Source organism: Benincasa hispida, chromosome 9 (assembly GCF_027475165.1).
Source record: "Benincasa hispida cultivar pf3 chromosome 9, pf3_genome.v1.1, whole genome shotgun sequence".
In the NCBI taxonomy this organism is placed as follows: domain Eukaryota; kingdom Viridiplantae; phylum Streptophyta; class Magnoliopsida; order Cucurbitales; family Cucurbitaceae; genus Benincasa; species Benincasa hispida.
This window is the reverse complement of record NC_143486.1, coordinates 30,434,328-30,506,416: the sequence shown is the minus strand read 5'-3', so window position 1 is coordinate 30,506,416 and position 72,089 is coordinate 30,434,328. Positions and strand designations below refer to the sequence as shown.

General features: G+C 34.5%; 3 protein-coding genes, 1 long non-coding RNA gene, 1 other non-coding gene and 2 pseudogenes across 5 annotated transcripts; 3 read left to right on the top strand and 4 right to left on the bottom strand.

Moving 5' to 3' along the window:
- Window positions 1-29,784: 29,784 nt before the first annotated feature.
- Window positions 29,785-30,284, bottom strand: LOC150033734 (uncharacterized; annotated as a pseudogene).
- Window positions 30,285-30,526: 242 nt separating this feature from the next.
- LOC150033733 (L10-interacting MYB domain-containing protein-like) lies at window positions 30,527-31,522 on the bottom strand (annotated as a pseudogene).
- A 3,459-nt stretch (window positions 31,523-34,981) lies between these two features.
- Window positions 34,982-42,147, top strand: LOC120085131 (serine carboxypeptidase-like 20). Its single transcript, XM_039040994.2, has 14 exons — window positions 34,982-35,290; window positions 35,391-35,536; window positions 36,904-36,980; window positions 37,054-37,176; window positions 37,277-37,379; window positions 37,457-37,494; window positions 38,321-38,422; window positions 39,082-39,162; window positions 39,259-39,495; window positions 39,813-39,878; window positions 39,959-40,077; window positions 40,692-40,805; window positions 41,573-41,618; window positions 41,970-42,147. The coding sequence occupies exons 1-14, from the start codon at window positions 34,992-34,994 to the stop codon at window positions 42,051-42,053; spliced, it is 1,635 nt and encodes a 544-aa protein (XP_038896922.2). The 5' UTR covers window positions 34,982-34,991; the 3' UTR covers window positions 42,054-42,147.
- Window positions 42,148-45,188: 3,041 nt separating this feature from the next.
- LOC120087067 (DNA-directed RNA polymerases II and IV subunit 5A-like) lies at window positions 45,189-49,734 on the bottom strand. The gene is made up of 5 exons (XM_039043916.2): window positions 49,595-49,734; window positions 47,418-47,629; window positions 47,104-47,283; window positions 46,452-46,565; window positions 45,189-45,548 (listed from the first exon to the last, which is right to left on the bottom strand). Exons 2-5 carry the CDS (start codon window positions 47,616-47,618, stop codon window positions 45,423-45,425), a joined length of 621 nt encoding a protein of 206 aa, XP_038899844.1. The 5' UTR covers window positions 47,619-47,629; window positions 49,595-49,734; the 3' UTR covers window positions 45,189-45,422.
- On the bottom strand, window positions 45,872-45,971 carry LOC120087444 (U6 spliceosomal RNA). Its single transcript, XR_005484584.1, has one exon. It is a non-coding gene; the product is annotated as a U6 spliceosomal RNA (small nuclear RNA).
- Window positions 49,735-52,932: 3,198 nt separating the features above from the next.
- LOC150033732 (uncharacterized) lies at window positions 52,933-54,212 on the top strand. Its single transcript, XR_016532548.1, has 3 exons — window positions 52,933-53,271; window positions 53,372-53,417; window positions 53,505-54,212. It is a non-coding gene; the product is annotated as an uncharacterized LOC150033732 (long non-coding RNA).
- A 10,270-nt stretch (window positions 54,213-64,482) lies between these two features.
- Window positions 64,483-64,929, top strand: LOC120084655 (uncharacterized). The gene has a single exon (XM_039040464.2). It carries the CDS (start codon window positions 64,483-64,485, stop codon window positions 64,927-64,929), a length of 447 nt encoding a protein of 148 aa, XP_038896392.2.
- The last annotated feature ends 7,160 nt before the right edge of the window (window positions 64,930-72,089 follow it).

Here is a 72,089-nt window from a genome sequence, read left to right as displayed (position 1 = left end):
CATATCATCCATATTTCCACTTCAATAAAATTCCGCATTAGTAACCACTAGATGTAATTTTGTTAACTAATTTGGTTCCTATTTCAATTAGATGACCTAGGTAACTTAGTCTTAATCCTGAGTGTATTATGAACTTCTGTTCAAGAGGGATTTTCCTTTTATTTTTATGGGTGAAAGTGGCCAGTTCACCGACTCAATAAGCCTACCATTTTGGGGACAAGATCGAGCGAGGAGCTGGGAACATAATAATATAAGATGGAATTCACTCCTTCCAGACTTCAGGGTAAGTAGATGAGTGTTCTCTTAAATGGTGTCTATAGAACTTGAACAAAAGGCCCTATCCTCTCATTAGCTCGAGAGAGGTTTCTGTTTATTGGTTGGACCATAAACAATTTGTTCATTAGAGGAGCATTGGTACTTAAGGATACAGAGGTAACCCATGGGTAAAATGGTAATTTGACCCAGTTTATGTCATGGACACTCGTGAATGACTAACTTATTGTTATCGGTTATATTCATAGACAAAAAAAATATATCTACAGTGTGAAGAATGCAGCTATCGGTCTTTAGTGGAATGTCCGGTGGTTAATGAATATTGATTAATTTAATTAAAGAGTTTAATTAATTAATCTCATATTATTGGAATTTCTATTCTGTATATCCATAAGGTCCCCCTGTTAGCTCACTAAAGAAAAAGAGGAATGATTTGAGTTGTTCAAATCAATTGATGAAATAACATATTAATAAGATTAATTTGATATGGTTAATTATAGACATGGTCTATAATTAAGAGAGAAATATTTGAATAAGATTCAAGTATTAAATTTTTATGATTTTGATTCATAAAGAATTAATTAATTAATTTTGACAGGTGGAGGCAAATAAACATATGGTGTTTATTAATTAATTAAATATATATATTAAATTAGATTTAATGTGGTTATTTAATTAACGGTCTAATTAATTAAATAATGATTATTTATTTAAATTAACCCTAAGGGGGATTTTGGAAAGCTATGGAGAAGGTCTCCATATAAATTTGTTTTTTTCCCAAATTAGGAAAAAAGAATTCATCTGGTGAAATGAAATTTTAACCTTCAAATTAATCTCCTCTCTAAACATTTCTCTTCTCCATATTCTATATTCTTCTTCCTTATCTAAGGTGTAGATACCACTCTCCTACCCATAGACTCCTAAGAGAATAATGAGGTCTCCATCACAGTAGTGTCCATTCTTCGTTAGTGAATCGTTCTGGAGATGACGACGATCAAATTGTGAAGAGTTAAGGAATCAACAAAAGTATGTGACATTCTTCTTCCACTTTTTCCTCTTCAATTAACATGTTGGTTTATTAAATGTTGATCCCTTATTTGGTTCTGTTTTATGTGTTGATTTTGTTTTATTTAAACCGAAAAATCGAAATGCAAGACGTTCACACACTTTCGCTTGGGATTTGATCCTAACAGAGACTTCTTCTCACTCATGTTGTATCTTTCCTTCTAAAAGCAAAGTCCTCTTTGCTCGAATGGCCTAGGCTCCCCCTAAGCTAGATAACCCTTCTCAAAAGATCTTCTTTCTGAAGAACCCTGTGAAGGCCCTGAGCGAAAATGTGGATCATCCAAATTTTTAATATAGAATGCAAAACTACAGGATGAAAAATTATGCAAAAACTAAATTTGCAGCATGGCTTAATAAATGAAATAGAGAGAAATAGGGTTTAGAGAAGCCCCTTACCTTTGAAGAAAACATTGCCGTCTTCACGAATCCTCTTCTCTCGATCAGTCATGATCAAAACACGATCACAATGGGCACCATCACAAAAAGAACCTCCCGTATTCTCTTTTGGATGAGAATCACTAAGGAGTTTGTGGGCTCTTAGAATTTAGGGAGAGGAAGTGAGTTCGAGAGATCTAAGAGAATGAGTAGGAGAATTTTTGCAGAAAAGCTCACCTGTTGTTTTTTTTTTTTTTTTTTTTTTCTTTTTTTAGTCTTCTATGAAGGAGATGAATATAGATCACGTCAAAAAACTCCCCACTTTTCAAGATTATCAAAGAGAATTAAGGGGAAGGAAGTTATTTTCCTCCCTTTAATTTAAATTAAAATTAAATTAAAAATAAATAAATATATATAGAAACCAACTTATATATATGTATATATGACTATATGCTATATCATATATAACATATAACCTATAATTTTATATTGTATCAAATACAAAATAATCTATAGTTTTAATTCTATAATTAATGCATGATATTTAATATAAATCTCATTTATACTAGATTTAATTACATGAATCCAATTCACATAATTAATATATGAATCATATTCAAATATTTGTTTCCTCTCAAATAAACTTTATATAATCTATTAAATACATTATATTAATTATATCATATATAATTGAATTAAATTAATTATATCACATGTAATTAATTCCCTCAATTAATTTGAACAATACAGATTAATCATAAATTGATTCTTAATAAATCCCTCTTGAGCTATAGAGGGGATTTCATGGACCTGTAGATTGAAGTTTTAATGGTACTTGAATACTTAATTAAACTTCTTTAATTAAATTATTTAACATTCATTAACTGTCGGACACTCCAATTAAAATCGACAACTGCACTTTTTGCACTATAAATATATTTCTGTGTCTATTAGATATAACCAATCAACAATGCGATGATCCTTCACAAATTGCTCGCAAGTACAGTTAGGCCAAAATTATCGTTTTGCCCCTATAGTTACATCTAATTCCTTAAGTACCACTTATCCCTCAAATGAACAATAAGTCATAGTCCAACTACAACCAAAACCCCTTTCAGGCCAGGAGAGGGTGTAGCGCCTCATTGTTCAAGCCCCAGAATCAGCCCTTAAGGGAGCAATTTATCTACTTACCCCGACATTGGGAAAGAAGTGAATTTTGTCTTGTATAGCTATGTTCCCAGCTTCCCAATCAGACGAATCCCTAGAATGGTAGGCTTATTGAGCTGACGATCTAGCCACTCTCACCTATATATATGAAAGGACCACTTCAATATGTAGGAGTTCACAACTCACTCAGGTTTCAGGTCATATCACCTATGGTCATCCTAGTGAAATGTAAGTCTTTATTATGAATGGCGTTATACAATGAAACTAGTCATTTGGTGGTCCGATCTAATGCAAACTTCTTTATATAGAATATCTCCGCTAACATGTCTTCACATGAATCATCAGGATCAAATCATTTGTAGCACTTTACAACGGTTATAATATCAAAAAAGCGGACCGTATTTGTAGTGTCACCAATATAAGGTATCCAGTCTTATCCATCTACTACAGACCATTTAAGTTATCACTTAAACATGATCCACCTGTATATCTCTACATACATGTTTAAGTTACAGATAATAATCTTGGATGTTAGTTTATCGGTTTGTGGGCTTAATGTTACTAAATAGTTTATCGATTTGTGGGCTTAATGTTACTAAATGTCAAATCAAACATCTCATATTTTATTAAATAAATAAAATATTTGTACAATACAATTACAAACTACAGGACTTTATGAGATTTAGGGAATCAACTCCAACAATCTCCCCCTTATCCTAACGCTAGTGGGGTGTACAATATACAAGTTATGCTAATATACAAGTACAAAAAACAATAAACTAGGGCATAAAATGCACCTAGTACAAAATCTCCCACTTGCCCTAGACTAAATGTGGTATGTCCTATAGACCCAAACTCTATAGGTGACCCTCAGATACCTTAGCTGTGAGGGCCTTTGTAAATGGATCAGCAATGTTGTGCTCCAAAGCTATCTGCGTGATGATCACATTCCCTCAATGCACAATCTCTCGGATGAGATGATACTTTCGCTCTACGTGTTTCCCACGCTTATGGCTCCGAGGCTCTCGAGAATTAGCCACAACACCACTATTATCACAATAAAGGATGATGAGCTTGACATATATGGAACCACTTCCAGATCAGTCAGAAATTTCCTGAGCCACACAGCTTCCTTAGTAGCTTCACATGTCGCTACGTACTCAGCCTCCATTGCAGAGTTAACAATGTACCCCTGCTTGGGTCTCCTCCGTTAAGAGTGAACACTGATCCTGATGTGGATTTCCTAGAATCCTTATCAGTCTGAAAATCAAAGTCCATGTATCCTATAAGGATCAAATCCTTAGAACCATACACAAGCATATAGTCCCTTGTTCTCCGTATATACTTTAGGATGTTCATAATGGCGGTCCAGTGATAAAATCCTGGATTACACTGATATCTACTGACAATTCTCAACGCATAGCAAATGTCAGGTCTAGTACATAATATTGCATACATCAGGCTGCCAACAGCCGATGCATATGGGATCTGTTTCATTTTCTCAACTTCTTGAGGTGTCTTAAGACATTGTTCCTTAGACGATATAACTCCATGCTTAAAAGAGAGTAAACTTCTCTTAGAGTTCTGTATAAAAAATTTGACAAGCATCTAGTCAATGTATGATGCTTGAGACAGGGCTAACGTTCTGTTCTTTCGATCTCTAAAGATCTAAATGCCCATATCAAACTGCACCTCTCCCAAATATTTCATTTGGAATTGGGTTGCTAGCCAATTCTTAATTTTAGTTAGTAGACATACATCATTCCTAATGAGTAGGATATCATCTACATACAACACTAGAAAAGCTATTGAATTGTTGATGATTCTCTTATATACACAAGGCTCATCAACATTTTGATCAAAGCCATAAGATTTGATTGCAATATCAAATCTTATATTTGATAACGAGCAAAAATGCACGTTATTACAACGCAAATAAGTAAAACAATGAAGGAATGGGACAATAAAAATATACAAAATCATGTCCAAAAGCGTTAAACTGAGAATATTGTGATCGCATGCGCCCATTGCATAAAAGCAGCTAATTTACTTATTTTGTGCAAGAAAAATGCATTGGCGCAAGTTAAATTGCGATCTAAGGAATAAGGTGTCGCGCGCATGGAAAGATGGTGATCGCAAAGTCATGCGATCGTATGCGCTCGTGAAAAATTTCTTAAGAAGGCGACCACATAAAGATGGCGCAAAAAGGTGAAAGCTTAATAAATCATGATGTGACAGAAAGCTGATGACAGTCGAATATGGCTGTTAACGACACGCTGTAGTAAGTACATTCAACTTTTCGGTTACCATTAATCGGCACATCAGACAGAAGATTTAATGACCTCCCATCATTGCAATCATTAGAAAGAAAAGCTTCTTCACTTTGAGCTCTATAAATACCGAAGACCACCATCGTAAGAGGAGTTTGCCATACAGAAGATAGATCATACACAAATAGATAGTCGTTAGTCTGTAGTTATTCATATACTTAGAAGGCGAAGCGAGCGAAAAGAAGAAGACGTCGGGAGATCATTCCAGGATAGCTCGAAATATTATCGGGAAGCGCTATAGAAGGAGAGAGGGCCGACACTTGCAAAAGCAAGGATATTCTTCTAGGTAAAATAGAGCAAAAAGACAGTATAAAAACCACAGGAAGCAAGACATTGCTGTCGGGCTTCTTGTCCCTACTTTCCATTGTTGTTTTGTATTCTGCACTTTATTTATAGAAAATGGAATTCTCATCTCAACATCTGTTCAACCTCTCCACGTTTTGCATGAGTAGCTAAATTTCCGAATGGGTTGAGAAGTACTTAGCGAGCTTGACCTAAGATCTTTACTTTATGCGATCATCTTGGCTTATGTATGCATCATTCACCCTTTAGAGATACTTAAGAGAGTAGTCTAAAGAAAGAATCTAGACTTGAGAGAGTCAGATTAGAATCTAGGCTTGAGAAAGTCAGATTAGAACTGCATAAGCAAGAGAGAGAACCTTAGACATAAGTTCTATTTGCTATTACGCATCGCATGCACCCTAGAAATAGGATATGATAGTATGCGGTCACCTTGTGTATCTGTGCATCATTCATCATCGCATAGACAAGATTAGAAGCCTAACCCAAGTCCTACTGACATCATCGTATACATCGAAAGCTTCCTGGAAATAGGAACTATGGCATTTGCATTGAGAGATGACATGTTGTTATGTGTGTGTAGCATGATCGCATTACTTGAATGCAATCTTAGGAAGTGTTAGCTAAATCTCTTCTCAACCCTTTCACCGCATACTCATTGTAATTCTCATTTTCATCAATGCTTTACTCGAATCCGTCGTATAGAAAATATACTTAAACAACACACCAACCAACTTATTTATTTTTGCCACCGCAACAGAATCAAATTTACTGTCGCATAGTAACTCAATAGTCCCTGTGTTCGACCCTAGACTTACTAAGAAACCTAGTGAGATTTATACTTAGGTTTTACTAAGAAAACTTGCATGTGCAACGTATAAATCATCATCGCAATTATACACTATAATTGCATCACATTTACAATGCATCAAGTTTATGGCACCGTTTCCAGGGACTATAGTAGTACATATTGTGCTAACAGTAACATTTTTATTTTCTTTATAGCCTTCGACCTCTGTGCACTTCCATTCCTTTGGTAAGGGAAGAAGCGGGTGTCGTATGAGCGAAGGACACTTTCCTGAGCCCAACTACGACCTAGAGATTGAAAGAATGTTCCGAGGAAGACGAAGAAACAACCGCCAACAACAACAAGAGAGAAATCCTACAATGGCGGAACAACCGGAAGACAGAGTAGCAAACGCGAACAACATCATGGCAAACCCCATTCCCCTAGCGAACGACTACAATAGACCCATCCGAAACTATGCGTCACTCAACATCTATGATTTCTCCCCAGGAATCCTGAGATGAAGTCGGTTATGTTGCATATGATTCAGACAGCCGGATAGTTTGGTGGAAGGCATGGCGAGGATCCGTACACCCATCTCCGGAGTTTTATCAAAATCTGCAATACTTTTGTGTTCCCAAACATCTCAGTTGAAGAAGTTCAACTAACGTTGTTCCCATTTTTTCTATGCGACCAAGCAAGGAAATAAGCCTATTCTCTCGAACCAGGGGAGATAACCTCTTGGGAACAAGTAGTAGAGAAGTTCATGAAGAAATACTTCTCCCCTACCGAGAACGCAAGAAGGAGGAAGTTGTTTACAAATTTTGAACAAGAAATTGACGAATCACTCAGCGATGCTTGAGCGAGATTTAAGAGACTAGTGCGAGATTGTCCGCACAATGGCTTACCTGACTATGTCCAGATGGAGATCTTTTATCACGGTTTGAACCCTGTATCGCAGACGGCTGCCAATGCGGTAGCAGCTGGAGGTCTGCTTGACAAAACATATGATGAGGCTAAAAATATCCTTGATTGCATTTCGAAGAATCACGAAGATTGGCGCGAAAGCGAACAACGATTAAAAATACGAGAAGGTGACGCAAACAATGAAGCCATCACATCCTTGCAAAACCAAATGAATGCGATGATGAATTTGATATAGGGCATTGTAATCAATAGCCTGGGAACGCAAAGAAGGTAGGTCAACACAATTGATCAGACGAGCACAAGTTGTGCCTCTTGTGGAGAAGCACATTCGATGGAAGAATGTCCGAGGAACCTACAATCTATATGCTTCGTAAAGAACAATCCTCTCTCTAACACTTACAACCCCGGGTGGAGAAACCACCCCAATTTCACGTGGAAAAATAATCAACATAGTTATCAACCCATGGCGCAAAAAGAAGGGCCGCCAGGATTTTTTTCGGGAACAAACGGTCAATCGCAAAATCAAGCTAGCAGCTCGCTAGCACCGTAATCTTCTTCCCTGGAGAGCTTATTAAAGCAGTATAGAGAAAAGAACGAGACGATGCTTCAGAATTAGGCGACTTCAATCTGCAATCTCGAAATCCAAATAGGACAGATTGTGGGCAAACTGAAAAATAGACCGTAAGGGGCGTTGCTGAGTTCAACTGAGCTCCCCATAACATGGAGAATACAGGAAAGAAGCAATGTCAAGTTGTGACTTTGCAAAGTGGAAAGACAATAGCGGAAGGGAAGATGGAGCCAAGTAACACTGCTCCAGTTGCAATGGAATCCAAGACCCCGTTGACACAGAATGAACCAGAAGAAAATGAGATGATGGAACTGGAAGTTGCGTCCCCTTCTAAGTCTATGGAATAGGGAACCGTGAAGGTACAACTGCCAATATTCCCACAAAGGCTTAAGAAGAAGAAAAATGATGAAGTCCAATACCATCGCTTCATGGACATGTTAAAATAGTTACACAACAACATCACTTTCACTGAAGTGATTGAACAAATGCCAAAATATGCTAAGTTTTTTAAGGATATGGTGACAAAGAAAAGAATCACAGGTAAGTTTGCAACGGTGGCGTTAACGCAAAAGTAAAAAACCATAATTCCACTGAAGATGCACAACCTCAGAAGTTTCAGAATACCCTGCTCAATGGCGGGATATATATAGGTTAAGCTATAACGACCCGACCCCCTAGGACTTAGGTTAGGCCATTACTAAAATAAATACATGCATAGGATTTAAAACGACGCTCAATTATGTTGAAATAAATGCTAAATAGACAAGAGAAGTTCAAAAGCCATTTATTAAATGCAATTGTTAAAACAATAATAGGGTACCCATGATTCGTAAAGACTATTAAAGGTATATAGAAGAAACAATCCTTAATAATAAGTTTCAAACAGTAAAACTAAATATTAAGGAAAAAAATAAGGACTCTAAATTTCATGATGCGGAAGCGTAAAAACTAGTCCCAGTGGCACGATCACGAATTCCGCTGCACCATCGCGGGTGCATCTCTACCTCTACCTGAAACATCAACATAAAAAAAATGAGATAAAATACTCAGTAAGTAACCCCACCACTGGGGTCAGGCTAGGAATCTATGTCCTCTAGATACCCACCTATGACACATATACACACATGAAATAGGTAAGAGACTGAGTCCTATCCTACTGTAGTTAAGTATGCCTACTATCTCTGGTGAATCCTGTAGGAAACACAAACTGGTGAATCCCGAAGGAGACATAAACTCGTGAATTCCGAAGGAAACACAAAACTGGTGAATCCCGAAGGAAACACAAATTGGTGAGCATCTAACTAATCAGTGAGGACATTCACACCGTCTCAACATTCAAAAATCAACATCATACGAATCTATGACATATATGTAATCCTCGATACCATGGCTCTACCACATACACACAATCCTCAACAACATATTCTACAACATTCATGTATACCTTAACATCATAGTTCCACAACATACTAGTATGCCTCAACATCAGTAGATCAGATACCAACATATGGAAACACATACCACCTCATACTAACAATCAAGTGCTTAGGTGTATATTTAAACAAATCAGAACTCGTGCCAGAACGTACTTGATTCAGGTCACACTATCAGTCAGCATGCTAACATTTACCATAACATACACTCATCATGCTAGATACAAATAAAACCTGCCCTGTGGGCAGTTCAAGTGGTAAGATTACTTACCTTAATCGAAATTTCACAGATAAACTCAGAAAACCAAATGATGACCGCGGTTTGAAGAAACGACTCTAACATACGAATACAACCATTAAGTTTCAGTCCAAAAAATAATTGCAACATCTCAGATTCAAAACCACAATACCCAAAAGCTTACCCAAGGAACTTGATTAATAACCATTCCAAAATCTCCTTCCAACAGATTTTAACTCCCAATGGACAACAACTTGGAACCTTAAAGATACAAGGGTTAAGTCAAACTTAACTCAGTAATCAAAGCGCCCACAAACCATCAATAAAGGCTATAACTCTTACCAAAACTCTTGTCGAACGATCTTGAATTCGCTAGACAGTCGCTACTGTAGTTTACCAAGTTCAAATCTAAAATCAAAATAATGCGACTAATTTAACCTTTAATCCAACTTAGTGGGCATCCAAAATATTTCAAGAAACCCAACCATAAATAGATCTTACCAAAATCTAAGCGTCCAACGCAACAGAAGATAGGCAGCACGGTGATGGACGATGGAGAACCCGACTGGAGGTGGCAGTGGCTCAAGCTGCTGGGAGACAGCGGCGGAGTGCAACGATCAGGGGCTGGAGTGGCAGCGGCGATTCAGACTGGTTGGGCGAGATCGGCACGATGGTCGGCGAAGGGAGGCGTGGCGGTCGGCGACGAGTCTGGCTCGAGCAGTGGGCGACGGCGCGTCTGCCAGATTTGATGAGGAAGGTACGCCTATCGGATCTGGTGAGGGAGGCACGTCTGGGTTGTGAGGAGGGCTCGATGGCGGTCAGATGGCTTTGAAGAAAAGGTGCAGGTGCGGTGGTCGGATAAGACAGATAAGGAGGGGGGCGCTCGAGCGAGAGAGAGGTTGCGTGAGGGAGATGAGGGGTGGGTGCTCCTTTTATTTTTTTTCAAAAAATAATAATAATAATTAAAAAAAATGAAAATAGTATAATGATAATTAAATCGTTTCCTTATTCCACTTTATATTATTTAATTCCTTTCATTTTCCAAAGAAAATTAATTCCTGCCATTGATTTTCAACTTGAATTTCAAAATTGAATAATTCTGAATAATTTTCACGCCAATACTTAAATCCTCGCATTTATACTTCAAATCCAAAATTCCAAACATGCCCTACAACTAAGCACAATTACAGAATTTCTAACTAATGAAATTACTGAAAAATTACATTATTATTAAATAATAAAAAGGTGCGGGATGTTACACAAGCGGTTTGCGATCTTGGGGCCAGTATAAACTTAATGCCTTTTTAAATTTTCAAACAATTGAATGTGGGGCACCTGGCACCCACGATGGTGACTCTCCAGCTGGCTGACAAGTCCCTAGTTCATCCGGAGGGGAAGGTGAAGGATGTCCTGGTCTCAATTGATAAATTCATTCTACCGGCTGACTTCATCATTCTCGACTACGAAGTAGACAAGGATGTACCCATCATATTGTGACGACCATTTTTATCTATTGGTCGCTCTCAAATTGATGTATACAAGGGAGAGATCACATTGAGTGTAAATGGAAAGAAGCTCAGGTTTGACACTATCAAAGCCATGAAGTATCCAAAAGATGAAGACCTATCCGATTCCAACAATGAATCCAGTTGTAATGAAGAAGAAGAGTCTGATGATGAAGATGAAAGAGAAGATGCGACCGCATCCATAGTAATTTGCAATGTGATCATAGAAATAACAAACAAAGAAGAAAAATTGACGTTGAATGAAGAGAGAAGAGCACGAAAAGCACAAAAATCATCTTTGGAACAACCACCTACCGTGGAATTAAAAAGCTTGCCAAGCCATCTGAAGTATGTTTTCTTGGGGCAAAATGAAACTCTTCCAGTGATAATTTCCTCTGCGCTACAAGAAGAACAAGAAAATATGCTGCTTAACATTCTAAAGAAGTACATAAAAGCAATAGGATGGACGCTAGCAGACATAAGAGGAATTAGCCCCGCATATTGCATGCACAGGATACGTCTCGAAGAAAACAAAAAGGGTCTATCGAACCTCAACGTAGACTAAACCCTGCGATGAAAGAGGTTGTGAAAAAGGAGATAATCAAATGGTTGGACGCAGGCATTATATATCCAATCATCGATAGCACGTAGGTAGTCTCGTGCAATGTGTGCCCAAGAAGGGAGGAATGACAGTGGTCCTAAATGCAAACAATGAATTAATACCAATGAGGATCGTCATTGGCTGGCAGATCTGCATGGACTACCATAAACTCAATCACACCGTTCGGATTATGCAATGCGCCGAGCATGTTCCAGAGGTGCATGATGGCCATCTTCTCTGAGTATCTTGAAGATTCAGTGGAAATTTTTATGGACGAATTCTCGGTTTACGGGTAAACATATGAAGTCTATCTGAACAACTTGGAGAAGATACTAAGGAGATGTGAAGAGACAAATCTTGTGCTGAATTGGGAGAAGTGCCACTTCATGGTAAATGAAGGTATTGTGCTCAGGCACAAAGTCTCCAAGGAAGGGCTGGAGATGGATAAGTCGAGGATTGAGGCCATTGAAAAACTTCCACCACAAGCAAATTGAAGGCTGTCAGGACTTTCCTAGGACATGTAGGATTTTATCGTCGTTTTGTGAAGGACTTTTCGAAGATTGCTCGACCATTGAGTGCGTTGCTGGTGGCCGATAGAACATTTGACTTTGATTCATAATGCCTCAACGCATTCAAAATACTGAAGAATGCATTTATAATTGCACTTGTGTTGATCGCACCTGACTAGACAAAGCCGTTTGAGCTAATGTACGATGCTAGCGGTTATGCGATGGGGGCGGTGCTAGCACAAAAGAAAAAAAAATGGTGCACATATGCGAGTAGAATCTTGAACCCTGCCCAAACAAATTACACTACCACTGAAAAAGAACTTCTTGCGGTTATCTTTGCGCTGGAAGAATTCAGAGCTTACTTGCTAGGATCCAAAGTGATCGTTCACACCGACCACTCGGCAATCAAATACTTAATGACCAAGAAAGATGCAAATCCGAGGTTGATTCGATGGGTTCTCCTTCTCCAAGAATTCAACATGGCAATCATTGACCGAAAGAGGACGGAGAACCAGGATGCGAACCACCTATCAAGATTAGAAAATTCACAAGTCGACCACAACCAGTCGAGGGGGTCAAAATTGAAGAATTACCATGGTACGCAGATGTGGTCAATTCTCTGGTCTGTGAACAATTTTCGAAAAATTACACAGCCCATCAAAAGAGGTGGCTTATGTACGAATGTAAATCCTATTATTGGGACGAAGCAAATCTTTACAAGAGGGGGTCAGACCAGATCTTGCGTCTATGTGTACTAGAGACTGCTCATCAGCGCATACTGTCCCAATGCCATGACTCACCGTATGGTGAACATTTTGGAGGTCAACGCACAGTAGCAAAAGTGCTACAAAGTGGGTATTTTTGGATGACTCTATTCAAGGATGCAAGAGACTATTCTATGAGATGTGATAGGTGCCAATGCACGGGAAACATTTCATGGAAGAATGTGATGCCAATGAATATTATCTTAGAATTGGAGCTATTCGACATATGGGGCATAGACTTCATGGGACAATTTTCACCATCAAATGGTCACAAATACATTCTATTGGCCGTCGATTATGTTTCCAAATGGGTTGAAGCGGTATCGTGCATCGCAAGCAATGCGACGATAGTCTCCAAATTCTTGCGGAAAAATATCTTCACTCCTTTTGGCACCCCACGTGCCATAATAAGTGGTGAAGGCTCTCACTTTGTCAATAGCATCATCAACAAATTATTGCTCAAGTACAATATCCACCATAAGGTCGCCACCGCATATCATTCACAGACAAATGGCCAGACCAAAGTGTCTAAAAAGGAAATCAAATTGATCCAAGAGAAGATGGTGAATCCTTCATGCAAAGATTGAGCCATAAAGCTAGACAATGCCTTGTGGGCATACAGGACCGCCTATACAACACCTATAGGCATGTCCCCGTATGTGCTGGTGTTTGGAAAGGCATGCCACTTATCTCTTGAATTGGAGCACAAAGCACAGTGGGCAGTGAAGAATCTCAATTTTTATTTAAAGACTGCAAGGGAAATGAGAAAACTTCAGCTGATCGAGTTAGACGAATGGAGAATTCAAGCCTATGAAAATGCCAAGATCTACAAAGAGCGCGCAAAACATTAGCATGATAAACAACTATGCGAGAAGAATCTCCAGGTTGGACAGAAGGTCTTGTTATACAATTCTTGGCTACGACTTTTTCCCAAAAAATTAATGTTACGTTGATCCGGACCATTTATAATCAAAGAGGTATTCCCGCATGGTACGGTCGAGTTAACCAATGAAGAAGGGACCAACACATTCAAGTTCAACGGACAAAGAGTCAAGACGTATCACGGAGGAGACTTACATTGCGAGAAAACCTCCGTGGACCTGAGGAACTCCTGACTAAAGAAGAAATGAGTAGTCCCTGCGATAATATGCTATACAAACTCACCAGGGACGCATTTTTTGAAGTATCCTTTTTTTTATCTTTATTTCATGAACTTACTCTACATCGTTTTGTACAAACACTACTCTTCAAAATTATCAACTCTGTCTTTCATATTTTTTACCCTCTTGATTTTTTAGCAACGATTGTGGTAAACGATTGCGGTGGAGCTACATGATAATCGAAAAATGCGACCAATTCGTTAAGACCATCGCAATCGAAAAAAACAACTTGTCGCCGCAAAGAAGGATGCGATCACAAATGATGCGAGCAACAAAGCAAATTTGGGGGTTGTATCTCTGTTTAACTCTTTTATTCCAAATTTTTCACTCTCGCATCTCCTTTTAATATTGCCAACTTTATCATCGCATCCTCTTTTGTTTGGCGCAATCATTAAATTTTGATTACTTTATTCAGTCACCGCAAATTTTTTCCGCATCAATTATGATTTCAATGATGAAACTCATGCCTTTATTTCTCATCACATGTACGAGAATCAACTTAATTTAAGAACGGTCAATTCATGAAATATTTCTAGAAGTTAGTGGTCCATCAGCTTTCTTTCAAAATGACTTTTACGAAACTTCCTAAGAGGGTTGCATGAATCATTTCATTTTATCAGTAATGAGGACATTGCTGCATTTAAATTTGGGGGTGCTAGTATCTATTTTCAACCTTGCTACTTTTAGACATTTGAAAAAAAAATCATAACATTGAGATCGGATCCTACTCGTAGTTGGATGTCCGCATGACACCCGTAGGTGCAAGCCAAAACAAAGGTAGGAATCGTGATCGACGCATAAATCTAGTGATCGAAACTCTGCTGCGAAATGGGCATGAGTTTAGACTGAGAAAGAGTGCCTTGCTCGTAGTTGGATGCTCGCATGACCCCCGTGGGGGCAAGCCAAAATGAAGGCTAGGCATTTGGAACAGTGCAAGGTCACAAAAAGAATATCTAAACCGCGCAAGGATAAAAATCATTTGGAAACACCCCGGTTGGAAAATGTTTTGAAATAAATCATGCGATGTTCTGGAAACAAGTAAAATATTTTTGAAGGTTAAACTTACGGTCCCTAAGTATTCGAAATATTTTAGGAAGAGACCAGGATAGAAATTAAGAAGATTTTGGTTCATAAGATTTGAATAAGGTACCTCGAGAAATCTAGGCAAGAAGAAGGCGGCTCACTCTCTAAAGAAAATCTTTAGTTTATGCTTGAGGACAAACATTGTTTTAAATTTTGGGGTGTTATAACGGGCAGAAATGCACGTTATTACAACGTAAATAAGTAAAACAATGGGGGAATGCGATGATAAAAATATACAAAATCATGTCCAAAAGCGTTGAATTGAGAATATTGCGATCGCATGCGCCCATCACATAAAAGCAGCTAATTACTTATTTTGTGCAAGAAAAATTCTTTGGCACAAGTTAAATTGCGATCCAAGGAATTAGGCATCGCGCGCATGGAAAGATGGCGACCGCAAAGTCATGCGATCGTATACGCTCGCGAGAAGTTGCTCAAGAAGGTGACCGCATAAAGACAGCGCATCAAGGTGAAAGTTTAATAAATCATGATGGGATGGAAAGCTGATGATGGTCGAATCCGAATTTAGTTGGCAAGCCGTTAATGACACATTGTAGCAAGTATATTCAACTTTTCGGTGACCATTAATCGGCACATCAGACAAAGATTTAATAACCTTCCATCATTGAAATCATTAGAAAGAAAAGCTTCTTCACCTTGAGCTCTATAAAAACCGAAGGCCACCACCATTAGAGGAATTTGCCATACAAAAGATAGATCATATACAAATAGATAGTCGTTAGTCTGTAGTTATTCATATACTTAGAAGGCGGAGGCGGGCGAAGAGAAGATAACGCCGAAAGATCATTCCAGGATAGCTAGAAAGACTGCCGAGAAGGGCTATAGAAGGAGAGAGGGCTGACACTTGCGAAAGCAAGGAAATTCTTTTGGGTAGAGTAGAGCAAAAAGACAATGTAAAAGCCACGGGAAGCAAGACATTGTTACCGGGCTTCTTATCCCAACTTCCCATTGTTGTTTTGTATTCTGCACTTCATTTATACAAAATGGAATTCTCATCTCAACATCTGTTCAAGCTCTCCACATTTTGCATGAGTAGCTAAATTTCCGAATGGGTTGAGAAGTACTTAGCGAGCATGACCTAAGATCTTCACTTTATGATATCATCTTGTCTTATGTATGCATCACTCACCCTTTAGAGATACTTGAGAGAGTAGTCTAAAGAAAGAATCTAGACTTGAGAGAGTCAGATTAGAATCTAAGCTTAAGAAAGTCAGATCATAACCGCATAAGCAAGAGATAAAAACTTAGACATAAGTTCTGTTTGCTATTACGCATCGCATACACCCTAGAAATATGATATGATAGTATGCGGACACCTTGTGTATGTGTGCATCATTCATCATCATATAGACAAGAATAGAGGCTTAGACACAACTCCTACTGACATCATCGTATACATCGCATGCGTCCTAGAAATAGGAACTATGGCATTTGCATTGAGAGATGACATGTTGTTGTGTGTAGCATGATCGCATAACTTGAACGCAATCTTAGGAAGTGTTAGCTAAATCTCTTCTCAACCCATTCACCGCATACTCATTGTAATTCTCGTTTTCATCAACTGTTTACTCGAATTCGTCGCATAGAAATATACTTAAACAACACACCAACCATCTTATTTATTTTTTCCACTGCAAAGGAATCAAATTTACTATCGCATAGTAACTCAGTAGTCCCTGTGTTCGACCCTAGACATACCAAGAAACTTAGTGAGATTTATACTTGGGTTTTACTAGGAAAACTTGCATGTGCAATGCATAAATCATCATCGCAATTATACACCATAATCGCATCACATTTACAACACATCAAGTTTTTGGCGCCATTTCCGGGGACTACGGCAATACATATTACGCTAACAGTAACTTTTTTATTTTCTTTGAACCTTCCGACCTCTGTGCACTACCATTCCTTTGGTAAGGGAAGAAGCGGGTGTCGTATGAGCGAAAGACACGTTCCTGAGCCCAACTATGACCTAGAGATTGAAAGAACGTTCCAAAGAAGACGAAGAAACAACCATCGACAACAACAAGAGAGAAATCCTAGAATGGCGGAACAACCGAAAGATAGAGCAGCAAACGCAAACAACATCATGACAAACCCCATTCTCCTGGCGAATGACTGCAATAAACCCATCTGGGACTATGCGTCGCGCAACCTCTATGATTTCTCCCCAGGAATCTGGAGGCCAGCTCTGGACGGATCGAGGTTTGAGATGAAGCCGGTTATGTTGCAGATGATTCAGACGGCCGGACAGTTTGGTGGAAGGCGTGGCAAGGATTCGCACGCTCATCTTCAGAGTTTCATCGAAATCTGCAATACTTTTGTGTTCCCAAACATCTCAGCTGAAGAAGTTCAACTAACGTTGTTCTCATTTTCACTGTGCGACCAAGCAAGGAAATGGGCCTATTCTCTCGAACCAGGGGAGATAACCTCGTGGGAACAAGTAGTAGAGAAGTTCATGAAGAAATACTTCCCCTTACTGAGAACGCAAGAAGGAGGAAGTTGATTACAAATTTTGAATAAGAAATTGACGAATCGCTCAATGATGCCTGGGCGAGGTTTAAGAGACTAGTGCGAGATTGTCTGCATAATGGCTTACCTAACTATCTCCAGATGAAGATCTTTTATCATGGTTTGAACCCTATATCGCAGACAGCTGCCAATGCGGCAGCAGCTGGAGGTCTGCTTGACAAAACGTATGATAAGGCTAAAAATATCCTTGATCGCATTTCAAAGAATCATAAAGATTGGTGCAAAAGTGATCAACGATTAAAAATTCGAGAAGGTGACACAAACAATGGGGCCATCGCATCCCTGAAAAACAAAATGAATGCGATGATGAATCTGATACAAGGCATCGTAATCAATAGCCTGGGAACGCAAAGAGGGCAGGCCAACGCAATTGATTAGACGAGCACAAGTTGTGCCTCTTGTGGAGAAGCACATCCAGTGGAGGAATGTCCAAGGAACCCGCAATCTATATGCTTCATAAAGAAAAATCCTTTCTCTAACATTTACAACCCCGGGTGGAGAAACCACCCCAATTTTGCGTGGAAAAATAATCAACAAAGTTATCAACCCATGGCGCAAAAAAAAGAGCAGCCAGGATTTTTCTCGCAAGCCCCCAATCTTTTTCCTTGGAGATCTTATTAAAGCAGTACATAGAAAAGAAAAAGACGATGCTCTAGAATAAGGCAACTTCAATCCGCAATCTAAAAATCCAAATAGGACAGATTGCGGGTGAACTGAAAAATAGACTGCAAGGGGCGTAGCCGAGTTCAATTGAGCTCTCTTGCAACCCGAGGAATACAGGAAAGAAGAAATGCCAAGTTGTGACTTTGCGAAGTGGAAAGACAATTGCGGAAGAGAAGACGGAGCCAAGTAAGACTGCTCCAATTGCGATGGAATCCAAGACCCCGATGCATATAGGATCCAACAGCCGATGCATATGGGATCGGGCTGCCAACAACCGATGCATATGGGATCCGTTTCATTTTCTCAACTTCTTGAGGTGTCTTAGGACATTATTCCTTAGACAATATAACTCCATGCCTGAAAGAGAGTAAACCTCCCTTGGTGTTCTGCATAAAAAATTTGACAAGCATCTCGTCAATGTACGAGACTTGAGATAGGGCTAGCGTTCTGTTCATTCGATCTCTAAAGATCTAAATGCCCAGAGAAAACTGCACCTCTCCCAAAGAGTTAGTTTTCTCATTTCCCCTTTTCTTCTTCTTCCACTTTTTGGGGCCAGAAGAAGAAGGCACAGACTTAGTTCCAGAGGACGATCCTCTATAGAACTTTTTAGAGGATGAAGCAACATTTTCCTCTCCCTTTTGTTCCTTTTTTTTCATCAAGGACTAAAAATTCTATAGCTCATTGAGCAAAGTGATCAGGTTATAGTCAATCCTAATCATAACAACATTGAATTTCAGGAAACTTTCAGGTAAAGATTCCAGTATAAAGCTAACCTGATTGGCTTCATCAATGACCGACCCATTAATCTCCACCACATTGAAGTGGACCATCATGTTGAGAATATGTTCTCTAATAGATGCCCCTTCTTGCATACGGGCATTGAAGATATTTTTAAGAGTGTCATGTCGGAGCTATACAGACGGTTGTCCGAACATTTCCCGCAGGGACTCTATGATCTCACGGGCAGTAAGCATGGGCTCATGCTTCTTGCCTTAGACTTCAAAAAGGCTTGCCAAGATATACATTCAGGCCTTTTCATTTGCCCTTATCCAGCACTCGTATGCCCTCTCGAACGTTTCGAATGGTATTTTAAGTAAGAATATGAAGACATTCCTCCATTAGGACAAATCTCAGGTCGTTAATGATAAGTATTATATTGATTGTGTTTTTCCATGTTGTATAGTTTTCGCCAGTAAGTTTGTCGTCGCCGAGCAAGTTTAATGTCACATAAGTCATAAGGAAATTTGCTGAAACCATATAATTTGTTTATATTAGTACTCTATGCATTAACCCATTTGGAAAAAACTAATCAAATTTAGCAAAATAATCCAATGTACCCTAAGTGACATCTATTTTGCAATGATATTTCAGTGAGATGACACAAAAGCCACTGTAAGGTGATCAGGTGCCCCTGCACTAAAATGAGACATTCTCAACCAATATACAGAACAATCCTTGTTACTGTAACTATCAGTCACCATTATTTGGTCCAGAAATTGTTAAACTCGCTTAATATTTTCTTATAAGTGTACCCCTCATTTTAGATTATGGAGTTCCACCCAATGAGCCAACCATAGGAAAAAATCGATTAGGACAAAAACAAAAGCAACCCTATCCATTTTTTGAGTTTGTGTAAATAGTCATGCAAATCATCCATAGGGGACACAAGCAAAGGTGCTTCGAGGTTGAGCATTAAATTTACTACAAACTAATGAGGGAGACCGTGGGATGTATTGACACACGTCCCACTCCAACTTACTATAAACACTCTCTCCATTCATCTTGGTATTGATCTATAAAAACATCATCCGTAGGAGGATACAAATAAAGATGCCTCGAGACATAGTATAGATTTCACGGTGTGAGCTTTTAAGGAGTAACGTGAAAAGGAAAAGTGAAGTATCATATACCCCATTTTCCTTCCACTGAGCATATTACCTAGGGTTCTTTAACTTAAGAAAATCTGCTACTGATTTTAATTAAGTGATTATTTAAATTTGCCCAAAAGTGACACTTACTTTGGATAGTTAAACAATTTTTGTTAATATTCATTAAACACTTTAATAAACTTTAATCAACAATTGCATGTATGTAGCAAATCTATCTAATTCACCTTTCCAAGTAAGTTTTCAAGTAAGGGTGTTACATTTTCGTCAACTTAAATGCCCCAACCTAGATAAAGCTAGCCTTAGACAAAAGGTCCCTTGTAGATATATTTGCTACAAAATTTAATTTTTTAGTTAAAACCAATTTAATCCTATTAAATTGATTAAAAGATTAAACTTTAATTTCTAATCTTATTAGAAATGTGATTTTAGGTCTATGTGAGTCATATTTTAAAACTATTCTAAAAAATGATTTTAACCTAGGGTTTGCATGCAATTCTGAATTATTGATTTTAATTTCTAATTTCATTTAGTTGTAATTTTTATAAAAGAAATGAAACAAATTAAAATCATACTATTGCATTCATCGACACACTTAGGAAAAATATAACATTTATAACATTACCTAAAGTAGTGTCATACTTCATGCAATTCCATTTTATTACTAAACTTATATAACACTTATATGATAAAGCAATGAAATAATTAATAACATACAACCATTCATACATTCAAACTATATATTATAACTCTTATAATATAAATGATGCATGGAAATGTTATTAATGCATCCATGCATATATTATAACATTTATATTATATGATGCATGAACATGCTATAAAAAATAAAATCATGCAACTATATATTATAACATTTATAATATAAATGATGTATGAATTATGTGTAACCTATGGTGGGATTTTTACTATATGACATATATTATGACACATAATAATAAATAAGAATCATACATAATTTAAAAAAATAATTATGGGATAGGGATTGGACACCTAAACAATTAATTAAATTAATATAACATTTATATTAATTTATTTAGTTAGAAAAAATGTAATTATTAATAAATAATTGTCAATCAGTTCGAAACAAGTGAACCGGGCCTTGAACCACTCGAACCGAATCACCCAGCACCCAAATCGGACCCAAAATGCTCGAACTAGCCGAATCGGACGTGAACCAATCGAACCACGAACCAAACTAGACGAGAACCGATTTGTTCTTTCCGTCTCAGAGCGTTGCAACACTAGGGTACAACATTGCAATATTGCGGTACAATCAATATTGTACGGTCGTGATCTTCTTCATTTTCCCTCCAATTTGGGCCTTATTTTCTCCAGAAACTCACTGGGAACAGTACTAGCGACTCAAAAACCGTAAATTACAAACTCGATTGAAAAAGTTATGCCCAAAACACAGGCCTTTACAAACCAATTTGTAAATTGAAAGTAATAAATATAAATGGCCAATCCCGAAAACATCCAATAATTACAAAATATCATTCAACAAAATATTCATCTCATGAAATATTTTTACAGAATGAACACCCACCATTATTGTAAATCAATTCTTGAAAATAAGAAAAATTAGGACTAAAACTACGCTCTGATGCCATTTGAAGGAACCTGTGAAGGCCCTGAGTGGAAACATGGATCGTCCAAATGTTTAATGTTTCACATAATGCAAAATTATAGAACGAAAAATTATGTAAAAACTAAATTTACAACATGCCTTCATAAATGAAAAAGGGCGAAAAATTATGTAAAAACTAAATTTACAACATGCCTTCATAAATGAAAAAGAGATAAATAGGGTTTAGAACCTCATGTATTCTCTTTTGGGATGAAAATCACTAAGGAGTGTGTGGGCTCTTAGAATTTTGGGAGAGGGAGTGAGTTTGAGAGATCTACGAGAAGGAGAAAGACTGGGAGAATTTTTGTAGAGAAGTTCACCTTTTTGTTTTTAAGTCTTCTATGAAGAAGATGAATATAGATCACGTAAAAAAAACTCCCCCGTAACCTCCCCGCTCATCACGATTATCAGAGAGAATTAAGGAGAGGGAAGTTATTTCCCTCCCTTTAATTTAAAATAAAAATAAACTTTAATTTAAATAAATATATATAATAACATATATATATATATATATATATATGTTATATCTGTTGAAGTTGATACCCTAAATCTTTTAGGGTCCTATAGTTTGTAATTATATTGTACAAACATTTTATTTATGTAATAAAATCTATGATGTTCAATTTCAAAATTAGTTGCATTAACCACAAACCAATAAACTAACATCCAAGGTTATCTTGTAGCTTAAACATGTATGTAGGACATACAGGTGGATCATGTTTAAGTAATAACCTAAATGGTTTGTAGTAGATGGATAAGGTTGGATACCTTATCCTGGTGACACTACGAGTATGGCCCGCTTTATAGATGTTACAATTGTTGTAAAGTGCTACAAATAATTTGATCCTGATCATTTATGTGGAGACATGTAAGCGAAAATATTCTATACAGAGGAGTTTGTATAAGACAGGACTACGAAATGTTTAGTCTCATTATTTAAAGTCGTTCGTAATAGAGACTTACATTTCACTAGGATTACCATAGATAACATGACTTGAATCTTGATAAGTTGTGAACTCCTGTCTATGAAGACGGTCCTTTGATTTGTATGGATGAGAGTGGCCAGATTGCTGACTCAACATGCCTATCATTTTAGAGATTCGTTTGATTGGGGAGCTGGAAACACAACTACACGAGAAAAAATTCACTCCTTCCCCAATGTCAAGGCAAGTAGATAAATTGCTCCCTTAAGGGTTGATTCCAGGGCTTGAACAATGTGGCACCACCGAGAGAGGTTTGATCATAGTTGGACTATGATTTATTGTTCATTAGAGGTCATTATACTGTTGATTGGTTATATCCAATGGACACAGAAATATATTTGTAGTGCGAAGAGTGCAGTTGTCGGTCTTTAGTGTCTGACAATTAACAGATGGTGAATAATTTAATTAAAGAGTTTAATTAATTATTCACCTACTATTGAAGCTTCAAGTTAAAGGTCCATGAGATTCCCTCTATAGCTCAACGGGAATTAATGAGAAACAATTTTTGGATTAATTTGAATTATTGAAATCAATTAAGAGAATTAATTATATGTGATATAATTAAGTTACTTTTTAATTATATATGATATAATTGCTAAATGTATTTGGTACATTATAATATAAAGTATTTGTGAAAGGAAATAAATATTTGAATATGATTCAAATATTAATTATATAAATTGTATTCATTTAATTAAATTTAATACAAATCAGATTTATATTAAATGTCATTAGTGAGAGAATGGAAACTATAGGTTATATTGTATATGATACAATATAGAAACTATAGGTTATATGTTATTTTTGATATAACATATAGTCTAATGTATATATTATATGATAAGGTAGTTATCATATAAAATTATATATTAAATAATTTATTTAATTAATTATTTAATTTATTTGAAAATCAATTTTTTGGAACTCTCTCCCCATCTATTTCTCTCCAGGACGTGTTAGTGGGAGGAGGTTACCATCTTCTCCCTTTTGGTTTTTACGGAGGCCAATAGACTGTAAGGGGAAGAAAGAATAGTTCTGGGGTTTTTTAGCCTTCCAATCATCTCCTCTCCCTTCTACTCTTTTTTTCCCTCACCAAAATCGTCAGAGTGCATAACTCCTGGGTTCTCAGCCTAAGAATACAGAGGAAATTTCATGGTGGTATTTTTCAGTTCGAGGAATTCAATTTAAGAATCGTTCTTCAAAGGTAAGGGTTCTAAATCCTATTTTAATTCCTATTTTATTGTTATTATTATTAGCATGTTGTATTGTTTATGTGGAATGCATAATTTTTTGTTCTATATGTTGTAAAATCTCGTTCTGTAAAATTTTGGGAATTGAGACGATCCACTTTCGCTCAAGGACCCTTAATTGAATCCTTCAATATCATATATAACACATAACCTATACTTTTATATTGTATTAAATACAATATAATCTATAGTTTTAATTCTCTCATTAATACATGGTATTTAATATAAATCTCATTTTTATTAGATTTAATTATATGAATCCAATTCACATAAATAATATTTGAGTCATGCCAACATGAGCGTAGCTAAACTGGCATAGTGCTTATACTATCTACTTCAAAGTCAGAAGTTTGATTCCCCCACCCCATTGAGCAATTCAAATTGCACTCTTCGCACTACATATATATTTTTGTGCCATTGTAGTTACATCTAACCCCTTATGTACCACTTATTTCTCTAATGAACAATAAGTCATAATCCAACTATAATCAAAACCTCTCTCGGGCCAGGAGAGGATAGTCATTCCTCTAATGAACAATAAGTCATAGTCCAACTATAATCAAAACCTCAAAACCTCTCTCGGGCCAGGAGAGGGTAGTCATTTTGTGGTCTGTAGTATTTGTAGTGTCACCAGGATAAAGTATCCAGGCTTATCCATCTACTACAGACCATTTAGATTATCACTTTAACATGATCCACTTGCATGTATTACATGCTTAAGCTAAAGATAACATTGGATGTTGGTTTATTGGTTTATGGGTTTAATGCTACTAAACGTCAAATAAAACATCTCATATTTTATTAAATAAATAAAATGTTTGTACAATACAATTACAAAATACATGACTCTACGAGATTTAGGGCATCAACTCCAACATTTTCTTGATGTGAGGAACATGGAGTATATATTAGAGAAAAATGCAACTTTGTCGAAGCACTAGACTATTGACTGAATGCACACTGATTGTTTGATTTCTGTAAGAGCTTTTCACAATAATACGGCCAACCCTTTTTGAAAGACAAAGAACCTTTTAAATATGAGCAATGGAAACACATCGGACAACCTAACTTCCATAGCAACTAGGTCCCAAAAAGTAAAAAATATCGATAGAATAAAATAGCAAAGGAAACCATTGATAAGGAAAGAATCTAGCAGGATCAGCATTACCAAAGGCATTCCTCTTTCTGAAACCAACAATACAGATATTGCCAACCACACAAAAACTAACAAAAAAATTTATTATTTATATTGGATTCACATTAATGGTCTTTTTTATGTTTCATAATTTTTCTTACAATATAATGAAAATGTTGATTCACTCCTCAGACCGATGTCAAACATATGAAAATATGAGGCTTGGAATGGCTACGTGCATGTAGGCCAAATATTGAATTGATAATTTTATCAACTCAATCCACTCAAGTTTGTGAGGTGATTTAACACCCCTCAAAGTCACATGACAAAATGACATGTTTTTAAGTATGAATTTGAGACTTAGAATGACCATGTGCATAAGGGTCCCTTTCGTTTTGAACCATCAACTATGTCAAGTCATTTTATATTAGTTAATTAATGGTCCACTTTAATTCAAGGATCATTTAAAATTATTTTTCAAACTTCAGAAGCTAAAATGTCTCTTTGAAACTCTAGAGACCATTTATACCTTTTTATCTATTTTTTTAAAAACAATATATATGTATGTGTGCACGCGCACGCTGTATCAACTGATGATTGAGATCATAATGGTACTAAAATCAAGCCTCATGAAATAAATTTCATAATGTTATAATATTATTTTTGAAGTTTAGCCTTGATTTTCTATTAAATACTTTTTTATAGCCTACAGTGTTAATATCTATTAATTAATTTAAAAGAATAAAAATAATTATAATTAATTAAATTTCACTATTTTTTCATCACTGTCAACATTAGTTAAAAATTTTCAATTTATAATTATGTTAAATTAAATAATAGAGATTGATACCAAAGACTAAAATAAGGGTCTATTTGGATGGACTTTCTAAATGTTTATAAACTTTTTTTTTTAACACTTAGAAAAACTTATTTAAACACTTAGAAAATCAATCAAAACACACCCTAAGTATTTAGAAAAAAAAATAAAAGTTAAAAATGTAAATCTCAAAACTTATGAACCAAAATTGAAATAGAACTACTAAAAAGTATAATTGTAACACTTTGGAACATATAGATTAAAGGTTATCAAACTCGAAATTGAAAAACTAAAAGTATAGATCTTGTTTGGTAACCATTTCAATTTTTGTTTTTTGTTTTTTAAAATTAAACCTATTTTTTATCTATTTCTTACAGTAATTTGCATTTTTCTTAAATACAATAGTTGAATTCTTAGCTAAATTCTAAAAACAAAAATAAAATTTTAAATCTACCCTTTTTAAATTTTTAAAAATTAAAAACTAAATAGTGACTAAACTAAATATGAAATCAAAACTAGACTAAAATAAATAGATTTTATAGGACACATTTTAAGCGTCGCTTTAATTCGTCTCCCACCCCCATTCACTTCATATATATATATATATATCACTTTTTCATGGTCTCTTAGCGTAAAAGCTTCGACGGATTTTATTTCTTTCTAAAAAATATTTTATTCAAAGTATCTTATCTTTTGCAATATTTCAAAAAATACCATACTTTTATTACTCAATTTATATATTTAAATCTCCATAGTTTATTAAGTTATTGCAAAAATATCCATTTATCTCTCTAAATTTTGTTGGTTTAATTAAAATCTAAATTTTTATAAGTGTATAAATAATTTATTAGATTTTTTTTAAAAAATAAATAGATATAATTACATTAATTTAAAATTTAAATCGAAATAATTATTAGTTTGAGAATTCAAATTAGCAAAAAAAAAAAAAAAAAAAAAGTAATGTAATTAAATAAAATAAGAACTAATTGAACTTTTCTCTTATGAGACATTTTGTTGGAATATATTTTAAACATTTTATTAGTAAGTTGGATATTTTACTTAATTGGTATACTATCTTATAAATATATTATTATATGCATGAGGTCAAAATTTTCAATAAAATGGTTCAACATTTAGGATATGAAGAGGAAAAAACGACTTGGGAATTAAGATATAACCATTCAAATTTTATGGTAGTAATTAAGATAAAAATGCTTGCACATTTTTTGTAAAAAAAATTATGTGAAATACTAAATTTTTAGTTACTATATTACTAGTGTTCACTAAAACTGATAAAATCGAATCGAATCGAATGACAAATCAAATCAAATTAAATTGAAAATTTAATTTTTATTAAAGTGTCGGTTAGATTCAGTTTAGAATTATAAGAAAATCGATTTTTTTTTTTGCTCAATTCGATTTTGAATTTGAAAAAACAGATCTACACGCACACAAACATAATTGAACAAAACCATTTTAATTAGTAAATCCAACAGCTTATATATTATATATTTTTTAATTTTATATACAATATAAAATCGAACCAACCAAACCGTTTATATTAGTTAAGTTAAAGATTGAACTGAAACGAATCGTTTATACATTATAAATAAAACCTAAACTAAAAATTGAACCGAACTTAATATTTGTGGTTTGGTTCAATTTGGTTTATATTCAAAATTAAAGGTATGTTTGGTAGACAATCCGAAAACATAATTTTGAAAACAAATCATTCAAAGAAAACATAATTGTTTTTTGTATTATTAAATATGTGTTTGGTAGCAAACTAAAAAGTTAAATTCTAATTTAAACATTTTTTTATAATGTGTTTGAAAATATATGTAGTTAGGAATATAAACTATTACTAATCAATTTATAAATTAATTTTATGTTAAAATTTTTGTATAATTATAATTATGTAATATCATATAATGTATGATATATAATATATAATGTATTACATATTTCAATTAAACACAAAAGTTGAGTCCATAACATGAAATACTATATTTGTTATTGTTTTAATCCTTATTAATATAATTCTGCATTAAAAAATTGAACCCAAAATCTGGATACATTGAAAACATACAAAAGTTGTTTTCAAAATTTTTACTGTTTTGATCACGAAGTTCGAAAACGGTTTTTGAAAATAGAATCCAAACTACCAATCAAGTGCATATTTGATTAATACAATAAATTTTAAAATATAAAATAGAATTTGAAGTGTCTACCAAATAGATCCTGAAATTTTTGTTTCAATCTGATTTGACCAAACCGTATCATGAAAAACTACTCCATATTTAATTGTAGAATCATGTGATCTATCTCAGGTGTTATTAGTCAATTGCAGTATTAAAATAATAATACTCCTTTGTTGATGGGATAAGAAGTTTCGATTAGGCTAAAGTGAGCTTAGTTCAATGATATTGATATATATTCTGATCTAAGAGGTCGGAATTTCAATCCCCTCCCTTCCTCCGTAATTATTGTACTGAAAAAGTTTTGATTATTATAAATATTCTTTTTTTCCTTGTTCTTTAAAATTTAAAACAAATAATAAATTTAGTGGTGGACAGATGTAAGAAAGTATCATTGGTACTAAAATAACTACAATAGTATATGATTAAAAAAAATATCTATCGTTTTATTTAGACCTCATTTGATAACTTTTTTTCTAATTTTTTTTTTTAAAATTAAGTCTATAAACACTCATTCCAACTCTAAACTTCTTGTTTTATTATCTATTTTATACTAATGGTTAAAAAAACCTAGCTAAAATTTGAAAACTAAAAAAAAAAAATTAATTTTTAAAAACTTATTTTTGTTTTTGAAATTTGGTTAAAAATTCAATTCTTTACCTAGAAAAAATGCAAATCATGAGAAGAAATTATGAGAAATTAGACTTAATTTTTAAGAACAGAAAATAAAAAACGAAATGGTTATCTAACTTCTTAGGGTGTGTTTGGGAGTGATTGTTGGAGTAGTGATTTTATAAAAAGAGATTTTGGAACAATTAATTTTGTAAAATTGATTTTTAGACAATCAAATTTATGTTTGGTTCCAAATTTTTTTAAGTGGTTTTCAAATATATAAAAGTGATTTTGAATTATTATATTTGGTTCTAAAAGTGATTTTAAATTATCAAATTATCAAAAAAGGTATTTTATAATAAATATTTAATTTTATTAATTTATTTTTCATTTATTTTATTGTTAAATTATTATATACATGATTGATATGTGAGGTAAGAAAAATACACATAATAAAAATAAAAGAAAATTCAGAACATATATCTCATCCAATTTAGAATGTTTGTATCATTATAAAAATACTTAAACTAGATATTATCTATTAAAATACAAATTGTATAATAAAAAACATTAACGAGATATATGGTTAAATATTTCTTTCTTACCTCTTGGTTGACTCCCACGACAAAAAGATAAAAGATGATATCTTTCGCCTTTATAAGGGCTTAGATATCCTTTTATTTGTGGATATCTAGCATCAACAAGACAATATTTATTTGCAAAATGCATAGTAATTTTTTAAAAAATTATAAACTATGCAAAGTTTAATATTAAAATTTTCAAAGCAAACCTTTTAGGTGGATGAGGAAAATTTTGAGGTCTTCTTAAAGCTTCCATGAAGATACGTGAGTTTCCAACCAGTCCAAGTAAAAGTAAAGCACATATTAAAATCACATACGATCATAATATTTTGAGTAGTAATACATTTTCTACCAATAAATGAGTTTTTTTTTAATCTTTAGGAGGAACAACTGATATATGGGTTCCATCAATTGCTCCTATGCAATTTTTAAAGTATAGCCAATATTGACCATCACTTCTAATTTTATTTGGAGTTGCTCTAAATTATGGATCACTTGGCTTAATGATGTCCACTGCTAAACGATAAACAACATTTAATACCAAACTAAACCATCTAGAAACAGTTTCGCCTGAGTGTTGAAACCTTTCTTGAATCATTCTATTGGTTAATCCATGCCCTAATGTGATAAGGAACATGGTTAAAACTTATTCTGTTGGCACATCCGAACTACTTTTGAGGCCATAATTTTGATTAAGTATCATCAAAACTAAGTAAACACATGTTTTTCCATCCTAAATTGTTAATGACACCAATGCCCATTTAAAACCTCTTGAACAAATTTGAAACCTGTGTGAAACGAAGTCCTACATGATTTTTTGTCAACATATTTTTCAAAATGACTCACAACCATTGTACATCCAATTTCAATTAAATAGTCAAATTATGCATCGTTACGATCAAGAGCTATTAGTATCATCATTATCAATCATATCAGACGACATTTCTGTTAACAAAAAAAACACACAATTAACCATAAATGTTTTTTATTCATATTAGACGATATTTCTAAACCATAAGCAATTTCAATAGTTCAAGAAAACAAAACAATAAATGAAAATTAAAGTCTTGATCTAAGAAAGATTAGAAATTCACACCTAAAAGACCCAAACACTAAAAAGTACAAATGTAAATTTTTTTTTTCTTTTTTTGCTTAAGTCATTCAATTTTTATCTCAGGCTTCTTTATAACAACAAACATTTTTCAACTTTCTCTTTTAGTAAAAACTTCAATCACCTTCATATACAATTCGTCACCTTCTACAATCCTAAGCAATCTCGTTAAAGTATCCATTACTTCAAGAATATTGCAACTCGGCAAATCTCTTCTTCTGTACTCGATAACATCACATAGACGATCTAACTTGTTTGACATCTTAGAAGACCCAACTCCTTAACCAATTTTTTTCCTCCTTTTCTCTCTCCCTTGAGTATAAGTTTCACTTGTATGAACATCATTAGTTGTACTTTCAACATTTTCATTCTCATTGACCTCCGTCTTTCCTATTTTATTATCTATAAAATCTCCAACTCTATCACTTATAGAATTAGATTAAAGAAACCTTGAGATGGGGCCCTTCTTCAGTTACTGTAGGATCTTTGAAAAGAATATCTAACTGTTCTACATTTTGTAAGCCTTTTGCGCGATATTTAGCTGCCTCAGGAATGACCTATAAACCAATAATAGTATGGTCACCACATTATTCTCTCTAACATTAACTTGTTAAATTGAAAATTATAATTTATAGAAAAAGTCAAAGATCATCTTTATTTGTTTATTCCACCATTCAATAAGTGCATCAATAGTTTGTTTCAAATGATCCCATCCTAATCCTTTTACAACTCCCACTAGTTTGTTCCAAATTTGCCAATCTTTCTTCAGCTAAGTCCACTTGTTCTTCATTCGTCTGTAGTCATAATTTCTTTTAGTCTTTTCATTAAAGTTCTTTACCACATTTCTCCATCTAATTTTATTAGAATGACAGTTAGGTATGTTCCCATTTAAAGTTTCACCAACACACACTTGTATGAATGTATTAAGAGTAGTATCGTCTCAAATAGCCTTTTCATGCTTATCTTTTTCATCATCAGGAGTTATATCCATAGACATTCTAGAAGTAAAATGGAGTAAATTCATTTTTCAAACAAAACTTTGACAGTAAGCAACTTCAAGAGAACCAAATATAAAAGAAAAAACCAAAAAAAAAAAACATTTTCCTATATTAGCAACAAAATGCAATATGAAATAAACTTAAAATAATGTGAAAAATAAATGGAGGTAGCCAAAGCAATGACACAAAATTAAACTTAAGAATCAAGCCACATTATACACTAGTTGGTGTGGTTTCCCATATCACACATGATATATTCAAAAGAAAGGACTTGGAAAGTGCTCATAACTTCTAATTTATCTAAATATATGAATTAATCAAAGCTTTATCAGCTTTGAAATCTTATTGTAAAACAAACAATGCTGATTGGGTACTATTTTTCTTGGTATTTTTTTAATTTGATATTATATATTTACAGGATATTAAAATTATTGTTTCTTGGATGGACTACATTTATCAACTCATTATCTTCCCAATATCTACGTTTGTAATATGATTGGAATCCTTGTGTTTAACTACATTCTTTTGTCTTTACCTTATAATGCCATATTTTCAATTTGTTGGGAATGCGATCAAAGTCCCACATTGATTAGATAAAAGGAGAATCATGGGTATATAAGTAATGATAACTATTTTCATTAGTATGAGACCTTTTGGGATGAAACAAAAAACAAATTCAAGAGATTTTAGTCCTACCATTGTGTAGATAGTTCAAGAGGCATTTTATCAACAAATTTAAAGAATTATTACTCTATGGTTCAAAATTCAAATAGCCATTAATGAAATATCTTTTAACCTATTATTTCTAGGCTAAAGTTTTTGTTTCTAGTTATCTAGCATTTCTATTGTTGGCTGCTGGACATAATTTATTGACTTGTCAATTTTTTAGTGATGTAAAATAGATCTTTCATTTGTGAAATTTGAATCTCAATTCCTAACTATTTTCTTATTGAAATATCAAAATATGTATTAAGGCAATTATTGAAATTTGTTTGCACGAGGTTTCTGGAGAAACGTATTTCGTGGACTTGAACTTAAGTTGTTGTTGTTGTTGATGTTGGAGTTGATTTGATGCGATGTGGTTCGATCTCTAATATTTGATCCTCTGATTCTCTCTCAATTTGGTGAATATGCTTGACTTGGAGAAGGAAAGCACAGCTTCAGGAGTCTTGGAAGCTTGAATTAGAAGTCTTGGAAGAGTATTTGTGTCTTCAGAGGTCTTCTGCCTTATAGAAGTACAGCTTCAGGAGTCTTAAAAGCTTGAAGTAGAAGTATTTGAAGAGTATTTGTGTCTTCAAAGGTCTTCTGCCTTATAGGAGTGCAGCTTCAGGAGTCTTGGAAGCTTGAAGTAGAAGTCTTGGAAAAGTATTTGTGTCTTCAAAGGTCTTCTGTCTTAGGAGTGCAGCTTCAGGAGTCTTGGAAGCTTGAAGTAGAAGTCTTGGAAGAGTATTTGTGCCTTCAAAGGTCTTCTGCCTTATAGGAGTGCAGCTTCAGGTCTTGTAGCTTAAAGTAGAAGTCTTGGAAGAGTATTTGTGTCTTCAAAGGTCTTCTGCAGTGCAGCTTCTAGAAGTCTTGGAAGAGTATTTGTGTCGTGCAGTTTCAGGAGTCTTGGAAACTTTGTGGAGTCTTGGAAGCTTTGTGTAGGAGTGCAGCAGGAGTCCTCTGCTTGTTAGTGAATTCTCTCTGGGTCTTTTGAGTGTAGAAAATGTTGCCCTTACAAATGAAGAGAATTCTCTATTTATAGAGTTCTCAGGTGGGCGTCGTGGGCTTGGTTGGTCCGTGGCTTGACCCTTGGGCCCAATTAGTTGGTTTTGGGCCTAATCTAGAATTTGGGTCCAATTCAACTTTTTTTTGTAGTTTGGACTTTAAGCCCAAATAGTAATATCAAATTAGACTAATTTAATCTGATTCATTCACGTGATGTCATCGAAACTTGTCTTCAATTCAATTCGGGATATGTGTCAACTTCTAATTGGACCCAAAGTCAATGATTTAGAAATTCGTAGTTAATTTAGCAAACGACGTGATGACTTATGATTGGTCCAAAATTTCTCATTCAACAACAATATAAAAACTTCAATTTGTTAACTTTTAGTTCCCATACATTAAAAAAAAATCCACATTATGTACAGATAATTCAACAAATGGATAAAAACCATTCCCAAACAAACATTTTCCTGAAATTTTTTCAAAAATAAAATACTTGAAATCAATCTTTTGGCAATTTCAGGCAAAAAAGATAAATAAATAAATTAAGGGACCCCATTGTTCAAGACCCAATTATCGACATTTTATCAAATAGGTTCTAGCCAACAATCACAAATGGGTTTCAGAAGTTCATTCGACCCCTAGAGCAAGTTCACAATGAAGAATCTAATATTAAGTGTATTCCAAATCCAAAAACTAGAAGAACCCATGAAGCACGTTAGTGCATCAAATTTTCAGAAACGTAATAATTATAAAACTCTATTTTCAAAATTATGTGGAACTCTGAGATTAGAGAAAATCTAAAACTTGAGAACAAGAGTTAGAGAAAGAGATAGAATGCATGGGGTGAAGAGGATGTTTGATGTTGGTTGTTAATGGAAGAAATTGAGAGCATGAGATAGGGTAGTTGAGAAGGGTCGGTTGTTAATGGAAGAAACTGAAGAGCACGAGAGAAGACATTGAGAGAAAATCTAGTGTCGTTGAAAGAGAAGGAAGCAATGAAACAATGGATTAGGGCTAAAAGACTACCCTTAAATATGAGGGATAAATTCGGTTTCCGAATTTTTGGATCTAATTCCCTATAATCACCCATCAAGTAATACATCACAAATCAATTTCTAATGATTTCAGATTTTGTAAAAATCAATTTTGTGTGATTGCCAAACATCAAGTTTACGTAGGAAATTGATTTTGATGTTTTCAAAAGTGATTTTGGTCATGCCAAAATCACTCCCAAATACACCATTAGTCAATAATATATGTATTCGTCAATAAAAATATTATAAATTTTCAAGATATTTTTATAAATAATTTTTAGTAGAATATCATTTTAGTCTCTATATTTTGAGATTCTCGGACCTTACACTTTGAAATATCTAATTTTAGTCCATATACTTTCAATAAAATTTAAATTTAATCCCTCTAGCTAGTTTCTTGTAGATTGTTTTTAAAAAATATTATTTATCAATATTTTTACAATAAATTTATACAATACAATATGTAAATATGTTTTCAAAATTTATAGTGGAAATGTTGATAGATAATACTTTTTTAACAATCAACCAAAAAAAAGAACTAAATTTAAGATTTATTAAAAATCTTAAGAGTCAAATATTAAAATTGGATATTTGAGACTATATAGAGTAACATTAAACTTTTCCAAAAAAAACTTATATTCCACCTATATTTATTTGTTATTTATTTATTTTATTTATTTATATTTATATTGATAACCTAGTGAGATGTAATAATATAATAGTAATGATAATAGCGAAGTGGAGGAAAATAAGCTCACACACAAAAATGGCGCTTAGACACGTTGGGTATAAAAACAAACCAAAGGCGTCACAAATTTCCTGCAATCGCAGACCAATCAAAACTCACTTTGAAGTTCGAGCTCCGAATTCCACGGCCATGGCGAAGACAATGATTTCATCAGGTCTTCCCTTTCTCTCGGCCGTTTCAATCGCTCTATTCTATTTCTTCCTGTTAGTCAATTCTGCTCCAATTTCGGAGCTCCCTGGTTTCTCCGGCTCTCTCCCTTCCAAGCACTACTCCGGGTGCGGATTTTCGATTTACAGTTAATTTCATCATTTGGTTTTGTTACTAGAGATTTTTGGCTTCGAATTTGAATGTTATCGGTGTGGATTGATTTTGAAGGTATGTGGAAATCGACGAGAAGCATGGGAGGAATCTGTTCTACTACTTCGTTGAATCGGAGAGGAATCCGATTGAAGATCCGGTGGTTCTTTGGCTTAATGGCGGCCCTGGATGCTCCAGTTTCGATGGATTCGTTTATGAACATGGTAGGCCTCTTCTTCTTCTTCTTCTTCTTCTTCATCTCCTTTTTTAATAAGCTTCTATCTCTTGGAACTTCATTTTTGATCCTCTTGTTTCTGGTGAAGTTCAATGCATTTGAATCTGGGATTGTGAAACGAATATGAACTGCTTACTGTTTCTTTGAAGTTATTACCGTTTTAATTATTCATGTTTTGACTCTTTGAGTTTGAGGCTGCCTGATGCTCATGAGTTTCTTTTCATGAAATTTTTAATAGTATTCTTGATTTTACTTTTAAGATGTGGACAAGAAATGAGTTCTTGTTTGAAATATCCATTAATGACTTTGCAACAAAAGCAAGAAAAAAAAAAAAGAGGAAAATATCTGTGTAAAATAAAACAAGATTAAAATACCATTTTTGTCCTTAGTCTTATTCTATTATTATTAATAAGAAGAAGAAAAATAAGACTTATCCAATTTTAGTCTTATACTTTCGCATTAATTTTTTAGTTCATACTTTTAATAAATTTTAAATTTATTCTCTACAAAAAATATATTGTTTGATTGTTTAAAAAGAAAAATACACTTTTAGTTATTGAATTTTGAATTTGATTCTATTTGAATCCAAAATATAGCAAAATTTAACCGTTGTCATAAACTATAATTGTTATATTTGTAAATATTTTTAGTCGTTATATCATGTGAAATAATTTTTTTATTTTTTTTAACAAAATAATATTTTCTCTAATTTTTAATTAAAATTCAAAATAAAAAAATGATTTCTTCTATTTTTTCTTCATTTCTCCTCCTCTACCTCTCATCGATGTCGTCGGAAATTAAATTTATTGAAAATATATAAACTAAAATTAAATAAACTTTCACTGAAAATTGAATTTATTGAAAATATATAAACTAAAATTAAATAAACTTTAGATTACAGAGACTAAAATAATATCTAAATTAAAAAAATTTATTCATATTGTTATTTTTTTTTATGATATACATATTCATCACATGAAAGATGAAACATACTATTATTTAGCGGTAAAAATTAACTTTAACTAATTAAATTTAGGAGGTTTGAAAGTATGAACTAAAATTCAACATTTAAAAGAAGAAAGATTAAAACTGAATATTGAGAACTGCTATAGGGCGCGGTAGCACTTCCCTCTCTATTTCTTCCTCTAATGTACATTAAGCTCAAACCTCACGTAATTTAATCAATTAAGATTTTCTTAGAATTTTTTATCAATTAAGACATTATAATTTCGACCAAAAGTAAGAAGTTGTAATTCCTTACTTAGATGAGAACTCTGAAAGATGGTAATTTAAACCTTTATTAATTGTATGGCCATTTTTAAGCAACAGTTTCTCTGTTTTGTTTATCTTGTGAAGGGCCATTCAATTTTGAAGCAGCAAGCACACCGGGCGGCCTTCCAACCCTTCATCTTAACCCATACAGTTGGTCCAAGGTTTGATTCGATTTTTCTTGTAGCACATGTTTTTTCTTATATATATATATCAATTGTTGTTTTGCTGTTACAGGTCTCCAACATCATATATTTGGATTCGCCTGCTGGAGTTGGATTGTCTTATTCAAAAGATGAATCTGATTACAATACCGGTGATGTGAAGACTGGTCTTGATTCTCATAAATTTCTTCTTGAGGTATTGGGTTTGTTTGGAATTTTGAATCCGCTTATGATTTAGTTTTATGACAGATAAACCGAAAATATACTGATGTGCTTTCTACATTCATTATGGGCAGTGGTTTAAGCTGTTCCCGCAGTTTCTGCCTAACCCCTTTTACATTGCTGGAGAGTCGTATGCAGGAGTATATGTGCCAACTCTTGCCACCCAAGTGGTTAAAGGTATTTCTTTTTTTTTTTTGGGGGGGGTTTACATACTTTCTTCTTCAAAATTAACTTGCAAATCTTTTATTTTACAGGAGTAGAGACTGGTGTAAAGCCCACTCTGAACTTCAAGGTGCATTCCAAACTTGTCCAATCCAATCTATTTACCCCCTGAAATTTATCTACCATTTGGTTTATGATTGTGTTTTTGAAAAATGGAGGATCCTACAAAGAATAAAACTATGTTTCTTATTTTTGTTATATTTGAAATTACACTTTTGCAAATTCATGGTCTTAATGTTTAATATCTAAGCTAGTCGATCTGGATTATTGTTTTCAAGGACAAGTGTGCTAAACCTTTTTTCCTACCATATGTTTAACATTTTAAGATAAATAGGAAAATGGATGATGAACCAAACATAGTTTCATTATCTTAGCCCATATTTTGTTAGCTAATTTAGTCTCCATGTTTGAAAAGTTTCATTATCATTTTGGTTTCAATTTCTTAAACGTTCTATTTGTTTATATTTATAGTTTTTTGTATGGCATTTTTTCTTTATACGTGGGAGAGAAATGATGAGGTACATTTAGTACAAGATATGTGTAGAGATGAGCTTAGCTGACTCTAAGGAGATCAAGTTGGAAAGTGCATAAAAAGAGTGGGTTTTAGGGATTGGAGCTTTTGAGATTTATGCATGACTAATTTTATGAAGCCTACTCTCCATTTGTTTCAAGTTCAAAGTCGTATATTGTTTGACCAGAATGCCTACTCATCTTATCTCTCCACTGTGTCCAAAGAAAACATGTATGGTAAGAAAAATATTAAGATTGGTGAAAATGGAGATATTTTAGGAGATTAACCAAACTATATCAATCCAAATCCTGCAAAACTGTAGGGACTATAACAATAACTCAACCTAGATTCTCTAATATTGCATCTGAAAGAGTCACTTTTGCAGGGTTACTTGGTTGGAAATGGAGTTGCAGATGATGTGTTTGATGGAAATGCTCTTGTTCCATTTGCACACGGAATGGGCCTGATCTCTGATGAGCTGTTTCAGGTGAGTTGATTCCTTAGTTTAAAGTGTAGTTCATTCTTTGACTGGAATCACATCTTCAGACAAGATATAAGTAAATAACACGTCAATTTTCTTGAGGTTGCTCAACTCCCTGATATGAATTGAAGCAGAGAAATATTAAGGACGCATTTATTGTCTATTTTCAAAATATAACTTTGTTTTTTTATTTTATTTCATTTTAGACACAAGATCAACTTTAGTATCAATTTGTTTTATGTATTTCTTGTAACTTTAAGATGTTTGTAAATCTTTTCCTGATTTTGAATTATATTTTAGAATGTTTTTGGAAACTAGAAAAAATATATATGTTAGCAAACCATGCCCAAGAGAAAAGAACTATTTGAAAAAAGGGGGACTTTTGGGGATCTAGGGTATGTAGCTCGTGAGAAGAAAGAAAACCTTGTCTAGGTGATACTTTATCCCCTTCAAAGCCAACTTCGAGATACATGGATTTTAAATAATGAAGTTTTCACCTAGAACTTGAACCTAGGACATTGGATAGTATCTCCGAACATCCCAAGGCCTTACCATCTGAGCCACCATTTGAGAGTAATTGATGATCCTCTGGCTTTTCAAGGTTGGTCCTGCACCGTCCTTGCAATCATATGTGATTTAACTTTTCAAACTTGATTCATATTCAGGAGGTTGAAAATACATGCAAAGGAAACTACTATGAACCCACTGACAATGCCTGTGAGACCAAGCTTGCCAAAGTTGATGAGGTGATGAAGGCTGTTTTTGAAACTTATTCATTTATTAGAGCAAGCAAATTGGATGGTGGTATTAAACTCACCCAAAGAATATGTCATTTTTCTTAGTTGGTTGATGGCTTAAACATATACAACATTTTGGAACCTTGCTACCATGCCCCTGAGAAGATAAAGACTGTAAATATCGAGTTGCCGAGCAGCTTCCGATTGCTCGGTGAGACTGAGAGGCCACTTGCCGTGAGGAAAAGGATGTTTGGTCGAGCCTGGCCTCTTAGAGCTCCTGTGAGAGCTGGCATTGTTCCAAGTTGGTCTCAACTTCTTGGTAGCACCGAAGTTCCATGCACTGTAAGTTCAGTTCCTTCTTTTTTTGGATTTTGATGGGCACCCCCATGGTGTTTTCATTCTGTATTACTATAGTTTATGGTTTCCGTGCTTCGATTTCTGTGAAGTGTGGGAGTTGGATTCAAACACATTGGGGTCTTACAGCTCGTCAAAATATATTTCACTTTTCAATTTCTTTCTGGACTTTCCTTTACATTGATAGTTTGAGGCAGTCTTTACTGGTCCAAATCATTTACCTCCAAATGCACCAAACAAATTTTTTGATAGGATGGTAAATTTATTACACTTAGTGCCACCTAATATTGATGTCTTATCTAAAGAGTGATGAAGTTGCAACGGCCTGGTTGAACAATGAAGCAGTGAGGAAAGCAATCCATGCTAACACAGTAAGTTTATCGGGGCACACAATATTTAGAAGCCACTTAATTCATATTCCGTAATTTGTGTTGTTTATCAATGGCAACAGAGTTTGGCGGGCACCTGGGAGCTGTGCACTGATAAACTTGATTTTCACCATGATGCTGGGAGCATGATCCCATACCACAAAAACCTTACCTTGAAAGGATATCGAGCTCTTATTTTCAGGTACCATTACGTATTCCATTTTATTGTTGGAGACGTTGCAAGCATTCATAGTCAGGGTATTAATTCTTCGTCATAATGTCAACATTTCCATCAAGTATTGATGGAAATGAGTAGATCGACATTGCTGTTGTATTGTAAATACTTGACGAAATATGAAATATATCAACAACATATTCTTAACCGTGGACATAATATCAATAACAAGAATATTTAACTTATTTAAAAAGGTGAAAACTTTTTTGTTAATTATGGTTGAGACTTTGACATCGGAATTCAAAACATTGCTTATTGTACATGATGTAAATACAAATCGCACAGAATAATATAGTTCAATAACAGAGCAGTCTTTAGTCTGAAGAGGCGGCAAGTTTTGTTCTTTTTCTGGTGTATTGAATTATCTAATGAAGGAAAGATGTAAAAAGTAGATAGGAGAGGCCATCAAATGAAACTGGAATGTTTCCAACCATCTGGCCATAAAACCTCACCTCAAAGCTATGAAAAGTGTGAATATACATATATATATATATATATTTTTTTTTTGTTTCTCTGCCCCTTAAGTGACTCTACTGGTTTAGATCTTCTGAAACTGACTTGCATTTTCATTTTCCCGGTAGCGGCGATCATGATATGTGTGTTCCATTCACGGGGAGCGAAGCTTGGGTTCAATCACTTGGATACAAGGTCATTGATGAATGGAGGCCATGGACGTCAAACGAACAAGTTGCCGGGTACTATTGTCATTTCCTTGCCTCGTTTTCTGGTTTTTGAGCGTGTTCATGTTAGCTAAACTAGATATGCAAAATATGATAAGCATGTAAAAAGTTATTGTAATTACAGATTCCCTGCAAAATTCACCATTAATCTTCCAAAATGAGCTAAGTCATATCTAGATTCCTTTGAACATTACAGATTCCCTGCAGCTGAAAATCTTTTATGATAAAAACTTGTGTCCAAATACAATTAAAAGTGATTTAACATGTGTTTAAAAGTAGTTTCAAATTTTAAAAAAAAACATATATTAAAGTACTTTTTGAAATATTAATTAGGTAGTTCTCAATGAAAGTCGTGTGAAAGGAGAAGTTAATTTGAAAAATAATGAAAGTATATGTAAAGAGAGCGATTATAAATATTTTTTTGTGAAGTTAATTTGTCAAGTAAAATGTTCAATACGAGCAAAGCGTGTATAGCTCAACTTGCATATAGTATATGTTAGTTATCAAGAAGTTTATGGTTCGAATTCTCTCATTCCTATTATACTAAAAAATATGTATCATTAATAATGCAAGCTTTATGTTATAGCTATGCTTGAGAAGTTAGTGTTAGAAAATTCATGGAAATAATTAGTGAAAGAAAGCGTGTCGTGTTGAGAATAAGGTGTTTATGATTGGAGCTAAACAGACATTTGCATTCCATCTAAAAGCACTTAGATCATAGAAATACTCTCAAATAACAATTTGACCTCCATTATAAGATTAATTACTTTCTTGAATTGCAGGTACTTACGAGGCTATGAAAACAATCTCATTTTTCTTACCATTAAGGCAAGTGATGATGTAAATTGTGGTTAAATAAATGGAAATTTTCACATAAAGAAAAAAACTAAAATTATTTATAAAAATAGGAAAAAATATTGATAGACATTGTTAGACTTCTATCAACATCTATCACATAGTATCGATGATAGACTTCTATCAATTTCTATCACGATAGACACTGATAGATTTCTATCAGTCTCTATCAACCTCTATCAAAGAAAATTGAATCTTACTATTTTATGTAAATAGTTTTTATCATTTTTCTATATTTGAAAATTCCCTAAAATAAATAATTATATATATATATATATATATATATTTTTTTGAGAATAAATGTATACATTGGTAATGATGCAGGGATCTGGACATACTGTACCAGAATACAAACCACGTGAAGCTTTAGATTTTTACCAGCGATTTTTGGCTGGAGAATCAATATGAAAAAAGGTAGTGTGTTGTAATTGTATTCTCTACTATGTTAGAACTTGATAAATAAATCACAAGAACACTATTAGTTCTTGGTGTTTCTACTTTAGGCTATGTGCATTATCCTATGAAATTTACATAATGGTGATCATAAAAATCATTAAAAAAAACAGTAATTAAAATCATACAATTTCACATAGTGATTTTTAAATAAGGGTTTAAAAAAAAATCCTCCATGTTTTTCTGGATTTTGGTGATAGAATTATTCAGGGTGTGATATGTGAACTTTTCTATTTTGGAAGGCCCGATTAATATTATATTTATGATTATTGCATGAGACGTAATCCTCTTGCAATTGAAGTCAACTTGAGTGTAGAGATGTTCATAGAGTCGGATTTGAGTGGGGATCCTAGCAAGCAATTTTGTGGGAATTGGGTTCATTTCCATAAGAATTGGAGCGGGGATTCCTTACAAGAATTTTGTGAGAATTGGATTCCTAACGAGCAATTTTTTCCATTTAATTTTTTTAAAATGTATTCAAGTGAGCCTAGCTCAATTAAGACATAATACTTATGACAAAAGGTTAGAGGTCTATATGAAAATAAGAAAATGAAAGAAAATTAAAATAGTTTGCAAGCTTCGATGACATCTTACAATAATGGCCTTGGTTATAGATTTATGTGTTCGTCGAAGAACGCTTTTAAAAATGGTTACTTCCTATAAATTAGTCTGAGTGTTTCACGAACAATCATTGAACTCAAATAGTGAAAAAGTTGTTGAGTGAGACTACTATAGTGTGGTAAATGATTGTTAGATTTGAATTCAAAAGTTGTATTCCTCTTAATAAAACTTGTTGGATCTGTTTTTTGTTTTTTTATTTTATTTTTTTAAATATCAATTTATACTCCCAAGATTTAGGAGATGTATAAATTTAAACCATAAACCTTAAGGTTGTATTAACTTATACCCTAAACTATTAATTGTATCCATTTAAACCTTAAATTTTTGTATGTGTATCAAGCTACATCTTCCATTATATTTAAAAATCTTGTCTGAAACTTATAATTGTATCAATTAAATCACTAAAATTTCATAAATAAATTTAGTTAGATTCTTAGACAAAATTTCTTTTGAAAATCGTCCATGCATTTACTCTAATCATTCATTTTGTAAAACTGACATTTGAATAAGTCTATACACGTTTGAGAATTAATGCACGGATGATTTTTAAAGGTAATCGTGATGAAAAGTCTAAATTGATTGGCTTATGAAAATTTAGGTGTTTAATTAGCTTAAATTATAAATTTCAAACGATATTGGTCGAATGAAATTTGGATGGTATAAATTGATACACTTATAAAAGTTTAGGATTTAAATTGATAAATTATTAATTCATGGTTTTAATTGAAAAAACTCCCAAAATTTAGGGGTATAATTTGATATTTGCCTTTTTTTTCGTATTTTTTTTATGGATCTTGAAAATGCAAGGTATCCATTAAATAAAGCAAATTGTAAAAACCACTATGATGTAATTACAATTACACTCTCTAACTTTCAATACAAAAAAAAAAAAAAAAAAAAAAAAAAAAAAAAAAAAAATCCTCAAAGTTACACAAATGTTAAAATTGGACTCTCAAACTTACAATGGCTATAGAAATCAAACCTGCAAATGATTAAAAATTAAATCCTCAAACTTATATAAAAATTAAATTCTCAAACTTATATATTATTACAATTTCTGCTATTATATAACTTTGAAAATCCGATCTTAACTCTGGCCTGAACTTAAAAGGTTCAACTTTTATAATTGAAAGTGAGTGGATAATTGCATACTTTATAAAGTGTTGGGTGTGATTTGCCATTTTCTTTTATATTTTATAATTATGAGGATCGGTTAAAAATATTAATAATAATAATATCAATCCTCGTATTGTGAGAATACGAAAATCTACCTTGGGTAGCAAGTTTCAAGTCTATAGGATAATTATAATAAGTTTTTAAAAACATTATTAATTAGAAAAAAACCCCAAGAGTATAAATTGATACTTTTTTTTCCAAAATAATAATAATAATAATAATAATACAATGGGAAAATTCAAAACACCACATCATAAAAATAAGGGCAAATTGTAAAAACCACCCTAAAGTATTGTGGTAGTTGTAATTACACCCTCAAATTTTTAATTATAAAAATTAGAATTTTAAACTTCTACAAATGTTAAAACTGAACCCTCAAGCTTACAATAATGGTAGAAATCAGATCCATAAATAATAAAATTAAATCCTAAAACTTATATAAATGTTATAATCTATACAATTGTGTGAGTTTAAAGGTCTAATTTGATCCAATTATGGTTAAATTTTTACAATTGAAAGTATAAGGATATAATTACAACTACCACCGTACTTTAGGGGTGATTTTTGCCTACAAATAATATTCTCCCCTCCAAATTTAATTCTATGAATACTATACTACAAATTAAATAGTAACTAAAAATGAATTATATTAAAACGTTGCCTTGAAACTTTGTTTTTTGAGAAATAAAGACGTGAAACATTCAGAATGAAATGATTTGAAATATTCAATTAATATACTAGTCGCTTTCTTTTCTTCAAAGTTTTAGATTTTAAGTGAATATTTTCTCAAAAATAAATAATAAAATGGCAAAACTATTGAAAACATATACAAAAATATAGCAAAATTTCAAAATTTATCAATGATAGACACTGATAGACTTCTATTATCCATCATTGGAAGTATTTAATTCATTTTTCTATATTTGAAAACAACCCTAATATATATATATATATATGAATAGTTTATTGTGTCATGGACTCACAAGTTCCTGGTTTTTTTCAAGATAGAGTTCTTGGATTTTTTCATGATAGAGTTACTGATTTTTTTAGGACGATGAATTTACTACTCGAACTATATTTAAATTATTTTGATTTAGAGATAGCTATTTCTAAATTTGCACTCCAAATGGAGAATTTACAAAAAGTAAAAGTAACCTTAAATAGAAATAATTGAATCTTACAATGAAATATCATGTTCATAAAAATCTAATGGTGTGCAACAAATACTATCGAAGTCCCATCTAAATCCCAAATACAGAAGTTCCCAAATCCTTTTTCAACTCACCTCAAATATCATATCACAATCGATAATCCTTTATTTTTTTTAGATAAGAAAAATTTCGTTGATGAATGAAATAATCCAAAGAGTACAAAAAAACAGATAGAATAGATAGACTAAATTCTAAACCCTAAACTTAAAACTCTAAACCCTAAACTCAAAACTCTAAACCATTAACTCTGATTAAGACTTGAAATATAACTTTAAAGTGTATTTATATCATATCAATTAAAAATCCATTATTATACTCAGACAACATATCTGTAAGTTACATATCTTCCTGCAGTCTCACTTGGTCTGATGATCTTCACAACTTGTCCACGCTTTAAACCGTAATATCTTGCAACGGGGTCGGTCACCTGTATGCGGGGTAGCTAATACAAAATATACAAAACCATATAAGAAGTTCATTCACATTGCAACAGAAATGCAAACACATATAAACACTAATGAATAGATGTAGACAAGACAAGATGGTACGGCCGACAAATGGCTCCCATAGGTTGGATTGTGATTAGTGAAGTAATAGTGATGATACCCCAAGGGATGCCCCCAAGCATGGAGCTTAGCTTAGCATGTTTGGAGGTAACCCTCGAAGGTTTTAGGTTCAAACTTTAGAGTTGAAAACTTTAACATAGAACACAAGGACCCAATTGTATAACAAATAGAATAGATCCCCTTCAATCAAGGTCGTAGTTGAAAACTTTTAACTTTCTTGATTTGTACGTATCATCCATGCGTAGGGACCATGCTAATCTTCTCTATACCATTCCAATTTTAAGGTCGTCGTTGAAAACTTTTAACTTAAAACTCCTTTTGCCTTTTCAAGTTCATCTTGGGTGTGTGAATGCTCCTTAGAAACTAGGGGAGTAAGGCCACAATACCTTGATTATTAAAAGAAAACAGAAGGCAATCTAAAGACAATTCTCCAGAAGTGGTAAACAGGGCAAAATCAAGAAAGAAAACATTGTCAAGAATTCTTTTGTTGCTAAGATAACTTGATGAAGCACAAGTCGAGTAACTAAAATATGTTTTGTCACGGCATGCTATGTAATCTTAATCGAACCCGGGACTAAGAAAAATTCCACTAAATAAGATTGAGCAATTCGAACATAGAACAATGAAGAAATCGAGTCATTAGTCACTAATTGACATAAGGTTGGAGGTTGGACACCTTGTGCCTAATTTGTTGTTACAGACATGGAAACCAAAGTGGCATCAGGAACGCAAGATATGCATTTTCAACATGTTGTATTTTCTGAAGAATTAATGCTAACCTGTGTATCTTTCACGGTATATCTCTCCAGTAATGTCTTTTTCTCTTCATTGGTAAGTAACTGGTGCTCAGGAACAAGGACGTGATCTTTGATATTAACTAGCAATTCTGCTTCCTTCATCAACAAATAAAGATAAGAAAAAGAATAAAGATTTTATATATAAAGTGAACTAAGAAAAGAACAAGAATATAGAGATTCTATATTTTGTGTTCTCTTTCTAAGCTTTATGTTAATTTTGCTGTCCAAGATAATTATATGAATTGGGACGGGAGACTTTTATTTTCTTTGACTAATCATTATTCTAGTTCAGAGTACTCTTGAGATTGTACATTTTATGCTTCTGTTTCATCTTCATGTTTCCTCGTATATTGAGTGTTAGACTCTTTTCAAGCCAAGGGAGAAATTGAACAACTGCCTTAGCCGTATAATTGTTCTTCAACCAGAGAATCCAGGAAACCCCCATATTTTTCATTCTCATACTGCAAAACAAGGAATAACTGAAGAAAGCATTACATGATTTCTAGTTTTCGGAGTAGGAAGGTTTCCTTTAATTCAAATTATTGGTGAATGATGAATCTAATTTACTTCTCCAAGTGGTGGTTTGGTTTTTCTCAAACTTAAATCCTAAAAATACTCCATCTTATATTTTCACCTGGAAAACTTCGAAGTGTAATTTGGAAGATGCTTCATTTATACCAGTACGAGCGAATGGGGTCAAACTGTGTTGAACGACCACTATTGCTCTAAAAACATTCTCTGATCTCATGCGGTCAGCATATGTTCTAATTGTCTTCATGCCAACCTTCTGTTCTTCTGGAAAGAAAACGTATATCTATACAGGAAAAAAAATCACTATAAGAGGATGTAAACAAATAAGAGAATTAACGAGAAACTTGTAACTCCTGTAACTGAACTTTAATAACTATGAGAAATACTAATCAAATATTCCCTTTTCTGAGACAATACCTGATCAGTGCTATCATTTCTCTTGGCTTTATTGATAACAATATCTTCTCTTTTCATGCTTTCACCATATTTATGCTTAAATTGCTCCCTTGTCATGTCAATATCAAAGTCTCCAACAAAATAACTTCGGTCCATTAGCATTTGAAATAGAGTTTTTCGAACTCTGAAAAGCCTGGTGATTTCCTCCTCTGATAGCACCATCTTGTTTGTGGCTAATTCATTGTCAAACAATACAATGCTCATTAACTAAATAGGTACACAAAGAATATATAATGCACATTCTAAATGAGTAAGAGCTTATTAATATAAACATCAATCTGAATAACTATGTTACATACAGGAAATCTCAAAAGCAATACAAGACACAACGTAAAGAAAACACCATGGATATAATGAAACTATAATTTACAGAAATTCAAAACAAGCTGGAGACACTAACATGATGGACGCAAGAACAAGACAACAAATAGAACACACTATGAATATGGATACACCAATTTAAAGAAAAAATAAAATCCTGCTGGAAAAGCAGAGACCTGCAACAACAGTTTTCAAACATGTGTACATAACATATAAACATTCTATTTCTTTATTTATTATTATTTTAAACAATTATAGGTGTTTGGATCAACGAATGTACACCTCAACCCACCCTACAAGACAACAGCTTAGCCATGGTGATTTTGCATCCAAAAATTTAAAAGAAATTTTAATATCCTTGGCTGACCATCCTGATTTGAACTCTTAAACTCATATCTAAGATCAAAATTTATCTTTTTTTCCACCCTATTTTCTATGTTCATGAGTGTTCAGGTCAATTCACACACACTTAAACTATTTTAATAGGTAAACATTCTGACCCTATTAGATTTGGTTATCAAGAACACTCATTAAATCTCAGGTGGATGACTGTTATGGCTTGAACTCCTTCCTTCTAGTCCTACACTTCCTTTTATATATGGGAATGAGAAAACAAGAAAACAATCTCAATAATAAGAGGGAGATACATAAAAAGGAACTGAGGTATCACCTACAAGCCAAGGGGGATAAAAAAGAACTCCTAATGGGCAAAAATTTGAGATAAACCTTATTACAAAAGCTAAAGATTGTAACTACTCACACCAAGTAGACAGCCATCTTTTTCCCAGTATACAACAAAAGTAGAGCCACTTCTTAGAAAAGTCCTATTTCTTTTACACCAAATTCTCCACAGAAGAAGCCTAATTATACCACAAAATTCTTAGAAGGTTCCATAAATGAGCTGATAGAAAGCCTCTGAACAACTCCTGGGAACCACCCAGTTTAAGTAAAATATTTAAAAGAGACTGCATCAAGAGGAAACAGCAAACAGGCATAGGCAAAACAAGTGCAACTTTTCTTCCAAGTCCTTTCTACACAAAACACACTAGCTGGGAATCAACGGAACAGACGGCAAGCATTTTTGCAGTCCGCAACATGCGTCTGCCCACCTCTATTTTTTTTTTAATGATAACATCCACTCTCATTGAAAAAAATAAAAGAATATACGGACATATAAAAGATCAAGCCCACAAAAAAGTGGACTCCATTTACAAGAGGGGACTCCAACTATACAAAATCGTGCTAATTCCAGAAAAGTCCTTTGAAATCAAAGCTCATTAGAAAACATGAAAGCAAATATGGGACTATAACTCCCTAGGATCCCTCTCAATAACCCTAAACACCGTACTATTCCTTTCACGCTGCGTTTGCCTACCTCTAAGCCCTTTGCTAAGATCAAAATTTATTCTTTTAGCCAGTCAACCAATAATTGACACATAAACTATTGTCCCTTAAGAATACACGAGTCTACATATTTTTCCACAATGTTGGGTATTCTCATAAGATATATTTATAGTCTAGTGATTAGTCTTGTGAAAGTATAACTTGCTTCTAGTAATTTGAATGGAAGGAAAATTGCATTTGAGAAGATGAAGGTCTTGAGAATTACAGAACTAGAAAATTTCTAGCTGTACCAACAACTGAGTAATTGGTGGAAGGTCAGTGGGTAACTTGGTATTAACTTGAAAGAAGTTCAAAAGGAATGATTGGTTCACAATTTGATGCTGGGTATTGCTCCTTTATTTCATTAGACAAGTTATAAATTGAGTTCTTCGAGTTAGAGAAAAAAATGACGTAGATGGAGATTGAGAGAATACCGGTAACAACAAGCTGCTATGTGGGACACGGCGGCGACACAGAGCTGCTGGAAGGGCGGAGGAGAAGCCGGCGTCACGAAGAAGATTGTGGAGCAAGGAAGCCGGAAGAAGGGTTTACGCCTATCTCTTTATTTATTCTAAATTTGTAATACGTTGGTGGGATTTTTTAAACCCGACCTAACTATTTTTAATTATAAGTTTGTTCACTAAATAATCATTATTAAATAATAAATCCAATCTAAGCTAACTAAGAAATATTTGGATTTGGTTAGATTGATTTCCGCTGATTCATTTATTTAAATTTTTATTATAACAATAACTAAAATGTTAATATATAAAATTTTTATTTAATTATTTTTATACGTTGGATTATGAAAATTTTCTTTTCGAAATGTTATAAATTACTTTTAAGAATGGTTGGAGAATAAATTATTCAAAAAATAAAATTAAAATTAATAAATAAATAAATATATATATATATAATTGTACCATTAAAAAAACTATTTTTAAAATTAGTAATAATTTCGAGTTAATTCGAGTTATTTTAGATAAACCAAAATATACGTTTTGAATTCATTTGAACTACAAGGGCAAAACAGTAAACCAACTCAATCCATATCATTTGCATTTGTTTGGACTCAGTCCAACCCAAATGAATTGATAACTCAACCTAAACTATATGGACCTCTACTTGAGTTAATTTATCTGCTATGTTTTAAAAAAAATAATAATGTAAAATTATTCTTGATACTAATTGTTATTGATTGTTGTCTGAGTTCTATTTAATAATGATTATTAATGATAGTGAGTGCTAATGATAATGATTATTATCGGATTGCTATTTGATTATTATCTTATACTGATTTCTAATTATTGATTTACTATTTGATTGTCATCTAATTATTATTTCATATTGACTGTTATTTGATTATCAATGAATCAATTATCGTTTGATTACTATCTGATACTTAAATTAGTTACAACTCACATTGACATGTAAGTATATCAGTTTATTAATATATGAAATATAAATATATCATACTGCTAATATACTATTCAAAAAGCATAACAAAATTAACATAAAATTAGTTTGTTATTTTTGTCTGTTTATCATTTAATAATTGTTTAATACTAAATACTTTGTGATTGTTATCTAATTGCTATTTGATAGTAACTAGTTTGTAATTGTCATTTAATTGTAATTAGTTTGTAATTGATATTTGATTGTTATTTAATACTAAGTAATTTGTGATTATCTTTCCAAATAGAAAAATATTTTTGGGTCACATTCCTAGTCCTTTTTTTCTTTTTTTTTTTCTTTTTATTTATTTATTTATTTATTTTGGTCTCTTTTACTTTGATTTTATCAATTTTCAATTTTCTCTTCAATTCAAAGTTCTATTTCAAATGGGATTTTTTCTATTACAACCTTAAAAGTAATTGTCACTTGCATTAATAGCAAAACATAAAATGAATTATAACTCATGGTGTGGTACATGAACTTTTCTATTTTGGAAGGTCCCATATTAATATTATGCTTTTTTTTTTTACTATTGTAATGACAAACTTCTTACGATGAAAGTCAATTGAGTATAACTCAATTAATTAAGATAAGGGTTTTTTTCACATATAACTTAAATAAATATCGAATAGGTTTGGCTACATATTTGTCAAAAATTTACTATTTTCAATTATTTTACCAAAAAGTTTGACTTAATTTACTAGTCTGTCTTATATATATATCAGAAGAAGCGTAACAGAAGTTTCTTGCAACTAAACTTTCCAAAGTAGTTTTATTTTCAAAACCTGCACAAGAAAAGTTTCTCAAAAATCCAAAAATTGTTGCTCTCATAAATTTTCAAGCAAGAATTAGCAAACAGTTTCAGAGAAGAAAATACGACACATTTGATATATAAAACACTATATATTTGAATTGCTATAGATAAATTAAGGTATATATTTGATAAGTGCATGAACAAGATAATTTGTACAAATATATTATCTTATATACCGAATAATATATACGACGTATATTTACATTTTTTTAGTATATTACCATTATATTGGACATATGCTTGAAATCTCAATTGAGAGACAATCAATTTTTAACTAAGGGTTTAGAAGAAAAAAATGAGCTCATAAAATGAAAGATATAATAATATGAAATATCCAAGTCAAAATTCGAAAATGATGTTAATAAGGAAAAAATTATATATTTTAATATATTAATAAAAGATAATGTAAATAATGCTATTTCGAAAAATAAAATCCACATATAATTAATAATAAATTCGAAAATGGTATTTTTTTTATAAAATATTACAATGATGAAAGGTGAGAAAATATGAAAAGATTAAAATGTCTCAAAATATTACTAAAATCTAATTATATCCATGATTGAAAAAATGCAAAAAATCAGCTATATATCGTCAATATATCGGTAAATTGACATGTCGGATAGAGATTCAAGAGGTTAACATCTTTTTTCACAAAATTTCACGATATATCTCCAATATTGATGATATATTAACTATATATCATTCGTCGTAGATGTCACTATAGAATAATCGCATTCATGGATATATCACGAAATATCGCGAATACTTCGACAAACCATCATAGATTTTTCAATCAAATATTACGGATATATCAACGGATGTCGCTTTTTTTAAAAAAAAAAAAAACTAACATATTTATTATTTAACCTCAAAATTAAATAATTTAAGTATTTCACAATTTTCCCAATGTCGACCTTTTCCAATTTAAATTTTCTTTCAATTTTTAATCTAAGACTTACACTTACAAAGAAATTGAATTTTAAAAAAAAACTATGTATATTAATTTTTAACCAAATTCAAACTTTTTTCATAGAATTCTCACATTCTTTCACTTCAATATTGAATTGATATGAGTTTTGCTTCTTTCACCATCCAAGTTTTCATTTCTAAGGAAAACAATTTTAGAAAATAATGTATATTAATTTCTAATCTCATTCAAACTTTGTAACGTCCCGGAATTCTAAGGTAAATTCAATTTGTTAATTGGGAGTATTGTTGTTGGAAATTAAAACAAATGGAATTTGATTTTTTTTTTTTTTTTTTTGTTTAAAAAAATATATCATTTGTGTGTGTGCACGCACGTGTGTGCATGCACACACACAAATGATAAAAAAGAAGGGAATTACGGTTTGTTCGGGAGAGGAGTTGTTCATAAATTAGATTAAAGTTGTCTCGTTATGCGTGCAAAGAGAAGTTTGAAAAAAACAAAATTTTCTTTTCTCTCTTCTTCTTAGTCGCGCGAACCCCCCCCCCCCCCCCCCCCCCCCCCCACCAATTTATGCTTCGTCCGATCAGCTCCTAGTCGTCGACAATTCATTCGACTTGCTCTCAGCGTGCCAACTGTCGTTGCCTCTCGTTCTCAGTCGCACCATTGTCGGTTTTGACATCACTGCTTGAGCCTAGCCACCGTTCGTCCGTCTGTTCACGCCTCTGTCTGCGTCTTTCCCTTTTTTCGGTCACCAAAATCCTGAGATTTGGATAAGTTTTGGGTGTTTTGGGATATTTTGGAATGCCTATTAATATTGGATTAAGTTTTGGCCAATGCTAATTTACCCATAAATTTTTTAGGTTGGATTCGGGAATTTGTGGTTGTTAAGCAAGTTTTCCAGCGGAGTAGAGGTTCGTTTTGGCAGTTTTGTGGTAAAGTTTCAATGCATTTATGGACTAGGTTATGTTGCTGTAATTTGGTACTAAACTTTTGGTTGTGGTGTATGTTCAGATTGGGTTGCTCGATTGAAGTGTTGGAGTTATTTTGCACGTGTTGGGTAAGTGGCTTAAATTTCCATGGATTAAATTTATGAATTAGAATTTGAAGTTAAATGTTAAAAAATTATTTATGGTTTGTGCTTTAGGATTCGATTCAAAGTGTGTGGAACTAGACGAGTTGGTTTGCTTGAATTACAACATTTAGGCCTAAATTCAGGTAATCTACTTGCTGCTTGTTCACCCTCGAACACAAGTTGGTGTAAAGTATGTGATTATATTTTAATATGATGGATTGACATGCTATGGCTTGCTATTGGGTTGTTGAGGGGGTGATGAAGGCCTATGTTTATGCTATGAAAATTATGATATTATGTGAATGTTGCTATGTTCGATTGATGGACTGTTGGGATTGTTCTGAAAACTCTTAAGCATGATTTAAGATTATGATTGTATGCCTATGACTTTGTTAGACTGATAGTGACAGTTAGTGCTCTTATCAGACTATATACATTGCATGTTGTGAGCCTCAAGTTCACATCTTATATCTATGTTTTGGTGTTCCCTTGGGATCATCACTTATGCTTATGATTGTGACCCTCCGGGAGCATTATTTATGAAAGTGTGTCCGCAGATTCACCCTTATGCCTACGCCTATGCTTATATTTATGATGCGCGAAGTACACTTGAGTTTGAAAAGGAAAGCTAACAGTTCACCTGGGGGGCCAGTAATGGATCGTTTACTAGATATTTTCATACTCATTCTTTTCTCTTCCTGTTTTTGACATAAAGGTAACGATAGACCGGCGAATGATTAGAGGAATTCGTGACCCGACCTCTGGGACTTGACATTGCTTCCGCACTTATTTATTTTTTTAAATTGTCATAGTTTGGTTAAGAGATTAGTACTTTAAAACTCTTGTTTAATTCATTTATTCAATTGTTAATTTACTTATTTGCTTAATTTATTTTAAATTAGAGTCAAGGTACCCCGAATGGTGTTTTCAGGATTTTATTATTTTAGAGCTTTATTTAATGGAAAAAAAAAAAGTTTTGTTTCTTTTACTTAACTTTTCTTCGAGAAATATATTTTACAAAAGAAGATGATAAAATTATGCAATTCAAAATACAGCATACTTCTAATAAATTACCAAGAAAAGTAAAGTAGGGTTCAAAACCCATATCTTTGAAGAACGAACCTTCAATTGAATTTCCTCTAACTTCAATTGGGCATTACCACAGAGGTGACCTTAGTATTCTCTGGACGAGAATCCAGGAGTGCATGGTGCTCTGGCTATTTTGGTTTTAAAGAGGGAATTGAGAAGGAGGATAAGGAGGAAGGAAGGATTTTTCTCACAGAAAACCCACTATGTATTTTTTCTTCAAGAAGAAGAAAGAATGAAAACTTCCACACCACTTCTGCACGTTGTGCAGAGAATAATGGGGAGGGAGTTACAACTCCCTCCCTAAAATTGGTTTATTATTATTATTAAAAATAAAATTAATAAAATTAAATTTAATAATAAACCTTAATATATATATATGATAACTACTTTATCATAAAATATATATATATAACTATATGTTATATCAAATATAATATATAACCTATGGTTCAATATTATATCCAATACAATATAATCTATGATTTAATTCTCTCAACAACGATATTTAATATGAGTCTCATTTATATTACATTTAATTATATTAATCCAATTCACATAATTAATATTTGAATCATATTCAAATATTAAATTTCTCTCAAATAAATATTTAATATTATAATATATCAAATACATTATAGTAATTATATCATACATATAATTAAAAATTAATTAATTATATCATATATAATTAATTTCCTCGATTTGAACAATTCAAATTAATCCAAAAACTTATTCTCATTAAATTCCATTGAGCTACCAAGGGGACCTCATGGACCTATAGCTTGAAGCTCTAACAGTACGTGAATAATTAATTAAACTCTTTAATTATATTATTCATCATCCGTTAACTGTCGGACACTCCAATAAAGACCGACAACTACACTCTTCGCACTACAGATATATTTCTGTGTCCATTGGATATAACCAATCAACAGTACAACGACCCTTCACAAATTTCTCGTAAGTACAGTTGGTCAAAATTATCATTTTTCCCTATAGTTACATCTAGCTCCTTAATGAAGGAACTCTAATTACAGAGGTCCTTTAAGCGGAAACTGGTCGTCTAAATCCCATTGAGAATGAACACATACATTTACAGTTAAACAGAATAGGTTATGCATTAAACTTAAATTACAACATGCTTTGAAAAAAAAAACAAAGAATTAAGAGATTGTACCTTTCAAGAACCCATCTTCAAGTATAATTTCTCAATCGTTCACCAATGCGTCGAACAACACGAACATAGCGGACAACTCGATCTCCCTCGAACAAGTAGCAACTTGATCCATGAACAAATCGGACACTACCACAAGATTACCTTGGTATTCTTAGTGTGAGAATCCATGAGTGGTGGGCTCTGACTTATTTTGGTTTGAGGGAAGGTTTAGTGTGGAGGAGGAAGTCAATCGAGTAAATGACAACACTATCGTGTAGATGAAAGTCTATCGCATAGACAGGCTACTCGATCGTTTAGACTCTAAAGCTATCATGCAGTATCTCGATTGCTAAACACGTCTGTCTCCCACTTATGTTCTTTTTCGTAGAATAATTAGAAAATCAATTTTCTTCTTTATTCTACTTTACCATAAAACCATATAACTACCCACTAAGGGTGGTTATTGTCAAAAAGATTTTTAATTATCAAATAATTAAAAAATATAAATAAATATGATAACTAATTTATCATATTATATTTATAACAATTAATTTATCATATTATATTTATAACCTATAGTTTTAATATCGCATCATATACAATATACAAACCATAGTTTTTTTTCTTTATTTTATGGCATTTAATATAAATCATATTTATATTAAATTTAATAACTATGAATCTTATTCATAGAAATTATATTTGAATCATATTCAAATATTAGTTCCTCCAATCAAACAATAATGTATCAAATACATTATATCAATTATATAAAATATGATTGAATTACTTTAATTATATCATATAATCAAATTCCCTCTTATTAATTTGAACATTTCAAATTAATCCCAAAAATTGATTCTCAACTTGAATCCATTGAGCTACCAAGAGGACCTTATGGACCTGTAGCGTAAAGCTCCAACGGTACGTGAATAACTGACTAAACTCTTTAATCACATTATCCACCATCCGTTAACTGTTGGGCACTCCACTGAAGACCGACAGCTGCACTCTTCGCACTACAGATATATTTCTGTGTCCATTAGATATAACCAATCAACAGTACGATGACCCCTCACAAATCGCTCGTAAGTACAGTTGGGCCAAATTACCGTTTTTCCCCTGTAGTTACATCTAACTTCTTAAGTACCACTAATTCCTCTAATGAACAATAGATCATAGTCCCACTATGACTAAACCCTCTCGGGCCAAGAGAGGGTGTGGCACTACATTGTTCAAGACCCGAAATCAGCCCTTAAAGAAGCAATTTATCTACTTACCTCTGCTTTGGGAAATGAGTGAATTCCATCTTGTGTAGCTGAGTTCCCAACTCCCCAATCAGACGAATCCCCAAAATGGTAGACTTGTTGATCGGCCATCTAGCCACTCTCATCCATGAAAATCAAAGGACCGTCCTCATAGGCAGGAGTTTATAACTCATTCAGGATTAAGGTCATGTTATCTATGGTCATCCTAGTGAAATGAAAGTCTCAATTATGAACGACGTTGTATAGTGAGACTAAATATTTCATGGTCTGGTCTTATACAAATTCCTTTATATAGAATATCCCCGCTCATATGTCTAATACATGAATGATCAGGATCAGATCATTTATAGCACTTTACAACATTTGTAATACCCACAAAGCGGACCATACTCGTAATGTCACAAGGATAAGATATCCAGCCTTATCCATATACTATAGACCATTTATGTTATCACTTAAAACACGATCCACTTGTATGTCTCCACATACATGTTTAAGTTACAACGATAATCATGGATCTTAGTTTATTGGTTTGTGGTTAATGCAACTAAAATATCAAATATTTCATAGACAATGTGAATAATATATCATATATTATAAATCACAGAATTTTGTTCATACAAGTGTTTACAAACTACAGGACCCTACGAGATTTAGGACATCAACCCCAATACTTGAGTATCACTGATCCCTCTAATGAACAAAAATCATAGTCTAATTATGACCAAACCCTTCTCGAGCCAAGAGAGGATGTTGCGCCACATTGTTCAAGCCCCGGAATCAGCCCTTAAAGAAGAAATTTATCTACTTGCCCCGTCATTGGGGAATGAGTGAATTCCTTCTTGTGTAGCTATGTTTCCAGCTCCCCAATCAAACGACTCCTCAAAATGGTAGGCTTGTTGAGTCGGCGTTCTGACCACTCTCACCCATACAAATCAAAGGATTGCCTTCATAGACAGGAGTTCATAACTCACTTAGGATTTAGGTCATGTGACCTATGGTCATCCTGGTGAAATGTAAGTCTCTATTATGAACGGTGTTATATAATGAGACTAAACATTTTGTGGTACGGTCTTATACAAACTCCTTTGTATAGAATATCCCCACTCACATGTCTCCACATGAATGATCAGGATCAGATCATTTGTAGCACTTTACAACAATTGTAACATCTACAAAGCAGGTCATACTCGTAGTGTCACCAGGATAAGGTATCCAACCTTATCCATCTACTATAAACCATTTAGGTTATCACTTAAACATGATCCACCTGTTCGGTCTTTTTCAATAAAATCATCACGTAGTAAATCAACAATATCTCTATATACATGTTTAAGCTACAAGATAATCTTGGATGCTAGTTTATTGGTTTGTGGTTAATGCAACTAATTTTGAAATAAAATATCATATATTTTATTTCATAAATAAAATGTTTGTACAATGCAATTACAAACTATAGGACCCTACAAGATTTAGGACATCAATCTCAACAGAGGTAAGTGTTGGGGTTGATGCCATAAATCTCGTGGGTTCTATAGTTTGTAATTGTAATGTACAAACATTTTATTTATTTAATAAAATATGAGATGTTTTATTTGACATTTAGTAGCATTAACCCACAAAACCAATAAACTAACATCCGAGGTTATCTTCTGTAGCTTAAACATGTATATAGAGACATACAAGTGGATCATATTTAAGTGATAACCTAAATGGTATGTAGTAGATAGATAAGGTTGGGTACCTTATCCTGGTGACACTACGAATACGGTCCATTTTGTAGATGTTCCAATTGTTGTAAAGTACTACAAATGATTTGATCCTGATCATTCATGTAGAGACATGTGAGCGAGGGTGTTCTATATAAAGGGGTTTGTATAAGACTAGACTATGAAATGAATAGTCTCTTTACATAACGTTGTTAATAATAGAGACTTATATTTCACTAGGATGACCATAAGTGACATGACCTGAATCCTGAATGAGGATTGAACTTCTTCTTATGAAGGTGATCCTTTGATTTGTATTTGTGAGAGTGGCCAGATCGCCGACTCAATAAGCCTACCATTATGGGAATTCATCTAATTGGGGAGCTGAGAATACAGTTACACAAGACGAAATTCACTCATTTCCTAATGTCGGGATAAGTAGAAAAATTTATCCCTTAAGGGTTGATTCCGGGGCTTGAGCAAACACACCATCTCTTGACTCGAAAGGGGTGGTCATAGTTGGATTATGACTTATTGTTCATAAAGGGAACTAGTGGTACTTAAAGAGTTAAATGTAACTACAAGGAAAAAATAATAATTTCGGCACAGCTGTACTTACGAGCAATTTCTGAAGGGTCATTGCACCGTTGACTGGTTAAATCTTATAGACACAAAAATATATTTATAGTGCGAAGAGTGCAGCTGTCGGTCTTTAGTGGAGTGACCGATAGTTAATGGATATTGAATAATTTAATTAAAAGAGTTTAATTAATTATTCAAGTACCATTGGAGCTTCAATCTACAGGTCCATAAGGTCCCTTCTCTAGCTCAACAGGGATTATTGAGAATTAATGTTGGATTAATATGAATTGTTCAAATTAATTGAGGCAATTAATTATATGTGATATAATTGATTTAACTTAATTATATATGATATAACTAATATAATGTATTTGATACATTATAATATAAAGTTTATTTGAGAGGAAATAAATATTTGAATATGATTCAAATGTTAATTATATGAATTGGATTCATATAATTAAATTTAGTATAAATGGGATTTATATTAAATATCATGCTTTAATGAGAGAATTAAAATTATAGGTTATATTATATTTGATACATTATAATACTATAAATTATGTGTTATATATGATATAACATATAGTTATATATATATATATATATATATATATATATATAATAAATTAGTTATTATATATATAATATTTATTTATTTAAATTTAATTTAAATTTGAAAATTATAGGGGGGAATAACTTCTCTCCCCTTAATTCTCTCTTGATCTATCGTGAGGAGTGGGGCAGTTGTGGGGATAATCTTCTTTACAGAGGACTTGTTACAGATGCACGTAGTGTGTTGTTTTTTGGAGATCTCTCTGTAAGCTTTCCCACAAACCTCTCTTCTTTTCTCAATCTCTCTCTCTATTCCAAAATATCATAGCCCACACAACTCCTAAGGATTCTCTACCCAAAAGAGAATACAGAGGGCTCTGCTTAGTGGTGTCACCTTTAGGTATTCGTAATTGTAATTGTTCATGATCGTTTTTTGAGAAAGGATTTCGTGAAGAAGGTTCCAGTTCTTCAAGAGTAAGTCTTTTCTAAATCCTAATTTATTTTTCCCTTCTCTTGCATACTGTAAAGTTTCTATAATTTGCATAATTATGTTATGTGAAAATTAAAATTGGGAACAATCCCCACTTCTGCAATGGAACTTCATCATTCCTTCAGTAAGAACGTTAGAATGGAGCAAGATCCAGAAGTACAAGACCCTGGGGTGCAAAATCCAAAAATGCAGGACCCGCTTGAATAGAAGGACCTCTCGCTGCCTATTGACCCCTTTTGGGTCAACATGGCAAAGAGTTAGAGTAAAAAACGGGACCTGAAATTCAACCGTGCCCCCACGAGTACAAACACCCCTAGAAATCCCGGCCGAGTACACTGCCATGGCCGCAGCGATTGGAGAAGTTATTACGAAGGTTGTTGTGGGGCAACTAAGCGACATTGTGGCAGGACAGATAACTCAGCATGTTTAATCGCTCCAGATACTGCCCCTGCGAGTTCTGATATCACAAGTTCAGAACAAAGATCAAGCATCAAATCAAGTTGTGGCAGGTATTTTAGAGGAGGCTAGGAACTTACGGGACTTTAAGAAATATGACATCCGACATTCGATGGGTCACTGAAGGACCCTAATAAGACGGAGTTGTGGTTGTCTTCTGTAGAAGGTATCTTCCAATATATGAAGTGCCCCAAAGAACAGAAACTACAGTGTGCCACCTTTATACTCGTCAATAATGCCAAGCGCTGGTGGTGTTCAGTGGAGAGGATGATAGATGCTGGGGGGGGACAAGCAACGTGGGACCAATTCAAGGAATGATTTTACAAAAAGCCCTTTTCTGCCCATGTGAGATACAACAAGCAGGTCGAATTTATGAACCTAAAGCAAGAGACCATGATGGTGGAAGAGTATGAGGAGAAGTTCGATAGGTTGTCTTGTTTCGCCTTTAAATTAGTGTCCACTAAAGTAAAAGGGTTGAGAGATTTGTTCAGGGACTTCAAGATGGGGTACGAGGCATCGTACAAGCATTTGAGCTAACTACCTACGCAGCAACATTCTATGCGGCAACACGAGTAGGCTGCCCATCGAGTTTTGGGTTTTTGAAGTCTTTAGCAGTAGAACCCACCTTGGGTCAAAAAAAAAAAAGTAGACAAGAGAGTTTCAGAGCTCCACAGAAGAGCCAGAACATAGATAGACAACTGGGACATATCAAACAAATGGCTTCTAATTCAAGAGGGGTCTTGAGGGATACGTTTGTGTGCAAATCATGTGGGAAGCGTTATTAGGGATGTTGTTTGATCGGTATGGGGACTTGCTTCAGATGCAAACAAGCAGGACATATGGTCGACCAATGCCCTAGTGGTACTTTTAGAGATGGTAGGGGTCAGTCCTCAAATTCTCAGTAGGGGAGTTCAAATCGACAGTAATAGTAGGGTCAAGTTTATGCTACAACTCGGTGTGAGGCGGATAAGTCAGACTCAGTGGTGACAGGTACACTCCCTATTTTTGGACATTATGCTCTTGTTTTGTTGGACTCTAGATCGACATATTCGTTCATATCATCTGTGTTTGTAAAGCATGCTAGTTTAGAATTAGAGTCGTTGTGTAATATGTTGTCAGTTTCTACTCCATCTAGAGATGTTATTCATGTGACATAGAGGGTAAAAGTATATCAGCTTGTAATAGCAGAGCATATGTTAGATGTGACTTTGTTAGTCCTAAATATGACAAATTTCAATGTTATTTTAGGCATGGGTTGGTTGGCTGCCAACCATGCCATCATAGATTGTTTTCGTAAAGAAGTTGTCTTTAGCTCGCCTACAGGAGCTAGCTGTAAGTTTAGAGAAACTAAGACTGAGGCTTTACCTAGGGTGATCTCAGCTTTAAAAGCTAAGAAGATGGTCAGTCAGGGTGCTTGGAGCTTTTTGGCCAGTGTAGTTGATACCTGAGACCCTGAGATCACCTTGTCGTCTGAGCCAGTTGTGAGGGAGCGTCCAAATGTTTTTCCGGAAGATCTCCCAAGCTTGCCACCGTGTATAGAGATAGATTTCACTATTGAGTTGGAACCAAGCACCACCCCGATCTCTAAAGCTCCCTATAGAATGGCTCCAGCAGAATTGAAAGAGCTTAAGACCTAGTTGCAAGAGTTGCTTGGAAAGGGTTTCATATGTTCGAGTATATCTCCCTGGGGTGTGTCAGTATTGTTCATGAAAAAAAGGATGGTTCATTACGCCTATGCATAGACTACAGAGAGTTGAATAAGGTAACCATCAAGAACAAGTATTCGTTCTCCAGAATTGATAACTTGTTTAATCAGTTATAGTGAGCTATAGTATTCTCCAAGATTGACTTGCGGTCAAATTACCACCAACTGAGGATAAAGAACAATGATTTTCCTAAGACTGCATTCCATTCTAGATATAGACATTACGAGTTCATTGTAATGTCGTTTGGTTTTACCAATGCTCTAGCAGTGTTCATGGCTACTCCAAGACAGATTTAAAGCATGAGGAGCATCTTTGGAAAGTCCTGGAAACTCTGAGGGAGAATAAATTGTATGCTAAATTCCCCAAATGTGAATTTTGGCTATGTAAAGTATCCGTTTTTGAGCATGTGGTGTCGAAGGATAGAGTTTCTATGGATCCAACAAAATTCGAGGCGGTTACGAGTTAGCCCCGTCCCACAACAATCAGTGAGGTGCGCAGTTTCTTAAGGATGGTTGGTTATTATCGTCGATTTGTAGAGAATTTTTCTCGTATAGCCACCCCTTTGACTTAGTTGACCAAAAATGGAGCTTCTTTTCTTTGGAGCAAAGCTTGTGAGGACAGTTTTCAGAATCGTAAGTAGAAGTTGGTTTCTGCATCGGTTTTTACAATGCGAGATGGTTCCAGAAGTTTTGTGATTTACAGTGACGCTTCTAAGAAGGGGTTGAGTTGTGCGCTTATGCAACATGGTAAAGTGGTTGCCTATGCCTCCCACTAGTTGAAGAACCATGAGTAAAACTATCATACTCATGACCTAGAGCTAGCGACGGTGGTTTTTGCCTTAAAGATCTGAAAATACTATTTGTAGGGGAAGAAGATACAAATTCTCACCAATCATAAGAGTTTGAAATATTTGTTCACTCAGAAGGAGTTAAATATGAGACAATACAGATGGCTCAAGTTGGTGAAGGATTATGATTGTGAGATCTTGTACCACCCAGGAAAGGCAAATATGGTGGTCGATATTCTCAGTAGGAAGGTAGCTTATTCGGAAACCTTAATCACTAAACAAGCTCAACTATGTAATGATCTTGGACGAGCTGAAATTGCAGTAGTAGTGGGGAAGTCACCTTGCAACTAACACAATTGATAGAACGACCGACTTTAAGGCAGAGAATTATAGATGCACAATAGGGAGATTCATACCTTGTTCAAAAGTTTCATCAGGTAGAGTTAGGTCAGGACTGTGAATTTTCAGTATCCTTGGATCATGGTCTTCTTTATCAGGGTCGTTTATGGATACTTACAGACAATGGTCTTAAGAGCGAATTGTTGGCAGAAGCTCATAGCTCCCCATTCTCGATACATCCTAGCAGCACTAAGATGTATCAGGACTTGAAATGATATTATTGGTGGTTTGATATAAAAAGGGAGATAGTTGAGTATGTCAGCAAATGTTTGGTCTGTTAGCAGGTGAAGGCCCTGAGACAGAAGCCAATAGGTTTGCTATAGCTCTTGAGCATACCGAAAGGGAAGTGAAAGAGTGTGTCCATGGATTTCATTGTGAGGTTGCCAAGGACAGCGATGGGTTACCAGATGCTATGGGCTATAGTGGACAAGCTCACTAAAGTAGCGCATTTCATTTCGAGGAAGTCCACGTATTCAATGAAAGAGGTAGTGAGATTGTATGGGGTGCCAGTGTCGACTGTATCTGACAGAGACCCTCGTTTTACCTCCAGATTTTAAAAGAGCCTTCAGGCAGCATTAGGGACTCGGTTAAATTTCAATGCAGCTTTCCACCCTTAGACTTATGGGAAAATGGAACGTTTAAAATTTGGAAGATATGTTGCGCGCTTGTGCATTGAAGTTTTCAAGGAGTTGAGACTCTCACCTGCATTTGATAGAGTTTGCCTATAATAACAGTTATCAGGCTACCATTGGCATGTCACCATTTGAAGCTCTGTATAGTAAGGGTTGCAGGTCTCCTATTTGCTGGGGTGAGATTAGTGAGTGAAAGTTGGTGGGGAACTGAGCTAGTACAGATGACAAATGAATCCATGCAAAAGATTAGGGACCGAATGTTAACAGCGCAGAGTAGACAGAAACGTTACGCCGATGTTAGGCATAACGATCTTGAGTTCGAGGCGGGTGATAAAATGTTTTTGAATGTAGCACCTATGAAAGGTGTTCTGAGGTTTGGAAGGAAGGGAAAGCTAAGTTCGCATGTTGTTGGGCCATTCGAGGTCTTGAAGCGAATTGGCCATGTGGCCTATCGGTTGGCTTTTGTACTGTCTCTCACGGCGGTCCATAATGTTTTTCATGTCTCCATGTTGAGGAAGTATGTGATAGATCCATTCCACGTGGTATATTTTGAGCCCTTACAGCTGAATGAAAACTTGAGTTATGAGGAGAAACCTATCCAAATCCTAGCTAGAGAGGTGAAGACTTTGTGTAATCGTGAGGTGACACTAGTAAAGGTTTTATGGTAGAATCATTAGTTTGAGGAAGTAACTTGGGAGCGAGAGGACGAGATGAGGACACTGTAGTCAAAGCTCTTCTAGGGTTAGAACTTTTGAGGACGAAAGTTCTTAAGGCGGGGAAGAATGTGATGTCCCAAAATTCTAAGGTAAATTCAATTTTTTAATTGTGAGTATTGTTGTTGGAAATTTTAAAAAAAAATGGAATTTTATTTTTATTTTTTTTGGGGGGGTTTAAATATATGATAAGTGATTTGAAGATTGGGACTTAGGTTAATTTGGAATTTTTTTTTATTGTGCGTTATTTAATTTTATGGGGGTATTAGGGAGTTTTAGGGAAAATATATATAAAATTATATATATAAATGTTTAGGAAAAAAAAAAGGAATTAGGGTTTGTTTGGGAGAGGAGTGGTTTATAAATTGGATTAAAGTTACCTTGTTATGTGTGCAAAGAGAAGTTAAAAACACAAAAACAAAATTTTCTTTTCTCTTCTTCTCAGTCGCATAACCTCTCTCCCCCCCCCCCCCCTTGTTTTCGGTTTGCCTGACCAACTCCCAACCGCCGACAATTCATTGAACTAGCTCTCAACGTGTCAGTTGTTGCTGCCTCTTGGTCTTAGTCGCATCGTTGCTGATACAATTCATCCGTCTGTTCATGCTTCTATCCGCATCCTTCCCTTTTTTTTGGTCGCTAAAATCCTGAGATTTGGGTAAGTTTTGAGTGTTTTGGGTTGTTTTGAAATTCCCATTAATATTTGATTATTTTTTGGCTAAGAGCTAATTTACCCATAAATTTTTTAGGTTGGATTCAAAAATTTGTGGTTGTTAAGCAAGTTTTTTAACGGAGTAGAAATTCGTTTTGGCAGTTTCGGTATACTTTTGGGTAAGTTGGTAAAGTTTCAATGTGTTTATGGATTGGGTTATGCTTATGTAATTTGGTACTAAACCCTTGATTTTGGTGTATGTTTAGATTGGGTTGTTCAATTGAAGTGTTGGAGTGGTTTTGGAACAAATCACGTGTTGGGTAAGTGGCTTAAATTTCTATGGATTAAATTTGTGAACAAAAATTGTAGTTAAATGTTAAAAAATTATTTATAGTTCGTATTTTAGGATTGATTCAAAGTGTGTGGAACTAAATGGGTTGATTTTCTTGAATAACAATGTTTAGGACTAAATTCGAGTAAGCTATTTACTATCGGTTCGCCCTCGAACCCAAGTTAGTGTAAAGTATGTGATTGCATTTTGTATGATGGATTGACATGCTATGACTTGCTATGTTGGGTTGTTGAGGGGGTTATGGAGGCCTATGTTTATGCCATAGAAATTATGATATTATGTGAATGTTGTTGTGTTCAATTGATGGACTGTTGGGACTGTTCTAAAAACTCTTAAGCATGATTTAAGATTATGATTGTATGTCTATAACTATGTTAGACTAATAGTGATTGTTAGTGCTCTTGTCAGACTATGTACATCGTATGTCGTGAGCCTCGAGTTCACATCTTATGTCTATGTTTCGGTATTCCCTTGGGATCATCACTTATGCTTATAACTGTGACCATCCGGGAGCACTACTTATGAAAGTGTGCTTGCAGGTTATCCCCTTATACATACACCTATGCATATACCTACGATGCGTGATGTACACTTGATCTCAAAAGGAAAGCTAATAGTTCACCTAGGGGCCTAGTAATAGTTCACAAATACTCTTCCAAGACTTCTACTTCACGCTTCCAAGACTCCTGAAGCTGCACTTCTATAAGGCAGAAGACCTTTGGAGACATCCAAGACTTCTACTTCAAGCTTCCAAGACTCCTGAAGCTGCACTCCTATAAGGCAGAAGACCTTTGAAGACACAAATACTCTTCCAAGACTTCTACTTCAAGCTGCCAAGACTCCTGAAGCTGCACTCCTATAAGGCAGAAGACCTTTGAAGACACAAATACTCTTACAAGACTTCTACTTTAAGCTGTCAAGACTCCTGAAACTGCACTCCTATAAGGCAGAAGACCTTTGAAGACACAAATACTCTTCCAAGACTTCTACTCCAAGCTTCCAAGATTCCTAAAGCTACACTCCTGTAAGGCAAAAGAACTTTAAAGACACAAATACTCTTCCAAGACTTCTACTTCAAGCTTCCAAGACTCCTGAAGTTGCACTCCTATAAGGCAGAAGACCTTTGAAGACACAAATACTCTTCCAAGACTTCTACTCCAAGCTTCCAAGATTCCTAAAGCTACACTCCTGTAAGGCAGAAGAACTTTGAAGACACAAATACTCTTCCAAGACTTCTACTTAAAGCTTCCAAGACTCCTGAAGCTGCACTCCTATAAGGCAGAAGACCTTTGAAGACACAAATACTCTTCCAAGACTTCTACTTCAAGCTTCCAAGACTCCTAAAGCTGCACTCTTGTAAGGCAGGAGACCTTTGGAGACACAAATACTCTTCCAAGACTTCTACTTCAAGCTGCGAAGACTCCTAAAGCTACATCCTATAAGGCAGAAGACCTTTGAAGACACAAATACTCTTCCAAGACTTCTACTTCAAGCTTCCAAGACTCCTGAAGCTGCACTCCTATAAGGCAGAAGACCTTTGAAGACACAAATACTCTTCCAAGACTTCTACTTCAAGCTTCCAAGACTCCTAAAGCTGCACTCCTATAAGGCAGGAGACCTTTGAAGACACAAATACTCTTCCAAGACTTCTACTCCAAGCTTCCAAGACTTCTACTTCAAGAACGTTCGGTGCTTTTCTTCTCCAAGTCAAGCATATTCACCCAACTGAGAGAGAATCAGAGGATCAAATATTAGAGATCAAACCGCATCGCATCAAATCAACTCCAATATCAACACTAACTCAAGTTCAACTCCACGAAACACGTTTCTTTGGAAACCTCGTGCGAACAAATTGGCACGCCCAGTGGGGGACCTCTCTACCTCTCATCTCTTTCTCAGCATTCAAACAAGCCAAATGGCGCCTAAGAAGGTGGCATCCAAATCTCCTAAGAAGATGGCATCCAAAGCTTCCTCCACAAACGGCTCATATAAGGGACCGGTCACCTGCGGCCGCTCAAAAGAAATCACACAAGATCAAGAGAAGAGCTCCCTCATCGCCCACGACATCTTGAAACAAATGGTGGAATCCCCACAAAGTGGGGTTGTCATCAAGGAAAACCCCTTATTCGACAACTCTACTTTCGCACCCGATGGACCGGAAAAAGATTCACCACCAAATATGATTTCTGTCATGATGGTGGATGTGACGGCGGAAGCGGCCATGGCTGAAATGGAAAGGAAGATTAACTTCCTGATGAAAGTCGTCGAGGAGCGAGACCACGAGATTGCTGCCCTGAAGGAACAAATGTAGTCTCGAGAGGCTACTCAATCAAGCCTAACACCCACGATGAAAGCAATCGACAAGGGGAAAACCGTGCTACAAGAAAGCCAATCGCAACAATCAGCCTCGGTGGCCTCTTTTTCGGTCCAACAACTACAAGACATGATCATGACCTCCATAAGAGCTCAATATGGAGGGCCGGCCCAAACCTCCTTCATGTATTCCAAGCCATACACTTAGAGGATCAACAACCTGAGAATGCCTACTGGATATCAGCCCCCAAAGTTCCAACAATATGACGAAAAAGGCAACCCAAAGTAACACATCGCCCACTTTGTAGAAACATGCGAAAATGCGGAAACAAGAGGAGATCTACTGGTCAAATAGTTCGTCAAAACCCTCAAAGGGAACGCTTTTGACTGGTACACAGACTTAGAGCCTGAAGTGATTGACAGCTGAGAGTAACTTGAAAGAGAATTCTTGAATCGCTTCTACAGCACCAAACGCATCGTCAGCATGATGGAGCTGACAAACTCCAAACAACGGAAAGGGAACCAATCGTCGACTACATCAAGCGATGGAGAGCTCTGAGTCTGGATTGCAAAGATCGACTCATTGAGTTGTCTACTGCGAAAATGTGCATGCAGGGTATGCACTGGGAACTCCTCTACATCTTACAAGGGATAAAACCTCGTACATTGGAGGAGCTGGCAACACACGCTCATGATATGGAGCTGAGCATTGCCAATAGAGGAACTAAATATTTCCTAGTTTCTGAAGGGAGAAAATACAAAAATGATACCAAGGGCACTGAAAAGATCGTGATTAGTGCCACAAAAGAATCTATGGTCGTTCATGTGACCCCGCTGAAATTTTCCTCCAAAGGATAACAAACAAAATTTGAAAGAAGGCACAATGAGGGCGAGAAGCATCGTCCAACTCTTAAAGAACGACAAAAGAAGGTTTATCCATTCCCTGACTCTGATGTGGCAGATATGTTGGAGCAACTACTAGAAAAGCAACTTATTCAGCTACCGAAATGCAAGCGACCAGAACAAGAAGGAAAAATAGATGATCCTAACTACTGCAAGTATCATCGGGTCATTAATCACCCAGTTGAAAGGTGCTTCGTGCTGAAGGAACAAATTATGAAGTTGGCTCGTGAAAAGAAGATTGAGCTAGATTTGGATGAAGTAACTCATACAAATCACGCTACAGTAGCGGTGACTTCAAATGTTCCAATACTGTCTGTGTCCTATGCTCAAAGACAAAGTCCGATCCAGTTTGGAGAATTCGAGCCTATAGTTGTTCGGTTCCAACAAAAGATTCAAACAGCAAATTTCGAAAAGAAAGATGAGCTTTTTGAAGATGACAACGAAGGGTGGATAATAGTGACTCATTGAAAGAGAGGACAACCAAACTCCACCCAGAAAGAGTCGTGTTCCTATCAAAGCTATAGAAGAAGAAACAAGACTCATAAAAAGAAAGGCAAAAAGATGACACGGAAGCCTAAGCCTGCTAAGAAAGAAGACAAAGACTTCCCTCAATTCCGACGGCCGGCAACTTTGGCAGAATTTTTCCCAAGAAGCTTTCTCAATAATCATCCAGAGAAAGTATCAGAAGTTATTGCATGTCACATTGTCGGCATAGTGGAAGTCGACAACAATCAAGTGACAGCTGAAGAAGTCAAAGACTTAGAATAAATGAAGCAAAGAACTTTTGTCTTCGATCGTATTAAGCCTTCAAATGCTCGATCTTCAGTTTTTCAAAAATTGAGTATGGCCACGGTAGGAGAAGAAGACCAATGTCCAACGACTACTTCTGCTCGAACTTCAGCCTTCAAAAGGCTAAGTATATCTACATCAAAGAAAGATCAACCTCCAGCATCTGCTTTTGATCGTCTTAAGACAATAAGCGATCAACGTAAAGGAAGGATGAAAATCTTGAAGCCAACGTCATTCCATGAAGAAAACAACGACGAAAAGATTCACAATCGTGTCCCTTCACGTATGAAGAGGAAATTTTCTGTTGACATAAGTACAGAAGGTTCCTTGATAGTGAAGCCAAAACTCATCATATTGACGAATCCTACAAATGAAGAGGATAATCAAAACCATGATGAAATAAGAGCTTCTAAAGTTTAGATGAAGAAGCTTCTCATCGCAAGAGCCTAAACTGCATGATGCTCCTAGCTCGCATGAGCTTAAAATGTGAACGGCGCCAAAAAAAAAAAATTGTATGAACTACGTTACGACTTGATCCCTTTCATTATAAAGGGTACGTAGGCAACTTAAAGAAATTTAAGTTCAGTCACGCATAAAAAGAAAAAAAACTCTCTTCGAACTACATTATGACTTGATCCCTATCATTAAGAAGGGTATGTAGGCAGCTTGAAAGAAACTTCAAGTTCAGTCCAGTTAAAAGAAAAACTTGAACTACGTCATGATTCGATCCCTTTCTTTAAAGGTACGAAAGAAACTTAAAGAAATTTAAGTTTAGTCCATCAGAAGAGGTACCACAACCACCTAAGTATATACTACAAGATTGATGTTGATCATCCCTGTCAAAGAATGACACTTCAGATTGAAGATGTTCATCCCTATTGGAGGTAACACAATGGGTTGAAGATGTTCATCCCTCGTAAAGAGCCAACACAGTAAATAAAAGACACACACATGGAATGTGCTTCACTTCTTCTTTAAAAGTAAACTTATACGTTCATCCATCTTCAAGTTTAGAGACTCCATCGATGCTCCATCTTCACGCTCAAAGTCGTGAAGTCGAGCTCAATGGAAGATTCATCGATGCTTTATCAAACTCAAATGCAGAGGATTTGCCGATGCTTTGTCAAACTCAAATGCGAAGGTCCCGTCGATGCTTCTCCATCTTCAAGTTTAAGTTGGTGTGCATGGCTCGGCTCCATCTTCAATGACTCGGTCTACAAAATCATGACGTAGTTTCGCTTTATCTCCAAAGTCGTGGTGCGGTTTCGTTTCCTCTCTAAAATATTGGCGCGACTTCGCGTCATCTCCAAAGTCGTGGCGTGGTTTCGTTTCATCTCCGAACTGATGACACGGTTTCACTTCATCTCCAAACTGATGACGCGGCTTCACTCCATCTTCAAAGTCGTGGTGCGGTTTCGTTTCCTCTCCAAAATATTGGTACAACTTCACCCCTTCTCCAAAATTGGTGTAGCTTCGCTTCCTCTCCAAAAATGTGGGTGTGGTTCCACCTCATATACGAGATCAAGTTTGGTTTGCCTAGCTCTACCTCATATGCGAAGAAAACTTTGGTCCGTCTGGCTCCGCCTTATACGCGAGATCGACTCTAGCCAACCTGACTCCGTTCAAAATCTTGATAGCACATTCTTCTCATCTTCAAGGTTTGATGGCATATCCGCCTCATCTTCAAATACTCAATGGCATATTTCTCTTATCTTCAAATTTTGATCAAGGAGTAACATAACAAGGCAAACCTTTCAAGGATCCTCCCTAGGGTGATCGAATGGGAGAGTTGTGTGCCTTTGCGGGGCCCCTTCCCATAACGATCAGGATACACGAGCAGCGCTACAAGGTAGACCTTTCCGAGATCCTCCTGAGGGTGATCGAATGGGAGAGTTGTAAACCTTTGCAGGGCCCCTCCTATGACGATCAGGATACACGAGCGGCACTACAAGGTAGACCTTTCCGAGATCCTCCCTAGGGTAATCGAATGGGAGAGTTGTAAGCCTTTGCAAGGCCCCTCCCATGACGATCAGGATACACGAGCGGCGCTACAAGGTAGACCTTTCCGAGATCCTCCCTAGGGTGATCGAATAGGAGATTGTAAGCCTT

Bases quoted from the DNA above. Each gene is read 5' to 3' on its own strand.
- LOC120085131 (XM_039040994.2), top strand. From the start codon at position 34,992: ATGATAATAGCGAAGTGGAGGAAAATAAGCTCACACACAAAAATGGCG. The intron at 37,177-37,276 runs GTATTGGGTTTG...CATTATGGGCAG, and splicing joins CTCATAAATTTCTTCTTGAG to TGGTTTAAGCTGTTCCCGCA. The intron at 39,163-39,258 runs GTGATGAAGGCT...CATTTTTCTTAG, and splicing joins AGCTTGCCAAAGTTGATGAG to TTGGTTGATGGCTTAAACAT.
- LOC120087067 (XM_039043916.2), bottom strand. From the start codon at position 47,618: ATGGTGCTATCAGAGGAGGAAATCACCAGGCTTTTCAGAGTTCGAAAA. The intron at 46,566-47,103 runs GTGAAAATATAA...TTGTTGATGAAG, and splicing joins TACACTTCGAAGTTTTCCAG to GAAGCAGAATTGCTAGTTAA. The intron at 45,549-46,451 runs GTTAGCATTAAT...ATTTTGTATTAG, and splicing joins ATACCGTGAAAGATACACAG to CTACCCCGCATACAGGTGAC.
- LOC120084655 (XM_039040464.2), top strand. From the start codon at position 64,483: ATGACAAATGAATCCATGCAAAAGATTAGGGACCGAATGTTAACAGCG.